This window comes from Zootoca vivipara, chromosome 3 (assembly GCF_963506605.1).
Source record: "Zootoca vivipara chromosome 3, rZooViv1.1, whole genome shotgun sequence".
Lineage (NCBI taxonomy): Eukaryota > Metazoa > Chordata > Lepidosauria > Squamata > Lacertidae > Zootoca > Zootoca vivipara.
In genome coordinates, this window is record NC_083278.1 from 27,537,933 (window position 1) to 27,598,777 (window position 60,845).

General features: G+C 43.1%; 2 protein-coding genes across 4 annotated transcripts; one reads left to right on the forward strand and one right to left on the reverse strand.

The window, feature by feature from the left end:
- Nucleotides 1-1,491: 1,491 nt before the first annotated feature.
- ATP6V1C2 (ATPase H+ transporting V1 subunit C2) lies at nt 1,492-26,817 on the forward strand. 3 transcript variants are annotated; one of them, XM_035109854.2, is made up of 13 exons: nt 1,492-2,089; nt 3,544-4,081; nt 5,718-5,785; nt 9,360-9,445; nt 14,617-14,711; nt 15,352-15,443; nt 16,228-16,326; nt 17,617-17,685; nt 19,602-19,694; nt 21,075-21,168; nt 22,875-22,972; nt 25,754-25,883; nt 26,081-26,817. In XM_035109854.2, the coding sequence occupies exons 2-13, from the start codon at nt 3,953-3,955 to the stop codon at nt 26,174-26,176; spliced, it is 1,149 nt and encodes a 382-aa protein (XP_034965745.1). In that variant the 5' UTR covers nt 1,492-2,089; nt 3,544-3,952; the 3' UTR covers nt 26,177-26,817. The 3 variants fall into 3 exon arrangements, with proteins under 3 accessions (XP_034965745.1, XP_034965746.1, XP_060128463.1); XM_035109855.2 differs by having other exon boundaries at nt 3,910-4,081; XM_060272480.1 differs by lacking the exon at nt 1,492-2,089 and having other exon boundaries at nt 2,167-3,769; nt 3,910-4,081.
- Nucleotides 26,818-27,708: 891 nt separating this feature from the next.
- PDIA6 (protein disulfide isomerase family A member 6) lies at nt 27,709-45,887 on the reverse strand. The gene is made up of 13 exons (XM_035109853.2): nt 45,765-45,887; nt 42,964-43,105; nt 39,441-39,498; nt 38,007-38,133; nt 37,204-37,310; nt 32,594-32,730; nt 31,698-31,812; nt 31,036-31,176; nt 30,734-30,818; nt 30,545-30,617; nt 29,747-29,905; nt 29,242-29,338; nt 27,709-28,201 (listed from the first exon to the last, which is right to left on the reverse strand). Exons 1-13 carry the CDS (start codon nt 45,796-45,798, stop codon nt 28,127-28,129), a joined length of 1,350 nt encoding a protein of 449 aa, XP_034965744.1. The 5' UTR covers nt 45,799-45,887; the 3' UTR covers nt 27,709-28,126.
- Nucleotides 45,888-60,845: the final 14,958 nt, after the last annotated feature.

Sequence of the window (60,845 nt, forward strand, 5' to 3'; positions counted from 1 at the left end):
CATAAGGGAATTTCCCTTAAAAAAGGGGAGAACTTGGCAGCTATGATCGACTGTAGACCACAAAAGCTTATGCAGTAATAAACTGGTTAATCTTTGAGGTGCCACAAGTCCTTTGGTTTTCCCCCACTGCAATACACTAACCCCCACTGGCAATTGCCATTTTGTTAACTGTTATTCTCTATACTGTTTCCAGCCACTGGATAGAGTGACAAGCTAGGACCTGGGAGTACAGCCTTCTAGTCCCCATTTGACCATGAAGCTCACTGGGTGACTTTGGGCCACTCACAGTCTGTCAGCCTAACCTACTGGTACTTCACAGGATTTTGCAATGATAACGTGGAGGCTTGGAAGAAAAGGTCAGATATAAATGTAACAAATGGTTGACATCTGTCTGTCTTGGGAGACAATGAAAGAGTGTGCCTGTAGGGATGTAGTCAAACCGTTGGAGAGTTACAGCTCTGGCGGTGGTTGTAGAGACCGCTATAGGAGAGACAGCCTTTATTGCAGCTGGGGCAGATGAAGGTGTCTGGTTGTGCGGCTGCAGATGCACCATTGCATTTTTCCCTCTCTGCACTCCTCCCAGTGGTCATTCCTCCTCTGGTCACTGTTGTGGATACACAGCCTGACTGTCTGTCTCTAAGCGCTGCAGTCGTCTGTAAGGGATTTTCACATGGCGAGGTTGATGTTGCCAGCCTTCATGTCTTGTTTGCAGACATCTTTGCAATGCAGAGTTGGTCTGCCAATGGGCCTAGTGCCTGAAGCCAGCTCCATGTAGAGCACGTCCTTGGGGATCCTGCCGTCTTCCATTCTGTGGACACGACCAAGCCAGTAGAGACGTCGGTGAGACAGGAGTGCAAACATGTTGGGAAAGTGGACTTGGGACAGCACATCTTTGTTTGAGACTGTCCTGCCATGTGATGCCAAAAATATTCCTGACACGGCACGCATGGAAGACATTGAGGTCTCAATAAATAAACATCGTGTTACGTCAAATGCGCTAGGCATTGCCCATACTGTGTTTGGGGTCCTTCCTGTGTGGAGGCCAAAGCCTTGCTCTGACAGCATCCCTGTAAATAGCCATGTATAGCTAACCACACTTGCATATGTGGTATTAAGTTCAGGGAAGGTTTTTAGTGTGTGATGTTCTTTTGTGCTTTTACTATTTTTTTTGTTGAGAGTGGCTAGGGGCAACCCAGTGAGATGGGCAGCATATAAATAAGTTGTTGTTGTTGTTGTCCTTAAGAGTCACCCGCATTTTTGCTTCCTTGAATAAGTGTGGACATCACCCACATTTGTGTGTGCCCACCACACATCTGAAACCTGACTATGGGACATTTTTTTTTTTTGTGGTGGTGGGGAGTTAATTCGTGGCAAGTGCCCCTTAAATTGATACGCCAGATAGGGGGGTGGGGAGGCGGGAAAGCTGCGGAAGGAGGCGGTGCCTTCAGGTAGCACCTCCTGGATGCAAACTAATCCTCGAGGCTGCTCAAGACTTGCAGAGCTCGGAGCAGAAAGAAGCCCCGCCGGCGACTGTTGCGTGCTGAGCCCGCGGCGAGGAGGTGGAGGAGAAGGCGCCTCCGAGCTCCTCCCGCTGCTGGGGGCTCAGCGGGCCGGCCGTTGGCAGGGAAGGAGAGCCGCCAGCCCGTGCAAATACCCGAAGGTCTTCTTCGGTGGCTAAGGCAGCAGAAAACTTTATCCACGGCTCTTCGCCACCGCCGCCCTTTAAGGTGGTTTGGACGCACGCCTTTGCGCAAAAGCGTCTGCGTTTCGCTCGGCTGAAGAATCCTATTGGGAAAAGGCTCAGCTTTGGATAAGCTCCGTAGGAGAGGCAAAGAGAGGGGGGCGAGCCGTCGTCCTGCCCTGCACCTCCGTCTATTAAGTTAAAACAAAATACTCGTGTTTAAGATAGCTGCTTAATGGGAATAGAATGCTCTAATTATCGGACGTTGGGCGCTTATGTGTGGCTTTTGGCCGTTCTCTGGCTCTTTTCCTGAAAACAGCCGAGGTGATGATGATGGTGATGATGGGAGACAAACTGAGCTCTAGCCTTTCCGAGTTTGAAGAGCCACAATGAAAAGCGAAATGTAATGTAAGTTGCAGCAGTGAAACGGTAGCCAAGCATCAATATAAAAAGTTATTAGGTAGGGTCTTAAGGTTTGGTGGGGGGGAGGGTGGGGTTCACAGAGCTCCTAAAAGGTTAAGTTGAGAGGCAATGTGCAGTTTATAATGGCAAACTGGAGATGAAAAGGGTCAAGGTTTAATAATAATAAATTAATTTTTTGTTTTATTATTATTTATACCCTGCCCATCTGGCTACGTTTCCCCAGCCACTCATGGGGTGCTTCCAGTAGACATAAAAAACATACAGTAGATAACATTTGTTTAGGTACCAAAATGCAAAATCCAAAGGCTAGACAAGGGTGTCCTTTGTGGTGGGGGTTCAGAACAGGAATCCTTACTAGGATAAATTGAATATTGAATTGTTGAAAGCAACACTGTTTAAAGAGTATTTGTAGTACCGGTAGTATGTTCATGTCCATTAAAATGACTTCCCCCTTCTTTTTAGTGCCTTTGATATGTATCCCTAGGGCAGAAGCTAATTTATCGGTTAATGTAATACTTGGTGTGTCAAATGAGTAAGTTGGCTACAGTTGTGTTCCTGATGAGCTAAAACCAGATGGGAGGAGGAAACTCTGCACTCTTCTCTTCCTAATGGTACTTTAGTGGTGTTGTGTGCATGTACCGGTAGTCAGCCTGATTTTGCTACAGTTAACAGGAACAGGTTTAGAAATGAGTGCTGGGCATGCCTACTTGGTGGCAAGCTTCATGTATTATTTGCCTGCCATTTATCCCGAACTTCTACAGATGGAATTAATTTTTATTCTTGGCTGACTTGGGCACATCTAGTGAAAAGATGGGATAGAAATGTTGCTAATAAAAAAATAACTTGTTCGATCACACACCAGCCCTGTGAGATGGATTATGGTCATACCCGTTTTGCAGTTTGGGCAAGTAGGCTTCTGATCCAGAGTTAGGGATACAGGTATGGAAGCCTTACTTGTACATAAGGAGAATGAGGCAAGAGTATACTATTTTTCATTTTTACTGTATTGTTGTGTTTCATTTTTCATTCCTATCGTATTATTGAGAAGTTAGCCATTGAGTTCTAAATCTCCGACAGAAGAATGGGCTTATTTAGTTTTTAATTACTAAATAGATCCCCCCCTTTAAGATATCCGTTGGTTACATTTTGTACATTATTTTGCTCACTTTTTTGCCATTCTCAGTTTCCAGTGCCTAGCCTTCACTAACCTCTTGCCTGAGATGAACAGTAATAGAATGTCAGTGACCTAGCAGCAGGTATCTTTTTTCGCAAGAGTAAAGATTGGTTTACACTTACATTTTCTCACAGTGAAGTTTTAAATGTCCGAAAATATGATTTGTATTTTAACTTGAAGAAAAGCCTAAAAGGTTTTCCAATCTTCAATGCCATTTTTGAGAAGGTCTTCTTCCCCTTTTCTTACTCTAATCAAAATCCTTTAGCTTGAAGTCCATGATAGGACTCCAATCAATGCAACAGGACTTAGAATTTGGTTTTATTACTTTTGCAAATGTTGTGGATTGCTTCAGGCATCGGTGACCTTGTGACTGCAGACTCCTCCCTATGGACCAGATGAAACAACCCAGAGCAGGAAAAAAAGGAACTACAGTACTGCCTTATGATAACATTCAGGGAAAGGTCACATTTAGTCAAGATCTGGATTGAAAGGTGACTAGGCAGAAATACTAATCGTCTTGCTGCTTTTGAAAAATTCTAGATCGAAGATAATTTCAGCTGACCTGGTCTATTGTGGGGGCTTTTTGCACCAGGGTGGTTTTCTTTTTTCTTTTTTCTTTTGGTTGCCTTAGTTTTTGGCTACAGTGATTTAGAGTGAAGGGAGCTGCTTGCACCATGTCAGAATTCTGGTTAATTTCGGCACCTGGAGATAAGGCAAACCTAATAGCCTGGGACAGGATGAACACAGTGACTGCCAAAGCCAACCTGTCCTGCAACAGCAAGTTCATCATCCCTGACCTCAAGGTAAAGCTGGGAGAATTTGGGGGGGGGGGAGAAAGAGAGAGACTAAGAACAACAACATGAAGGAAGGGGCAGGGATGGGGCAGATTTTTCTTCCTTCGTGAGGTGGACCTGTGCTGCAATATTAGAATGACTATAAAGGGTCAAATAAAGATGATATACTTCATTTTTGAGGTGTCTTGAGATCAGGAATGAAAATGGGAAGCCATTTTTTGTACAGCTAATCAATGGATTAGAGGGGGGATTTAAACTTTCCATCGGAGCTGTCATCTCTAGGAAGGCTTGAAAGCCTTTTTGTAAATAATAAAGTTTATGGGCAACTTTTGACTGGTCAAAGCCCTGAGATGAGCAATGTGCAGCCCTATCTTATATATGTTTGCAAAACTGACTTCCAACAGGGTTTACTCCCAAGTAAGTATTGCAGCACAAACACTTGCATAAGAGCAAATGCCGCTAAACGCAGTTGAACTTACTTCCAATAAAATAAAAAAATTCCTTCCAGTAGCACCTTAGAGACCAGCTAAGTTTGTCATTGGTATGAGCTTTTGTGTGCATGCACACTTCTTCAGATACCAATGACTTGCTTCCAATAAGATTGGTTTGCAAAAGGTCTGTTACAGTTCAGTCCTCTATACACGTTGAAAATTAAGTCCCATTTAATTCAATGGGTCTTCTAAGTTAAGCTTGTTTTGCTTTTGTTACATTATTATAGCTGAAGGCAATTTGAATCTGCTAAATGTCTGAGATCAACTATTTGCTCTAAAAAGAGGATTGCCCAATTTGTAGAAACATTCAAATACAGTATCTGTTGGTGGTTAAAATTGGCTATGTTCCTGACAGAGAAGTCTGATCTCACCATTCAATATGAGTTGTGACCTTGCTGTCTAGATGGTTTCAAATTCATGTGTGGATTTTTCTGTCAGTTGGCAAGCTTCTTTTGTTTGACGAGCATTCATCGATTTTCACTTTCCTTGCAGACGTAGACATATTCGAGGGCTATAATGTAATGTAAGCATGCAACTGTGACAGAAATGCTTGTTCATATCTTAAAACCAGCTGTTCTGTTTGTAACAGGTATCTTTAATATCAAAAAGAATAGAAACCATCAATTTAATTGAAAGCATTGCTCCCCCCACAAGTAAGGACCATTCATCTTGTAAGGATGAGAATTCAGACTACAATGCTATACATACTCTTTCACCTCGAAGCAAGTCCCATTGAATTCAGTGGGACTTTCTTCTGAGTAGATATGTATAAGACTTGGCAGCAAAGTCAGTGGCAAAATTTGTACTGACTTCAGTGGCCCAGGGAGACTGTACTTAGTGTTTTACATTATGAGCAAGAAGGTTTTAAGGAACTTAAAAGCTGGGAAGAATTCCACCGTGGAAATGATCATGAGACTACAGCATAGAATCTTTCCCTGACTTAAAACAGGCTTTTAAAAAACTTCTTTAAAAGTAGGTTTTGAACTATTGCAACCGTTTTCCACTGGAGGAAAACGTTCCCTTGAAATTCCTATGAATATACAGTACTTATTTGATAACAAGAAGTTCTCATTTGCTAAAGAAAGGTCACTTTGAAAAATTAAATGCCTGGCTGACTTAGTTTAAGCTTAATGTGTTTGCACTCCCTTTTGCAGGTGGGGACCCTGGATGCTCTTGTTGGCCTCTCAGACGAGTTGGGGAAACTTGATAGCTTTGCTGAAAGGTAAAATAGAACTTATTTACTACACACAAAGAGCAGATGGGTGTTGTTTTTACAAGACACAGTGCTCCTGTGTCAACCTAATGCAGGCATCTTTAACCTTAGCCTTAGGATTCAGCCAGGGTGAGTAGGTGTGACTATTTTTTCTTTAGAAAAGGATTACCCCTAAATAAGGCTTGGTCCTGCATTTTCTCTTTGCCAACAGTTATACTGTACAGGAAGCGTCAGGGATTAGTGTAGGTGGTGGACTTCACATCATTGGGAGTAGGTAGACAAATCCATGTGAGACTTGGTACTTTTCCTCCTATATTTTGTGTTCTGTGCAGTGGCATGGAACTGGGACACTTCTGCACAGGCTGGCTCTGGGCAAGGAAACAGCATTTTCCAGCCAGATGGGTGAGGTATAAATAACAGTTGTTGTTGTTGTTGTTGTGGTTGATTGTTGTTGCATTTTGCAATATAAACAGCCCAGTGGCTACAGCAACAATCCTCTTCTTCTATTCCCCTCCTATTTTGTTTAAAGAAGGTATCCACTGACAGGTCTTACCTCCCAGAAAATGTCCTCACATTCAGACTCTACATGTCTGTAGGGCTGCCACTTCCTTGTCTGGCCCTGAGGGGCGGAAATATTTTGTCAACCCAGAACCGCAGTAGCATGAACTGGTGTCTTCTACTTTGGTAACAGCCAGTTGCCTAATTCAGTTAGCCAGAACTAAAGCACAGCACCGAGTTGGAGATGGGTAATGTGGCTTGAGTAGGCCTGAGACGGATTTGTCTATTCCAGATACCAAGGTTGGCTTTGCTGGTGGGCAGTGTGTGTGCGCGCGTATGTGTGTGCTGCCTGACCCCTTTCCTGTTTCCAGTTGAAAAGTGTGAAAGGAGGAGTCAAGTAAGCAAGATGAATGAATGGAAAACCTTGACTCTACTTGCTTCCTCCTTTGTGCATCACCTTTTCCCTTCCCCCTTCTCTCCTTGTTAGCCTATTTAGTGGAAAGTATACCCTGCCATTTTTTTCCAGGCTTTTAGGCTATAACCTGAAGACGTAATGGAGCATTTGGAGCCTGTTGCTAGGCAACGAGCCCCGATTCTCCTCCCCAGAGAGGAAGGAGAGCCTTCACACTAGAGAGTGAAGAAAAGAGGCTTGGGTGTGGTCATGGAGCCTCCAAGAGCCACAAGGAAAGAAAATGGAGACACCCACCCACAACTGCCACCTTCTTATTTTGGCTCTGTAGCAAAACTATTTTCTGACCGGGATCCTAATACTGTTAGGTGCCGAATTTGGATTACAAATTAACAACATCTAGATGCCTTTTTGAAGGCAAATATTCCAGCATGGTCTTTGGCCTGAATGCCTTATGATTTTATCATCTCCCATGATGGCAGTTGATCTGAAGCTATGCAAATGAGCCAGGCCAGGCATTTTACATTTTTTGCTCCACTGAAACACCCTGCTGGCAGAGCTGTTATTGGATCAACACACCGAGAGAAGTGCAGGTAAACCTAGCTAGGCAGCAGAAACCTGTCAGCACAGCTTCTGGCCAGGACAGCAGAGAAGGGGCAAGAGTTTTCAGGGTCTATTGTTTCCATGTGCTTTTATTACTTATTTACACAGGGAGACTGGGTAATTTTCCATGTCACTATAAAGCAGCATTTGACATTCAGGTGCCTTTCTGCCTGGTCATTCTTGATTTGTTTCCTTATCAAGTGGCACGTTCCTTTTGCAAACCCATTTCAAAAATTGCCGGGGGAAGATGTGGGCAAAAGCCAAGGGTTGTGGGATACATGGCAATCCACGTAAATCTTCAGAAGGAAGGCTAAAATGAACCCTTGAGCTTGGGGTTCCGTTTATTTTTTTTGGAGACCCATTTATTTATTACATTCTGCCTTTCATTCAGAGATCTCGGTATATTTTATTCTAGCTTCAAAATGACCTTGCTGAGGGATACTGATTGGCCCAAAGTCTCGTTTTGCCCATTGTAAAAACAAAAACTTGGTAACTAAGGCTGGCAAGAAGACTTGGTCTTGTGAACTTCTGGGATCCCGCCCCCCTTTCAAACAAGATGTTCATGCACAGGTACAGAAATACCTGTGGTCTTGACCAGAACAGAAAAAAGTATTAGAGGATAGGGGAGGGACCATGGGCAGAGCCAGGATTTATGTTAGAGGGGGGTAAGACTTTGGGGGGCGGGCGCTAGAACTGAGCTATCTGCGACTCGATTGGTCAGTTAAGTATTTTTATTTATTTACTTGAGGGGGGGGTAGTTGCCCCCTGCAGCTCTGGCTAGGTCCATGGCCGAGGGACAGTCAAATACAGCTTAGGTGATGTCAGGGGCTGGACTGAGGAGGAATGATGGGGGCCTTCCCCCCCTTCTCCTGAACCTTCCCAAGAACAGGAGGACAGTATAGATTTCGAACAGTGGTTTGCAGAAGGGCATAGTTCAGAGGCTGCAGTGGGGAGAAGCTGGGAAATATTGGGAGAGGAACAGAAGGAAGAAGCATCAGGAAAGAGACAGCAAACAGACTCAGTGTCTTTGGAAAGCATTCCTGAACCCCCCACCCCAATCCCAGGACCAGGCGAGCATTGAGGGTAGTAGAACAGAAAGCTCAGAGGCAGAAAGCTCAGATTAGCCGACACAGGGGTGACATGGAATAGGAGAGAGACATAGGGGGGTTGGACTTTACTTGGAGCAACACCTTCTACATGGCCCATGTAGAAGGGTCATGTTTGTTATAGTCCACTTTTCTTGGAAACCGCTTGACCGATTCCACTCAAATTTGGACACAGTGTTCCTTGCCAACATGAGAGTGTTTGCAGAACCTTAGATTGTTAAGATCCCACCCCTAACACCCCTAAATATGCAATTTTCTCTTTTAAAAAAGTCAAAATATACCGCCCTCAAGTGGACATCAAAGGAACAGACGACAAAATACATAAAGACAGACCAGACTTTCAAACATCAACTATCTTATTCCTTTCTTCCTAATTTCACACACAATGCCACAGCAACGCACATGGCAGGGCCAGCTAGTATGGAATAAATTACTTGATAAGAACTTTTATTGTTTATCTGCTTCTTGGCCGCCACTGTGGGAGGGATCAGATTCTCTGAAGCCTGAGAGGTACATTCTGTCACACTGCACCCACTGGTGTGGACGGCAAGTAGTGAATATTCATAACTGGGGTGGGGATGGGAACAGGAATGTGTGGGAGCCAACATGCCAAACTGCACAGAAAAATCAAAATCTTTACAACCTTTTTGCAGTATAAGGTGCCACCTAGGACCTCTGATAGAGCACAGGTTACAAATAACTCAAACTCAAGCCCCAGCTGTGCTTTCCTTATCATGATCCTGCACTGATGGGACAAGTCAGGCCTTCTATAGTTCTGTGTGCAACTCTTACCTACTATGAAAAACAACTGAAGAATTGCCTACGTGAGCCATCTCAGGATATGGACCCGGTGACTGCAAAAACATTCATTTTGAGCATCCTGCTGTAAGTTTCCCCCCCTAATAATGTATGGGTTTTTTTAATAACTTATTTGAATTATCTTAAAGGCTTCTCTCCTTGCCTTTAGTGTAATAAAGAAAATTGCCCAGTATATTGGAGAGGTTATGGAAGACTCAAAAGACAAAGTGCAGGAAAACCTGCTGGCAAATGGAGGTAGGTCCTACAAAGTATATAGATAGTCTTGTGGGTTTTTTTGTTTGTTTGTTTGTTTAATTCCTGCTGGTTTTCATCCAGATTCCAATGGAAAAAGCTGGACTTAATACATCCATATGCTTACAAGTTGGGTTGCTACTCCAGTTTTAGAAAAGAACCCTTTCAGATAGTCAGCAGCCTCTGTTTCTAACAGAATCAGGGAGCATCATTTTTGCTATTTGGTGAGATGTAGACAGCGTGGTTTGGTTTTCTTCCTCCTCCGGTTGCATGACAAAGGGATCTTGTGACTATTCCATCATGAGTTCAGATTTTCAGAGGTGGCTATTACTCACTTCCTCCCATTATCTACTTCTCGCTAGTTGCATGGAGAAATATGCCATAATCACTCTGCATCAGAAGTGGGGGGAACCTCTAACCCACAGGCCAGCCAAGGCCTACCACTGGTCCCAGTTTGGTCCATGAAGCCATTTTCTCTCTCAAAATCAGCTGACACCACACTGATGGGTGGGCGACACAAACTGTTGGCCCGTGGGCTCATTTCTGTGTTGGCTTTACATGCCAGTGCCCTGCAGAGAAAGGGGCACATGCAGCCAGTGCAGCAGGATTTAACCCACAGCTCATGGAGTTCGGTGTTAAATCCTACTCAGTTTGACAGAATCCATTGCTAACCCCTTAGAAAGGGTTTTGTGTTGAAACCCCTGCTAAATGTTTTCCTCCCCACTTCAGAACTTCGAAGTGACAGATATCCCGACATAATTGCGCTGTCAGGTGATTGCCCACCTTCAGATTTGGCCCATGAGGCCGATCCTGGGAAGGATCTGGTCTATGCAGCCCAGTAGAGTAGGGGTGGGGAACCGATGTGCTTTTATTGTGCTGTATTATATTAGATTATATCTGGCAACTGGCTGCGTTCGAGGCTTGATGAGGAAAACCGGCCTGGGTGTGCAATAAACCCCGAAGATGCAGTATTGAGAGACATGCAATCAGGCAGAAGATCTGCAAGACTTATAACGAGAAGTTAATTGCATCTTATGCAATTTTGGTTGATGCTTGTGAGCGGAAGCCTTTGATGACTAATCTGTTCAGTTTCCATTTTATTTCGCTTAAAACATTAAAAGGTTCTAAGTTGGGGGGGAAGGAAACAGGGTTGAATTTTCTAGGCTTAATAATGCTTAAAGCAGACCTAGTGAAATAGTGGTGACTAACTTTAGTTGGATACGGTGCCATTTTTATAGAAAAAAGAGGCACCAGAACTCACCGTGGGCACCTCCCCCTTGTTCTCTTAGAATGGCAATGGTGCCCACCTGAGAGGTGCCGGAACTGAGTTTCGGCTGAAAAAGAAGCCCTGGTTGCATTGGTTTTAATGGATCTACTCTCAGCATGATGGGGATCTAGATCCAAGCCAAGATCTTTAGTCTGTTAATAGACAAAAATGATGGACGGAGCAACCAGGTGTGTCTTCTGTAGCTTCCCCACCCCACCCCGCTAACCAGTTATTTGGTGGGAATAGGAGAAGTACTAATTCCAAAACACTTTCCTCCATCCCAAACAAAAGCTGTTTCTAGGGATCAGGACAGGTGTTGGCACCTGGCATTCTTGGTCACACTGCTGTCTTGTCCCCCCTTAATTGCCTCCCATGGCCTGGCACCCTAAAACGGACTAGATGGTTGGATCAAAAGCACCTTGTAATTCCCCTTGACGACCCTGAGCTAACACCCACTTGCCTTCCCACATTACAGTATGGGAAATTAAGAGAGTGGCTAGACCTGGCTGCCTGGTTTTGCTTATAGCATGACTACCATAACTGGGTGAGCCTGCCAGGGATGAGTTTGTTCAGGGCCAGCTGAAACCTAGATTCCCCCCCGAGTGGGACTTCAGCTTTTAAACATTAGAACATAATCCCACTCTTTTGACACCCATCTTGTTGTATGCAATAGGCTTAATTTAAAATCTAACCTGTCTTTTTCATGTTTAATAATCACAATTACTATATTTCAGGAGCGAAGGCTAAACTGCAATGTCTAAAGAGTATGTTGAGCATGGGCGGTTGTTGTGTTCTTGCAAGCATGCGCTGGTGTGTTTAATGAAAGAGTTGACTCCACATCTGGTTGTAGGGGTACAGTGATCAGGTTACGATGGATTTCTCTAGTAACAACCTCGTAGCTCGATCACCATCTCCCTATGACTCAGATAACAGCAGGTTTGGCAACCTCCCCTTTCTTTTCACACTTTTCCTGGATATATTTTTCTTTCTTTCCTTCTAACCACTCAATGCATGCAAAACAAGAGGATGTAGGGACTATTGGATTGTGTGAAAACTTCCTACCGGTATGCATGTCTGTTTCCAGGGGCGTTGTTAGGGTGGGGACCGAGCCCCAGGACCTGGATCTTCTAGCCCATTATTCTTCAACTTTTGCAAATCTGGGACCCACCTTTTACTCAAACAATACATTTCAGGGAACCCCCTCCCAACTTTTTAACCATCTATTTGTATGGTGGCAGTGCCGCTGTTGGGACCCACCTTAGATCATGCCACAACCTGGTAGTGGATCCCAACTCACCAGTTGAAGACCCATGTCCTAGCCTTTCCTGTTCCTGTCCCACCCACCCCTTTGCTCCGCTTACAAAGTGGGTGTGATGCAAAGCACAGGGCAAATGAGACTCTTGCTGCCACCATCTTAATTGCCCCAGAGGCAAATTAAGCCTTTGTCAGAAAGAGTCAGAGTTGGGTGTCCTGCCCCACCTGGAAGTGGGATAAATTTGCATTGCTGCATGAAAATTAGCACATGCAAATTTATGCCATAAGCCTGTGCTCCAAGTCTTTTAGATTCCTAGCAACGCCTCTGTTTGTACTCGTTGGTCCTGTGCTTAAGACTTCAAATGTTTATCCTCCCAAGACTATTTTGTCTTAGCCCAATTCCCGCCCCCCTCAATAGACTAGTTAATTAGGCAGGCACCACTAACAGGGGGCCAAACTAGGCATGGCAGTGGCTGCAAGAAATGGCTGTGGTGTGTGTGTGTGTGTGTGTGTGTGTGTTTGTGCACCTTATCCCCGCCCTGGGTAGCATACAAAGTAGATGTCACAAAATTTTGTGTCTTTTCCTTTTATTGGCTACCATTGGCACAGGGCAGGCAATGTGGGCCATTGTGATGTGACCTGGGGTAAGTTCAACTTGGTATTACAAGGGGAAGAGGAATTAAATGCGCAGCTGTTGTTTTTGATGGCAGCTACACATTTAACATCATGCCTAGTTTGGCCCTGCATTTGTGGCAATAAAATCCAGATAGGAGCTTACCTAGTAGGAGTTTTGCTGTTGACTTTAAAGGGCTATACCACAACTTTGCTCTCAGGGTGTGAGTCCAGGTTCTCTCCACCATTGTATCGCCTCTTGTATTCCTTTTGCATTTTTTTTTAAATCTCCCCTACACATCAAATCCATTCCTTGCCTGCAAAAATGGCCAAAGTTGTGTGCTGTATTATAGGTGCCGGCCAATCAGCACCATGCAGAGCCAGCTTGACTGGTGAGCATCATGAGTGCACTTACATAGCCTAACAAACCCAACGTATTTTGTATGGGCTGCTGCTTGTTCTCTTATGCTTGTATTGGCTGTCTCATATATACTTTATGGAACGGTGATAAAGATGGCACCTGCTGCTGACTCCAGGACGTTCTGCATGCTCTTTCTGTGTGCATGCTATAGTTTCCATACCCATGAAACCTAAGACTGTAAGGTGACTCTTTCAAAGATGAGAGAAACCCTAGGGAAGGAAATTCAGATACTCCGAGGGGAACAAGTTTCACGTCATGAAAGAGGAAGCTGCTGAAAAGTGCCGGCTCTGACTGTTAGAAAGAAATGGCATTCTCGCGGAAGAAGCACAGCCAGAAAACTAGACTTCCGTTAAAGATGTGCTTTTAAAAAACACCCTCTCCTAAGATCAGCAGGCTTTATATCGGTTTTGCATTACTTCACTAAGGTGCAAATTTTAGTAAACCTGCAAGCCAAGCTCAGCATCAGTGCAGTATATCCAGTTTAAAGTCTGACCCACATTCATGTTGAGTTGGGTATATGGGACGGGGACGGGGGACAAGGAAGATGAGAGTATTACCAGTAGGCATTCAAGCAAGTCAGATAAAATAAAAAAGCTGAACAGCAATAGACTATTCCCCATCCCTAAGCACTAAAGCATGTCACAACAAATAGGTGACCATTGGACGTTTTTCACACCAGAGCCCCATCACATGCCCATTTTTCCCCAGATGCAATCTAGATTGTTTTTGGGCGAAGGCTGAACATTTTGACAGCAATCAGAGGAGTGTAAGAAAAGCAGTAAAAATAAAGCATCGGAGAGGTTTCCCATCACCCATTATTAGTGCAGCTAGATGATCAAGGCCTGCTTTCCAGTGTAATCTCCCCTGTCAACCCCCCCCCCAAAAAAACAATTGCACAAAAAATAGAAAATTGCTTGACAAATTATGTTCCGAGGACCTAATCTCAAAGCAAAGTTTCAAAGGATTAATGAACAGAGGAGTCATTATATTTTGCTGGGGGGAGGGAAAACACCCCTCAAGATCCACATATTTTATTTTTTTCAAATGGAGTAAGGCATGAAACAAACTTAAAAGTCTATTCACACACGTCAATTGCCTGAATGGTGGCCACATTTAGTTTGGCCCGTAGGCAGGTCTCTTTCGGGAGGGAGTTCCAAAACTCTAGGTGCCACAACTGAAAAGTCCCTTTGCCGATGGTACCCATTTAGGATACAATCCATGCCCATCACAAGGTCAGCAGCAAAACTCCTATATAGTTAAGGTTTAAAGACTTAAGTTCCCTTGGATTGGAAACTATCTGTGATGAGAACACTGCCTTTAGCAGCTGAGGCAGGTGTTACAGGATAGTTCTTCTGAGCATTGCTTTTTTTAAATGCATGCAGAACTTTTATTTGAATAGCTAATATACACACAGTGTCTGAAAGTGATCAAGTGAGTTGAAGATGGATTTTAAAACAATCCACTTTTATATGGTGCCTAATTACATTGAAAACATGGCAAAAGCCAGGCGTCAGATGGAAACTGTTAATATTAGATCAGCCTCTGAATGGAGAACAATGCATTCTGGTGGCTCTTCTTCTTCTTCTTCTCAACTCATTGGAGTTACTCCTATCTTTTCAGTTGACATGATCAGTTATCTGATGAGGTTTGAATGGGACATGGCTAAGTATCCCATAAAACAGCCACTGAAGAACATTTCAGAAGCATTAGCAAAGGTAATATGATCTCTTTTGGAAAATCACGCTCACAAAAGCTAGTTTTTAGGAGTTACAATAGATATGATCATTTTCTTATTGGAAGCAGTTAAGGGTTTTGTGGATTATTTCTGCAGAAACAAATCTGGGCAACACACACACACACACACACACACACACACACACACACACGGGCTATGAGTTTGATATTAAAGCAAGCTATCATTCTATATATAGCACAAAAGCCAAAGCAATGGCTTTTTCACACTGGAAAATTGCAGGAATCAAAGAGTCTTTCCCCTGCATATGTTTTCTTCCTGAGAGGAAGAAATTTGGACCTAGGAAATCTCATAAAATCATGAGTATATTTTGGGTCTAAGTGGTAGCTTTAAACAAATAGCTTTTTTCCCCCTGTCATTTGTAAAATTAATAATAATTATCTGCTCCATAAAGTTTTGAGAATGACTGAAATACTGTTTGAAAAACACTTGCCAAGGTGCTGTGTGTGCTGAAAGCTTGATGGCGGAATCTAGCCATATTGGTGAATTTAGCAATAAAATCAACATTTTGTTGTAGTATTTTGCATTTGTGGTATGTAAAAATGTCAACATATGCAGAGTCATTTTTTGCTCAGTTGGATTTCTCCCCATCCTCTATTTAGCAAATTACACAAATAGAAACAGACATGAAAAACCGAGCAGCTGTGTACAACAACATCAAAGGAAATCTTCAGAATCTGGAAAGGAAAACTGTGTACGTATAGCATTTACATGTGTGCACTGCGTCTGAATATGTATTGGGCAATATTTACTTGCCATGATGATACCCCTAAGCGTTTTGTGAATCTTTGTACTCTTGTCCATTTACTGTATTTATTTTCCCCGATTTGAACTATAAAATGGTGATTTTCATGAGTCAAAATGAGAGTACCCCTAAACATTTTTCGTCTTAATTTGTGGGGAGGCATGGTGTCCCAGTGTGTTCTGAAGACAGGAAAACATTTCCTTCCCCAAAACTCAAACCAGTGGCTCCTTTTCTATAATATATTATTTATCTATTTATTTATTTATTTATTTATTTATTTATTTATTTATTATTTAGACCCCGCCCATCTGGCTGGGTTTCCCCAGCCACTCTGGGCGGCTTCCAACAGAAAAATGAAATAAAATAATCTATTAAACATTAAAAGCCTCCCTAAACAGGGCTGCCTTCAGATGTCTTCTAAAAATCTGGTAGCTGTTTTTCTCTTTGACATCTGATGGGAGGGCGTTCTACAGAGCGGGTGCCACCACCGTGAAGGCCCTCTCCCTGGTTCCCTGCAACCTGGCTTCTCGCAACGAGGGAACCGCCAGAAGGCCCTCAGTACTGGACCTCAGTGTCCGGGCAGAACGATGGGGGTGGAAGCGCTCCTTCAGTGCTGATACAACTAGTATCTAGCGCTGATACAACGAACACCACTGTCACTAGTAAACATTTGTACAGAATGAGCAGTAAATGCACGAATCTCACCATTTTCGGCTTTTGTGTCTCCTCTTAGGGGAAATCTTTTGACACGTACTCTGACGGATATCGTGAACAAAGAAGACTTTGTGTTGAATTCAGAGTATCTCATCACTCTCCTTGTTGTAGTTCCCAAGTAAGATAAACCGAGTCCATCTGCAGCAGGCTCAGTGTCATAACACTTAGCATGTATGTAGGGAAATTAAAGTACATACGATACTGCATTATACCAGCAACCCCCACAGGGAAGGCCACTATGACTGCCACCCTCATTTTGCAGATACGAAGTTGAGAGAAAGTAGAAACTAGCCACCTGGAGCTCATGACCAAGGCAATGTTTGAACCAGGGCTGTGTGGTTCACTGCTCAGTCTCATAACCACTGCCCTGAACTAGTTCACATAAGCATTTTGGATGTAAAATGTGAATGCAGTGAGAGACGCTGAGCAGATGGAAACCAGGATTTGTTTGTTTAGATGTTTTAATTCTTGAAGATAAAAGGTGGTTATAGAATTTAAACTAAAAGCAGCAAACATACAATGCTCCCACATGCATGTAAAATGGTGATGGTGTTGCTAAAAAAGGAGAAATAGAACTGGGTGTTGTCAGTATATCAGCCCGTATTTCCAGACACGGTTTCATGTAGGTGTTGAAAAAGCAGTGGGTGATGGGTGGGTAGATATCAATTGGGACGGGCCCATGGATGTCACGAGGGCTATTAAATCTGGTATCGCTCAGGCTAAAGGGGCATCTGTGCGAATGGCGATGCTGCATTCCCTAGGACAATAAATATAGGGGTTTCTAACAGCTGCTGAGACCAACTCCTGTCAGCTTACCAGGCTTCCTCAAACTCAGCCCTCCGGATATTTTTGGCCTACAAATCCCATGATCCCTAGCTAGCGGGACCAGTGGTCAGGGATGAATTGTAGTCTCAAAACATCTGGAGGGCTGAGGTTGAGGAAGCCTGGCTTAGGCAGGGATACTGTTTAGGCAGTGGGGTGCCTTAGGCAGGGATACTGTTTAGGCAGTGGGGTGGACGAGTTCCTGGAAAAGGACTGAATTGAGGTGGACTGTGGCAACCCTTCCTTCCTGCTTTTGGCAAAAACTGGACCTCACTATTCTGATCCTCCCCGTTTTGGAGATGTAAGCCAGGCCAGCGTGTTCACTCAGGGTCTAACCCCAGATGGTAGCTGGTTTCCCATTGATAAATCTTGCATGAAAGTATTAATACTCAATGAATTCCAAGCATGCTAACCATAAGGACCCTGTCTTGAATTTGGACCTAATATATAATGCTAGTTAAGATACGCAAGACTTGAAGTTCTAATGTTGCTACTATGAGCAAGGCAATCATACAATTTTGTACTAAAAGTCACTTTTCCGTTCATACAGATGCTACCGTATAAAATTTAATCTTTCTTGTTTCAGATCAAGCTATGTACAATGGCAAAAAACCTACGAATCTCTCTCTGATATGGTGGTTCCTCGCTCAACGAAGTGAGTGAGATTTCAGGTTCATTCCTCTGGTCAGCTTTATCTTAAGCCTTCTCCTCATATTTGTTTATGAACTGTTGACTACCCATCGACTCTCACCTACTTCCCTGTCACCCCATGGCAGAAAATAAATGATTCAGTAGCATTACATTGACTTGGCAGAAAAGCAGATTTAGGAATTGTAGGACTTGAGTTAGGCTTCAGATTAATGTTTTGGAGTGTTAGCTTTAACTCAAGAGCAGATGCATTAGAATTAAGTTAGCCATGACCATTAATTTCATTGGGTCAACTCTTGAGTAATCAAAGTTTGGTGAATACAACCTCAAGTCTTCATACTGCTTCCTCTTTTTCAGGTAATAGGTCCTTTGAAAATAATGAACACCTTGGGAAATTTAGCTCAAATAGTGTGCTGGGCGGGGGGACTCCTTCCCATGTGATCCTGGTCCCCAGAGAATAACCTGATGTCATTCTGGTGGAGCCTAGTCTTACTGGTAAACGAGCCAAGCATGTGCAATGTTTGGGTATAGGAGTACCCTTGTAAGGGATGAATCGGAGCTCTTTCAGAAAACAAAGGTTTTTGCTGAAAGTGTACAAAATTGCTGTGATTCATTACAAGGCGAGGTAGGGTGAGTTGGATCACAGCTGTACTCTATAGCTACAGCTTGGGAGGGAATAGTTGCAATAGGAAAAAGGGGGTAAAAGAGGAGGGGGGATTATTCTGTATCCTTCTGTATCTTCCTTTAGCCTGTTTGAAAGCAAGAGAAAGGACTGATGATCACTGGGCACCAGCCACAATCTCATAAGCATTGGAAAAGAAAGAGGAAAACTGGATGAAATAATGGCAAGGGTTCAATTCAGAAAGAGAGAGAGAGAGCACGCTGGTCTTGGGAGGGTACTTTCTTGGCACAAACAAAAGAAAAATAGTGAGGGGTTTGTAGATGAGTGACTGTCTCTGGATTTTTCTGGTGGATGTGTTATTTCTTGTATGTATCCCTTCTCCTATAGACTCTAGGAAGCCAGTCAGTAGGAGTCCCTCCCCTACTTAGTTTATCCTGATTTGCTTGTGCTGTGTTTTCACACCTTCTCATTAATCAAGTTAATTCACTCCTTCCACTTGGTTCAATGCATTTCTGCATCACTTTCCAAACCAGAAAAGTCTGCTGGTGCTTGGTTGTTTGTTTGTTTGTGAAGTGGGTTTCTTGCGGTAGGGTGGCAGAGTTCTTTAATCCACTTTAAATGGCCAAACCTAAAGTTCTGGTATACTCTTGAATCCCTCCGCAAAATACAGAGACTGGAGGCACCCCAGTTCACTTGTAAAGACTGGAATTAGGTGGCGATAGGGCATTGTGCTACCACCTCCTCCAAGGCCTTTGACACCTGCTTGTTTCCCTCTTATTAGTGTCCCTTGCTCTAGTGATGCTTTGCTTAATGTGATACAACATGTCTGTTTAGTATGCTCCTGATCTCAGAAAGAATGAAAGTTGAAATCAACATACAAATAACATAACATGCCTGTAAAAGGTCCCTGACCATTAGGTCCAGTCGTGGACGACTCTGGGGTTGCAGCGTTCATCACGCGTTATTGGCCAAAGGAGCCAGCGTACAGCTTCCGGGTCATGTGGCCAGCATGACTAAGCTGCTTATGGCGAACCAGAGCAGCACACGGAAATGCCGTTTACCTTCCCACCGGAGCGGTACCTATTTATCTACTTGCACTTTGACGTGCTTTCGAACTGATCGGCAAGCCCTAGGCTCTGTGGTTTAACCCACAGCGCCACCCACGACTGTAGTGTGCCCTAATTAAGAGCCAGCTCTGCTCATAATTAGATATTTTTGGTGTTATTGGCTTTCCTGGGTGCAGAGTGTAAAATGGCAGAATATTTTTTTAACAAAGAAATGAATGTTTTCTTTTTCTACAGGATGATTACTGAAGATGCAGAGGGAGGACTCTTCACAGTAACACTATTCCGAAAAGTGATTGATGACTTTAAAGCCAAAGCAAGAGAGAACAAGTACTGACCACTTTTCATTCATAATGCCACAAGTCAGAATGCTTAGCCTTATTGGACAGAAGCTAGGAACATGCATGCTTAATAATTACATGAGTCCTTCTGAATTCTTTGCTTAACTAGTTTCAAATATATTTAATTGCATTTTCATACATGATATTATTTATGTATGTACAAATAATGATTGGGGGTATAAAGAATAAAAACCTAACTCATTCTAACCAATTATATTTGTATTGCATAAATAGGAAGTTGGTAACAAATGTGTTTAGGCTCACACATGAAAATGTCTTAAAATGCTATAACTCGCAATCAAGGAACATTAGGAGCTGTAGCTCTGCAAGGGGGTAAAGATGCTGATTCAAAAAAATATTCAGCATTTACACAGATTTACAGAATTTTTGAAAGGCAAGAAGCCATGCAGTAAAACTGTTTCTATGTCACTTCCAAGTACAGTGGAATCAACGTGTCCTATGGCAATTTACCAACCGAATTTTGTATGAGACTGTACAATCAGTGACTCCATTCCAAGTTACATTGGAACCAATGGGGAAAAAAATCAGTTGCACCTAACCGGGGTCTTGTTTTGTTAAAAATACTTTTCGCCCCAAAAATGACTTCCAGAGCGTGCTACAATTAGAACACATTCCCCATCTAAAAAACAGGCCACTAAAGGAAGATCACTTGGAAAGGCAGGAGACTTTGGTTAGAACCAGGTCTCCTGATAAGGTCTCCACCCTTATCATGCTGTCCTTCCTAAAAGCAGGGGTCAGTTGCCTTTGGTCCCCCTGATGGCAGAGGCCACTGTGTACTCTATTTATTCATTTCAGTTCCATTTACAATGCAATCTTATGTGTCCCTGCTCAGAATTAAGTCCCACTGTGTTCAGAAGAGTGTACTCTGTAGTGAGGTGTGTTATAGAATTGTACCTAAAGGATGTAATTAGAACCCGACGTACCTAGGTAGCTGTAAGCCCCACTGAATTCAAGGCAGGTTATTTCTGAGTACACGTGGTTGGGAATTTAGTAGAGTGCGACCACTATCTCTCAACAAACCTCCCAGAGCTGTTGTGAAGTTAAAGCCATGCTGAGTTTTCTGAAGGAGTCAGTTTGCCCTCTTCTGATGCATCCTTGTGGGCGTACAGACCCATTAGAGCCTAGACATAAATTCATGCTAATTGCAAGAGCTGCTGGAAAGCTTTTATGATAGGTCTGACGTGACGTGACTTGCCTGCTTAGCCAACATGCCTTGGCATAGGTTTTTAATCTGTAATTTTTAGCACATTGCACAGCTTAAAAACACAGGCAAGGCAGGCAAACAGAATGCAGAGGTTTCAATAAGACAAAGCCTTCTGAATGCCAATCTATTTTCATTTTCTTCAAGGTTCATGGTGCGGGAATTTTATTACGATGAGAAAGAGCTGAAATGCGAAAAGGAAGAAATGAGGAAGTTGGCTTCTGATAAGAAGCAACAGTATGTGAGTACATGAATTAAGTTCATACCCCTGTCTTTTCTCTTAAGTATTGGTTTCTAGGTCGTAAATGGATGGGCGGTAGGTTAGAGCAGGTCTAAGTAAAAGACACAATGATTCAAGAGACCTTCCTATATTACCCAAGGATGACAACTCTCATGTCAATTGAATACCCTTAAGGGTATGGTGGTATTTTCAGTGAAACAATTGTGCAGTTAACTGGATGTCTTTCCACAATATAATGTTTTTGATAGCACATTTCCCACAACACTCTGAGCTGTGTTCTGGTTCCCTCCTTTTCCTTCACTAGTTCATCAGTTACTGTCTTAAACACTGTGTATGATGTTGGTTCCACAAGCATCACATCTACTAGTTGGTAGTTCCTGTGAATTCACTGGCGATGGATGACACAGTTCCTCCCACCTATCATGACTATGCTGGAGCTGGGCTAAAATTTCTCAGTTTGTTGTTGTTGTTTTGTTGTTGAGAAAATGTGAAATTTAGGGTAAAAAGAGAACCTATGCTACTGCTAATCCTGGGCAGAAATTTGAGAAATTTCCTCAGGAGAAATTTAGTGAAACGATTCTTCCCTCTGCCCACAAATAGGCTGAATAGTATTGAGAGGCCATTTGTACCCAAGGTCTGACATAGGAAGCCTTTCAGCAACAACTAAAGGGAACGAAATAACCTAACATTCAAGCATAGGAGCACTTATTTAATTTAAAGCAGGAGCAAATCAGCGCCTCCATCATTATATTCAATTGATTCAAGGCAGGCGTACTTCTCCTTCCTAGAAGTGGAACAAATATCTCCAAGTGAAGCCATGCTCTTGTAACAATACACGGAGAATGTTGCTAGCATTCAGAAGCCGTCCCATATATGCTTAGGCCTGAGGCCAGGGCAGAGAAACTTGTGGCCCTGCAGCTGTTAAGATGTGAACTCTCATGCCAGTGAAAAGGGATGGATGATGAGAGCTTCTAGTTCAACAACTAAAGGCCACACCCTCCCCACACCTGTTTTAGGAAACAAATCCATACCCCACCCCATTGTGATAAACTAAATTCATGACAAATTGCTACTATTTAATTGTATTTCACATTCTTCCATTTTACCGGACCAAGTTATAGAACAAGAGCATTTGCAGGGACGAGAGGACTGTCCCTTATTAGGTACCGGTATATCAATATAAAGGGATGCGGGTGGCGCTGTGGGTTAAACCACAGAGCCTAGGGCTTGCCAGTCAGAAGGTCGGCGGTTCGAATCCCCGCGACAGGGTGAGCTCCCGTTGCTCGGTCCCAGCTCCTGCCAACCTAGCAGTTCGAAAGCATGTCAAAGTGCAAGTAGATAAATAGGTACCGCAACAGTGGGAAGGTAAACGGCGTTTCCGTGTGCTGCTCTATTTCGCCAGAAGCGGCTTTGTCATGCTGGCCACATGACCTGGAAGCTGTACGCCGGCCTCCTCGGCCAATAATGTGAGATGAGCGCCGCAACCCCAGAGTTGGTCACGACTGGACCTAATGGCCAGGGATCCCTTTACCTTTTTATATCAATATACTGCATAAAGAACTACAATTTGTATGGACAGTAGTGTGGTAACTTAAGCCATACAGATCCCCGTAGCACAGTTTGGTGGGTGTCTTAAAAAATATTACACAGTGTCTCTAAACAAATCTAAGTACGGTGTCCTGCTTTTGTTTTTTCCTCTCACTAAGGGTCCACTATTACGGTGGTTAAAGGTGAACTTCAGTGAATCATTTGTGGCCTGGATTCACATAAAGGCCCTTAGAGTTTTCTCAGAATCTGTCCTCAGGTAGGTTGCAATTGAAAACTTTCTGCATTGAAACCAGTAGCACTCTCAGCTCCCCCATGCCCCAAGGACTCCACCCATAACACAAAAAGGACCACACATACAAAACTAAAAACAGCTAACTCAGGGGTGTCAAACTCAAATTCATCGGGGGCCGCATCAGCAGTTTGGTCACCCTCAAAGGGCCGGTTGCATCTGTAGGACTATGTGTCCACTCTTTATTATCATAAATTATTGTCACTGCATTCAATTATTACTGTTTTTTGTAATAATGTAAGTAATAACTAGCTCTGAAAGCAGAAACATAGTCAGAATAATGGCAAGTAGATATTCAAATGTACAATTATTGTACAATTTATTGAAAAATGATTTTTGGTAACAGACAGTATTTTTTTTTAACATACAAATATTGCCAAACGCTTGGAGCTGCTGTTCAGGAAGATGGATTTACAAGGGTCCCCCATCATCCCCCTGCGCCTCACAGGGTTCTCTGGGGAGAGGGGCTTGGGTGTGGGGCTGAGTGAGGAAGCCTTCAGTCCTTCCTCATTCCTGCTGGTTGGGGGGGGGGGCAGAAGGGGGCTGGGTGGGGCTCCTGCTCTGGCGCTTCATGGAGCAGAGGGCAAATGTTCTCTGCACTGCAAGCCTATGTATCTTTAATACCCAATGGAGCTTAGGTTTGTATAAATGGGTGTGGAAGTGCAGCCTTGGGTTGAGCCTCATAAGTCATACGATATGCAATGTGAACACAAGGGACCATGGATCCAGTAATCAGCAAAGCACGCAGGTATCTAGGACAAGTAAAAATGTTTTATATTCAACAAATTCTCAAACCGCTCTACTTTAGGTTACAGGTAGGTAGCCGTGTTGGTCTGGATCGAAGTAAAATAAAAAAAATTCCTTCAGTAGCACCTTAAAGACCAACTAAGTTTTTATTTTGGTATGAGCTTTCGTGTGCATGGTATCTGAAGAAGTGTGCATGCACACGAAAGCTCATACCAAAATAAAAACTTAGTTGGTCTTTAAGGTGCTACTGAAGGAATTTTTTTTATTTTACGCTCTACTTTAGAATATTCTGTTGCAGCTAGCTGCAGCCTGCAAGTTAGTCTATTGGTCGATCCCTGCGAGGCTCTGCCCTTCTGGCCCCGCCCCCTCTCCCTGTGCGGAAGTGAAGCCGGAGTTTAACCCTTTCCGTAACGTTAGTGGCTGCTTCTGTTCGTTCCTCAGAAAACGGACCATATATCTCCCTAAAAAAAGCTCAACTCAAGCAGTCTCTCTGGAGTTGGCCACCCCTGATCTATATAAACTATCCAGGGAGGAATGGAGGGCTGCCTCCCTCCTGCCACCCCTCCCCTGCCAGATAATATGCCATTCTTCTCCGCTCCTTTGCTAGCCGCCCACCCCTTCCCCCTCCCCTTTTTCGCCAATCAATCCTTCTCCATTTGGGAAATTTACAGGAAACCCAAATTCGCTGTCCTTGTTGGGTGAAGCAGATTTTGAAAAGCATAACACACACACACACACACACACACACACACACACACACGAGAGTGACACCCTGTGTGTGATTAAATGTCTTGAAATCTGCTTCTGATTTCCTCGGGAATCAGGAGGAGTTGATTTTTTCCTCCCCCCCCCACTTGGATTGAAACCTTTTTTAAAAAAAACTCCTATTTAAAGGCAGCCCGACCTCAGTTTCTCCACTGTTGCTTTTCTCCCACCCCTCTCCCTTCCCACACCCCTCGCTGCTCTTTTGATCCCTCCCAGTGAAGCAACCCTTCATTGGGTAGTTCAGAGCCAGCCAGCGAGAGGGAGAAGCAGCAGCAGCAGCCAGCCCTGCCTCTGCCGCTCATTCCGGCGCCTCTGGAAGCCGCGGCTGCGGCTCCAGCGCGCTTGTCTCCTCTAGCCAGAAAGGGAGAGGGGCTTTGGAGGACTTACGGAGCTTCCGGACGAACGGCGACAAGGACAGCTTCGTCGGAGGAGACGACGCGGCAGCGGAGCGCGTTGCCACCGCCGCCACTGCCCCGCCCCACATTCAACCACCGCGCCAAAAGCGAGCGCGAAGTTGCGAGAGGTGGGGTTGGGGAAGGGAGCGGCGGCGGGCCATCTCGCGAGAGTAAGAGGCGAGAACGGTTTCCCGAAAGGAGCCCCTGGGAGCTGTAGTCTCCAAGCGGAGTGCTCCCCGCGCGCCTCCAGATAGCGGCCTGTTTGTCAGCGCTGGGTCCTGCTGGCTGGGGCGCTCGGCGGGCCACATGAGGAGGTCTGGCGGGCCGCATTTGGCCCGCGGGCCTTGGGTTTGACACCTGTGAGCTAACTTGTTCCATAAGCAATAATAAATAATAATTTTTTAAAAAAATTATACCCTGCCCATCTGGCTGGGCTGCTCCAGGCAGTAAGAGAAAAGTCAACAGAAATAGCTAGAAGTAGACTAGATTTGTGAGATCTCTTTTTTTTTTATTAAAGCCTTCAGATCCCAAGTAAAAACCAGTGGCTCTGGGGAGCCAAGACAGACTTAAGGAACAGAGAGAGTGTTTGAGCATAGGGAACTGAACATTCAGTCCTTTTATGGAAATATTAACTCCTTGTTTTCCCCCAGGCTTTTAATTTGGAAAGGGTTCCCCCCATTTATTACTGTTACACAACAACTGATAACCATAAACCCTTACTGATCTACTGGTGGGTCACTGCATGATTTGCTGTTAACTACCACCACCCCCCCCCCTTTGTAAAATAGTTGTATCAATTTATCTGCTTGACAGCTTACCTCATTTCTTTCCATTTATAAAGGTATGGCCTACCAGTGAATTTCCAAGCAATGCTAATTCAGCCCAACAAGAAGTCAACAAAGAGACTGAGAGACGTCCTTAATGCAGTCTTCAAACATCTGGATGAAGTAGCAGCAGCCAGTATAATGGATGTAAGTGTCTACTGAATGAAAAGTGCCACTTCTGCTCTGTGAGCAAATCACAAAAACCGGGGGGGGGGGGTGTCTTTGGACTAGATGACCCTCAGGCTCCCTTCCAAATTGCAGTATAATCTTACTCTCACCTAACCCCTAATGTACCTACCTGCACAGTTTTAAGACTAGTTACATTGTTGAATCTTTTTTTCCAGACTTCTATGGACATTCCTGGCTTGCAACTAGGCAATCAAGATTACTATCCTTACGTCTATTTCAAGATTGACCTCAGTATTCTTGAGTGCAGCTAATAATTGCCTGACTTTGGGAGCATCATTTGTCCTCTAGCATTTTAGGATTCGGTTGTTCACGAACAATGAAACTGATGTGCAAGGACCTCCACTCCAAGCTGCTTTTTTAAGAACCCAAGTTCTGAGGGGACCGTGTGATAGGTGCCTTTTTTCATGCAGGAGGATTAAATAACTATAAGCAAGTGTTCATTTGTAGTTCCCAGGTTTTGCCTGCTTTTACAGATACGGTAATTCTGCCCTTTTCCATTTTGAAAGTATTAAGATCATGAAGCGTCTTCTGATCATGTTAGGAAACATGCTTCACAAGGCAATTGTGTTACAGTTGTATTTATTCCTTTTTTTTGTAAATTAAAAGTTCTCAACCAGGATTTTAAATAAAAATCAAGCAGTATCTGATGGTCAAGATGATAAAAATACTCCTAAATCTGTAACAGTCGGAATCAGTCAACAAAGGTACAAACTCTTTGCATGAAAGTTAATCAGATTCTTAATGTAGAATTTAATTTTGGGGATGGGTGAGCTATTCCAATGTAGGACTTGCAATAAATAAGATACTTAATCCCTCCACTAATCTAATGTGTGGTGAAAAGGAGAAACTTGGCTGGCAATAGATTAATAAAATGCAGTGGTGGAAAATCTAATCAATTCTGACAATTTGGTGGAAGTAGTTTCTCTGACAAGGGCAGAGCATGTGTGTCCCCTCTTGCAACCAAATTCAAGATTAATCCCTAAGCCGAAGTAAATTTGTAACACATACCATAGCAACCTCAAGGTAACAATTAAGTCTGTACAGAATTTAAAAGTGACAATATTGACATTAGTAAACTTTTCAAAGGGTAATTGGAAGAAATGATACTCAAAAGTGAGAGCTCTCTATAGAAAGACTCTCAAGTATTTCTTACCGGGAAGTGGCAGGAAACATTTAATACTGGATACCTAGATTCCTTTGCACACCCCCTCTGAGAGAGAGAGAAAAAAGCCAAACACTTCTACATCAAAACAACCTGGAGTTACATCTCTGGGTTACCTGGTTCTGTATCAGACAATAGGAACGCTGTATTAGGAAAACTTTTCTTGTGAAATAACCGTTAAGCAGTCACTGCAGATTAGCCCCTTTTCCATATCACCAGTATTACTCCTAGAAGATCCCAACTCCCAATAACATCCATTTAAGAGTTACGCCTGCAACAGACGTTTCCCCCAGGACACTTCCAAGGAATATGGTGCTTCTTCTGTAAACCTGTAAGGCTCCAAAAAGGTGAGATGAAACTACAGTATCGTCTTTGATGTAGACCAGGCATCCCCAAACTTCGGCCCTCCAGATGTTTTGGACTACAATTCCCATCTCCCCCGACCACTGGTCCTGTTAGCTAGGGATCATGGGAGTTGTAGGCCAAAACATCTGGAGGGCCGCAGTTTGGGGATGCCTGATGTAGACTAAGTAAAATAGCTCCTCTGGTGCTGTTAAGTGCTTACCGTGTAATGACACTGGAAACACTGTGCTGCTTACAACGTACAACACTGACACTGTGTGTCAAAAATATCTGTTTTATTCTTTCAATGAAACCAAGACTGGCATAACTAGGTTTTTGAGGGGGGGGGGAAAGAGAATTAGAACTAGTTAAACAAAGTCTTGAGTCACGGTCAACCACATACCAGCTGGAGAAAAGCTAAAACAGGAGTATTTCAATGAAAGATCAGCATCCCCCTCCCAAATATCTGTTGCACAGGATACAATCAATTTTACTCCATAAAAAAAAAATTCACAGAATTTTAAAGATGGGCTTTCTTGAGAGGCACACAGTTCACTTGCAGCAGTGCTTACGGTAGTTGGCCGAGGGGGCTTCTCTCTCTCGGCAAAAAGGCCACTGGAGTATCCGTGAGATGCAAAGAGATGTTCCGTCAAACTACTGCTCAAAGTCTCTCAAGAAACAAAGTGTCTTCCTGCTCTCACAATTCATCCTTCTGGGTATCCCAGTCGTCGAGATCTACATCACTGAGATCGATATCTTCTTCGACTGGCAGCTATAAGGCAACCAAAGCAGAGTGTGAATCATGTTTACATGTATCCAGATGCATCAACGGGTGTCTCCATGTGCTTCTTTAAAAGAATTCAGAAACAGTGTGCTCAAACCATGACAGGAAGCTCAAACGCACATGGCCAACACACAAATAAGACTCTATTTTGTGCCGGCCATTGTTGCAGACTTCTTTGCTTTAAAACAAAGGTTTAGCTACCTTTCATTTTGTGCACCCCGACCAGCACCCTTATTAAAAGTGTCCTCAAATTAGAGGATATACTTATGCAATTTAACTAGCGCAAGAAGATCCAAAGTGGTGCCTTTATGGCATTGTGGGCTACAACGCCAACCATCCACTTAAGAAATATATGAGAGACTGACCTCAAGTGGGGGAAAAAAAAGAGGTTTTCTGATGAGCTAAACAGCAGAAGAGAGAGATGTGGCACAACACTATAGATCGGGCATGTCCAACAGGTTAATCGCGGTATTAAGTAAAGTGATCACTTGTGTGGTCCTCACTGATCCTCAAAAAAAGCTCAACAACTCTGGGGCATCCCTCCCCTAAAAAAGCTCAACAATTCCAGGCTATGACAATGGGTAGATCACAGCCAGCTTTTTATATATATATACTGGGGGAAGATAGCAGTCTCTTGGAAGTTGGATGTGCCTGCTATAGATGAATAATGAGAATTGGGATTTTAGCAAAGTCTATGACAGACAATGCAGTACTCCTTCAGATGTTGTGTACAACAACTCCCATCAGCTGCAGACAGCATGGTCAATGGTGACAGATGGCTCGAGTTGTAGTCTGGCAACATATGGGGGGGCACCAGGTTGGCTATCCATAGTCAACGTGAAAACAACAGATGTTTACAATACTATTAAATCTGGTCTGGTAATGGGCAGCCTGGGCGAAGACACCCCCACAACGCCCCATCCGAAATCACAAGCTATGGAGTGGATTCCAAAAGAGTAGAGTTTAGCCCCGAACAAGCATTAAAACAAAACGCTCTGGTGCGCAGAGTTCAAGAAGGCGCCTCTTACCTCTCCATCTTTGCCGTCCCATGGCTCTACTGTGTTAACTTTTGGAAAAGCCCCTCCACCTACAGGTGCCGTGGAGCCTCGACCAAAGGAGAGTTCCCTAAAAGGAGGAGGTTTGTTCATGTTTAGAATTTGCTTATTTTTTTTTTTGAGTGGGTGAAAGAATACCAAACCCTTAGCAAGACTGAGATGGCATAATTGTTTTCCACCGCCCAGTGGACAATATATGGTCTCCTTGTTTCATTTGCTGCACCTAAAAAAGTTACCTAAGACGCCCAGAAGGTTTACGCAAAACAAAGCACACGTAACCTTTAAAGGGTTCATGTAAAAATTAGCTCCGATATAATGGGAAAATAAAAAGCAACCAATGCTAAGAATGATTTTCAAGTCCAGTAGCATTCTTCTACCAATGCAAAACAACAATGTGTGTCCAAAACTCAAGGGGAAAAGGCATGGGTACCCTTTGGATACCATAAAATGGAGCAAACGTACAGAGAGATTTTCGTACCTTAGGAACTCGTTAATTCCTTGCTCGCTGAACGATCCTTTCAGCAGCGCAAATTTCATCTTCCGAGCGTTAACGGCTGCCATGGCTGGGTAGCCAAACCCTCCAATTCCAACGGAGTTTTCAAGATCAGACTGAGCTCCAGCTTCCGTCCACAGCCACCTGGGGGGCAAAAAACCCCCACATCACCGCTATTGTACATGAAGGTCAGTTCTCATTTGTATGCCTTTTAAAAAAACTAGTTTTTCCTTCCTTCCTTCGCTTCGACACCTCCGTTAATGCTTGTGAAATGGAACACCAAAGCAGGACAAGGGTGAGGGAGGAAAAGAGAGAAAGCCGACTGGAGTGTGCAGTCATACACATAGCTGTCAAGTTTTCTCTTTTCTCACGAAGGAAGCCTATTCAGCACAAGGGAATTTCCCTTAAAAAAAGGGAGAACTTGACAGCTATGGTCATACAATCCACTCCTAATCCCTGACCCCCTGAACATAGGAAGTTGCCTTATCCTGAGTCAGAGCATTGCAGCGTATTGACTGGCAGCCAGTTCTGCAGAGTTACAGGGAGGGATCTCTCCCGACTCTGACTGGAGATACCAGGGATTGAAATAGGACCTTCCACATGCAAGGGAAATGCACTATCACTGAGTTATTGCCCTTCCCGTGTGTTACATTAATAATAAGAGTTGCCTTTGCATGTCTGAACGGGGCACGTTCTTTTGCAGAATACAAATGACCCGTCCGCTTAAAAAAGTAACCGTTCTGGCAGCGTTTCTTCTCTTCTGTGCGTTTCGATGTGACTTACCCCCACATCTTCTTTTTGTATTTATCTGCCAATTTCAGCATGACTTCCAGGTAGGAATTTCTACCTGCGGCTCCTGTATGACAAGACAGGCAAGGGCAAAAGTGTTTGAGGCACTTATTACAAACATGATATTTTGGGGGTGGGGGGGGTGGGGAGGGGGACAACAAGCTTTTTCTTGCTTTTATTTACCTGTGTCAAGAATATGGGGCAAGACGGAAATGATGCACAACTGGTGAGCATCGCAAGTTTGTTTCAGAACATCTTCATTGATAATCTGAGAGAGAAACACACACATGCCTTATCACCCATGAAATTATTAATGGGGAAACCTGTGTCACAGGCCTAATCTGGGCAAAGCACACTTCTTTATCTAGCTCCATCACTCTCCCCAAGACATGCTCCCTTGTCCCATCCCATTCTACAATGAGCTGGCCGTGCAGATGAGATCGGCCCATTTGCTTCATTTCATTAGACTATCAGGACAAGAATACCTCTAGGAGTTCAGGTGGTGGAGCATTATCTGAGAACAGGTCTAGAGCACGAGCAACAATATCCGATTTTGTCCTTCCACCTTCGTAATCGACGGGCTCTTCTCCCTTCTGGAAGACCTTTATGGTCGGGAACCCACGGATCTGGAAGAAGTTTCCAAATGGTAACAAATCAGAGCCACACACCTGACAAAACAGTGATACCCACTGGGAGGCTACGCACTTTCTACATAAAGCTGCTTTCCTGCATAGCAGGAGTGACGTCCAAGCACATATACCTGCAGTTTTAAAAAAATACTAATTCCTGGCACGGGATGTAAAAAACTGGCTGTGTTCTGCAGTACATTAACTCACTGAAGCAAAATGCTTATCAATAAACCTCGTTTGGCGGACGGGACTGTTCTGGAGGCCCGTCTGCAAGCCGGAAATGACACACGTCAAAGTGCTGCATCTGCGCACGCACGCGGTGCGATTTAGCGCTTCTGTGCATGCGGCGAACCCGGAAGTAAGCCGTTCCGGTACTTCCGGGTTTTGCCGCGGATGCTTGCCGAAGCAGACGCAAGGGGAGGCAGAATGAGGTTTGACTGTATCTTTTAAACTCCCCTGCAAAACCCTAATCAAGACAACTTTCACGTACTTTAATAACACTGCTCTGCTCAACTCACCCCATATCGGCTTGCTAACATCTGGTTCACTGTAGCATCTACAGCAGCCAATTTCACTTTTCCCTTTGTCTGCTCCTTCACTTCTGTTGCAGCTGCTGCCCATTCTGGCTCTAAACTGTAGGAAGAAAGGTGGGGGTTTTGCGTGTTTGTTCCTTTTTTTATTATTATTTTAAAGAAGAAGATCACGACTGATTAACAGCGGCATCCAAAATCTTAATATTTTTAAGCACCTTTTCTCACAACTGAAATAAGAGTGAGACTAAACCAGGGGTTAAAGCAAGGCGGGTCCCCTTAGGAGGTTGTCAGACTCCACCTCTACCATGAGTCCCAGCCTGCATGGCCAACGGTCAGGAATGAGAAAGTGTTAGTGGTACCTCTACTTACGAATGACTCTACTTACGAACGGAGCTCCATCCGCCATCTTGGATGCGGTTTAGATAGGGTTGCTTCGACTTACAATTTTTTTCTCCCAATGCATTCCTATGGGATTCAACTTACGAATGTGCGTTTGGAACGCATTAAATTCATAAGTAGAGGTACCACTGTAGTTCATAAATGTCTAAGGGCCACAGCTTCCCCACCCCTGCTCTGTAAGCTATGAGCTTTCCAGATTTGTTTGTGGACAAACTGGCACCAAGGGGGCTGCACTGAAATCAAGAGAGAAAACCCCAGCATAAGGGAAGCGGAGGGTGTTCATCATTTTCAGCTGTCACAAGTTGGAGAGCAATTTAGGCTGCAATCCTTTACACTGCAGTGGGGTTCATTTCTGAGCAGATTATGATATCTAGGATTGTCCTTACACCGGAGCACTGATTAAACATTTCAGACACTTGCCAATAAATTTTGACTCATGCTTTGTACCTGTAGCAAGTAAATGGTGCCTTCAATCCACTTACTTTTTGCAATGCCCACACCAAGGAGCATAAAACTCTACCAGCCAGACGTCTTCACTGTTCAAGACATTCTTATCAAAGGTGTCGTCCGTCAGGTCAATCACATCCTTTTTGCCCGAGCCACCGCTTTCCTGGCTGCTCTGTAGTTCAAAACACAAAAAGGCCTCAAATTTAGTCTGAATACCCTTGCCACAATCTAGCAGTAGTCACTCCACATAGGCACACAGAGTTGCAATTGTAAGCTAGAAGTCTGTGGAGCGCTCTCTGCATGTGTCTATGCCGGGGCAGCCAGTGTGGGGCCTTCAAAGTGTTGCTGAACTACAGCTCCCATCATCCTCGGCCACTGGTCATGCTGGCCGGGGCTGATGGGAGCTGTAATCTTAACAACATCTGGCAGGCTATCCTTGGTCTATACTCTATGGCAGACATGTCCAATGCGTCGACTGCAGGATGGATTTTGGTCGATTGCACTATGGTGGTATTTTTTGGTGGTATTGTTTCCTCCTCAGAGAGAGAACTTTTGCCTCCCTTTCCTCCCCCCACTTAAACTCTTTCATTGGCTCTTAGTCGGACCTCTGGCCCCGAGGAAAACAAATCCGCTTTGTTTCTGGTGTATTGGTCTTCGATGTCTGTCGATCAAGCGCCACTGATGCTTATCATTGGAGAATATACGTATGGTTAAGGCTGACCTGCTTTAATAACTTGTGTTTTATTTCTCCGGGCTGACTGCCAGGGTGACCAAGCGCTGCCAATGATTGGCTGAAAATGAGCCTCTTCAAGCCGCCCTAGCAGGTTAGGTTGTAAGGCCTCCAGCCCCGCTCCTTTTCTACGCTTATTTATTTATTTAACTTGAATGACCTCGGAGGGGTGAGAGAAGGGAACACTTGCTGACGTCTAATGCCCAATAGCAGATCGGCCAGGGGAGGAGTCGAGAGAGGCATCGACCAATGGCACTGGAGTACAGTTAGCAATCTGCCAGCCAATCAAATTTTGCAGTGTTAATCACTGTCTGGATTTGGCAAGGAACTGGATTGTACCATTCACAGATAAAGAAGGGGGTTCTAGTGAGCGGGAGCAGTGGGCTGTTCCATTCTCAAATTATGGGGAGTGAATTTAAGCACAAGTGAAAAAATGAGATCCGGCAAAAGCGAGTGAAGGATGGAAAAGCTGAGTTGGTTTTCCCTCTTGTCTGGGTGTCTGGTAGCTCAAAGGCTGTCACACTTTCCAAAGCAGGTACTATTCTGTCTTGCTGAGTTAAGACAATAAACCTATATACACCATTATTATATTATTATCATCACCGTTATTACTATTAATGATTTGCTACAGTAGTTGCTGACTGCAAAGAGGTCTCTTAAGTAATTTACAAGAGATGAAAAACCATAACCAAGCAATTGCTTGGCTTGGGAACCAATACATGCCGTTCTCATTTCCGAAACCCGGAAAGGGAAGATGTGATTCCTTATGCTTTAAACTGAAGCGTAGTTTCCTGTTACCATCTTTGTATAGCCATAGTTTTTAAATCAATTATTTTAGAAGGCCTAGGCCCTATTGCAGAAAAAAAAAGAGTGACCAAAACAAGTCCAAAACTTATCATTTTCACGACGAATGGGAAATTGAGTATTCCTTTGTGATGGTGAAAGACAAGTAGTGTTGTTTAATTTGTAATGCCTCCGTGTCCTTACCGAAAAAGGGTAACTTGGAACGCCATTTTAATGCTCTCCACTGCAGTAAATTTGATGTTGATTTTCCACTCAAAAGTGAAATACGTAAACTTAAGCTCAAAGCACTTAAATCAAAATTAGCTGCTCAGCAACAATTAATAGCAAACTCCAGCTCACATTCTAACAATGCAACCATTTCATTCTTCAAGGTGAGCAACCTGATTGCCAAAAATGGCAAACCTTTCACCGAAGGGAGTGTTTGTGAAATAGTGTTTTCTTCCAATAGCTGATAATCATTTTGAAGGTTTTAAAAATAAAAAAGGAGATCACAGCTGCTATCCAAGATCATCAACTATCAAGAAACACGGTTGTGCGCTGAATGGAAAAAAATGTGTAAAAATATAAATGAACAGCTGTTGAAAGATGTGTCCAATCGTGTTGCTTTCTTTACTCCAAGTGGACGAATCTACAGACATCAGCGACACAGCTCAGGTGCTAGGTTTTATTCATGTGATTTTTGAAGATTTCGGCACCAAAGAACTACTACATGGGATGGTTTCTTTAAAAGAAAGAACTACAGGTCAGGAAATATTTCTTTCTTTCTATTCTATTCATCCTTGCTTCCATCACTACTGATGGGGTAAAAGCCATGACAGGTCAGGTTAATGGATTTATTGCCCTTTGTCGACTTTCTTGCATATCACTGTATAATTCACCAGCACGTTTTGGCAAGCAAGAGACTGAACACAAACAATGTCATGGACATAGCTTTTAAATTTTAAATTCAATTCGTGGAAAAATCACTTCAAAGGCCTGCTAAGATTTCGCAGTTTGTTGAAAGAAATAATATCCTTTCTGAAGGGGAGGGGAGATGAGTACGCTCAGTTAGAAGATGAAGAGTGGTTGTTTGATCTGGCTTTCCTTGCAGATTTCACAGGTAAACTTAGTGATTATCAACCTCGAATGAACTACAAGGTAAAGATAAATGCATTGGAGAGTTGATGAGCATAGTTTCATCCTACAAAACAAAATTTAAGCTAATGATGGCTGACCTTACAGTCAATACCCCTGATCACTTATCCTAACATGGAAGACCATCTGGGAAAAAAAATCCTGGCTTTGTTTTTCAAACGGAGAAGTATGTGGCCGAAATTGGTTCTGTTATTCAGGAGTTCGAAAAGAGATTTGGCGACTTCCAAAAAATTGAATCAATTGTAGAGTACATGTCATTTCCATTCAAATCCGATTTGGACATTAAAGAAATCGCAAGTCACTATCAGTCAAAATTACTCATTGAGCAAACTAGCTCTTGAAAATGAGATACTAACTCTGAAAAATGACATTTTTCTGAAGGCAGAAGGTGCAGGAGAACAATCAAAAAATTCCTAATTTGAGAAGATGCAGTGAAATTCTACACTCATGTTTTGGTTCAACTTATTTGCATGAATCTGCATTTTCATATCTAAAAATGACAAAGAGTAAGCAACGTTCCAACATGACAGATAAAACACCTTAAGGATTCTCTGAAGCTGGCTCTCACCTAAGACTTGTCTGATATCTAACAGACGGTTAATGAAAAGCAGACCCAGGCCAGGTGTCACACTAACGACGAAGGCAAGCATGTGTTTCAAAAAATATATTGATTTATAACAAGCTTTTCAGGTTTTATGGAAGCGACTATCATTTCTTTTTCTTTTTTTATCATAAGCTCAGCCAAATATTATATGTTTAAGTTGACGAATGACAATGGGAGTGTGTGGTAGATCACTGCCAGTTTTTTATACTGGGTCACAGCCTGCTTGGACATGGCTGCTCTATGGCATCTTTACTATTTAATTGATTTACAGACCTGCTTCCGTTCTTATGTATTTTAGCTAGGTTCATATGGCCACCCAACAGAACGTGTTCTCTAGGTGGCTCACTTAAGACAAAAACAGCAGTATAAGAATTGTAGAAAGCAACACAAAATGGTTCTTTTTTGTAGAGAAAAAAATGTGGATGCAAAATAAAACAAAAGTAACATAAATGATAAGCCTAGATTGCAAAACATGTGAGTTATTTGAAAGGCATAGGCTATGCCATGTTGTTGGGACACCCAACACAAACCAGCCCCAGCCCCAGGGGTGATGGAGAGCTGTGGCCCACCAACATCTGGTGGGCATGATGTTGGCCACCTGGCCCAGGTGAATAACTGGTTTTGGAAAGTCCATAAAAGTGACACCTGATGGGACTTTTTACCTTGCAAGACTTGAATGGGCGATGCCACTAAGACCCAGAAGCATTTCAATTCTATTCCCCCCCGCCGCCTGCTATTTCATTCTTTGCCAGCCATCGATCCCACAACACACTTAAACCTTCTGCTGTTGCTACTCCCCACCAAATTGTATTTTGATTCTTATAAAACATACCACAAATATTTCATAGGCAAAGACCAATCCTGCTAGTTACTCCTCAACGTGCGTGAAGTTTGCCATGTGTGATTACTGTGTTTCTCCAAAAATAAGAAACCGTCTTATATTTATTTTTCCTCAAAAAAACACATGGTGGCTTATTTTCAGGGGATGTCTTATTTTTTTATTAAGTATGGTGCAGTTTAACCTACCAGGTTAAACTGCCTATCACTATGGCTTATTTTTGGGGTATGGCTTATTTTCGGGGTATGGCATATTTCCGGGGTATGGCTTATTTTCGGAGAAACACGGTATGTTCTAGTTTTAAATGGGCAAACACACTGCACTGCTTTGGACTTTACAACAGCTTACATTCCCAGACTTCTTTTTTTAAAAAAATCTCTTTAAACCTATAATTAAAATCCTTATACACTATGCATTTTTTAAAATGCAGACCAATCCCCACTAACACTGCTCTCCAATTATAGCTTGAAGAATGTGCCTAGAAAACACATTCGCAAAAGGAAATAATCTGTTGCTTCTTTCTGCCTGGACGTACCGGTTTTCCGTAGCTATGTCCACCTCCTCTGCCACTAAGACGATCTTTCACCATTGACCGGAGGGCACTTAAAGCAGCATCTACGATAGCGTCGCTTGTCCTGCCCCCTAAGAACACAAGAGAAAGACGGCAGGAATGTTTACACTGGCTCCATGTCAGATTCTGTCAGCACTGTATTGTGATGTGTTGGAGCCTTCCAACAGTCACGAAGAAGGGAGTAAAACTGGCAAGCAGGCTCCTCTGATCACTGCAGTGCTGCACTGGGAGAAAGTACAGATGCCAGAAGGAATGAGTCACAGATGAGATGCAGCGGAACATCCTGCCTCCTTGCAATCAGGCTTGAAAACAGCCTTCTCTCAAGCCCAGTTACAATGAAGGAGGGTCATCTGGGGGGTGGGGAAGAGCACAGTCGGGGAGGGAACAGTTACCCCTTCCTCTCTCAGCTGTGACTCCCTCACCTCCACAACCACTTCTGGCGATTTTAGTACAAGAAAATGAGAAGGTGTGATGGTTACCTTTAAAATGCACGGCCTGATTAGTTAGAAAACAAGAGGGGGCTGTAAGAAGTTTCATTTAATATGCTCATCAGTTAATCAGTGTTTCCCAAACTTGGGTCTCCAGCTGGTTGTTGCTGGGTTTTTTTTACTGAATTTCCCATCATCATTCCTCACCACTGGTCCTGCTAGCTAGGGGTGATGGGAGTTGTAGTCCAAAAACAGCTGGAGACCCAATTTTGGGAAACTCCGAGTTAATTTTATAAGACTCAACAACCCTAGTAAAAACCACCACTTTTACAGAAGTACCTTGGTAATCTTCTGGTTTGTTCTTGTTGGCACCAAATATCTTGATAGTGGGGAATCCTCTGACACCATACTGACCACCTAGGGAATTATGTTTATCTGCATCCACCGCCCCAACTTTCACAACACCCTGCAAGAAAGAGACTTTCAGATTAGGTAGGATTGATCCATCTGAGAAAGAAAACTAAGCACTACCTTTAAAAAGGGGCGGAGAGGGGGAAAGAGTGTTCTATATAGGATGTCGCACGTTAAATTTTGCCCAGATGAATGTGGTAAGTCAAGGAATCCACTCACGAACACAGTGTGTGCTTGGCTTGAACACTGATAAAGCTGATTTCAATTAAGGGCTATTTCTAGTTCAAAAGAGAGTAACTTTTACCCAGTTCCAAAAATGAGAAATAGAGCTGTATGAGACAGTCTTGAAAGGATTTGTGTCCTGAAACACAGGGTCAAAATTTAGCAAGTGTTAACCATCCTGATCATCAAATAACATGATGGAGAAGAGAATAATATAGGTATTGCTACAACGATGCAGTTAAGGTAGGAAGAATTTAAGATGAAATAAAAGTACAGTACTGCTTAGTAGCATATAGTCTTGGGGGCGGCCCACTTCAGACAATGTTACAACTCTAAGGAATTATGGTTTATTGTAGCAAGAACAAGCAACACGCTGAAGCACTCCCTTAGCTTCTCCTTGCACACCCAGCAGCAAAGGGGAATTCCTAGTTTTGTTGAGCTGCATCTGACTCGGGAAACTGTGGTTTGAATGCTCCCTTACAAACCAGGGAGCTCTCTTGTATGAAATGGGACATTGCAATAGCAAAACTGCCAAGTTAAGGCTCCAGTGTTTAAAATGAAGATTGCAAAACAATACAGTGGTACCTCATGTTGTGAACGGGATCCGTTCCGGTGGCCCGTTCTCAACATGAAAAGGCCACAAGATGAAGCGCCACATCTACGCATGCGCGTGACTCAATGCAGTGCTTCTGCGCATGCGCAAAGCACGATTTAGCGCTTCTGCGCATGCACACACGTTACAGACACGCCGAACCCGGAAATAACCAGTTCCGGGACTTCCAGGTTCGGCGCGTCCATAACCTGAAAAGACGCAACATGAGGTATGACTGTACGCTTGTTCAAAGCAAATAAATGTGTGTTACAAAAGGCAGCCGACAAAAGCCACCTTCCAAACACCGAAAGAGAAAAAGGCCACATGCTTTGCCAGGCTCACACCCTGGCAGGGCTGCAAAAACTCCTGTCCAAAACCCTGGAGAGCAGCTGCCAGTCAGCACAGACCAGCCTCTCCCAATCTCCAAATGCCATGGACTACAACTCCCATCATCCCACGCCACCACAGCCAATGGAATCAGAGACAATGCTACCAGGGCGCCAGGTTGCAGAAGGCTGAGCTAGAAATGTCATGTTGTGGTTACTCACTTTCAGTGCTGTTGCAGCTTTCTTCCATTCAGGTGTCAGTCTTTGGCAGTGGCCACACCTTAAAGGGGAAGAAGAAGAAGAAAGCACACAGAGAGAGATTTAAGAACTCTTTTGAATCCAAGGTGTACAGGAATCCAGACACTTATAATACTTTGCAGGAACAGGGAACGCAAAGGACATGCATTGGATTTTAAGCAACACCACAGATTTCATTTGCTTTATATTTTGGTGCATCCGTGGCAAGTGGGTGCAGCAGGAGCTGATGTGGCAGGCTGGTTTGTGTGTCTGTCTTTAGTGTTGATAAGGGGGAGGGGAAGCAAACAAAACAGCAGAGAGCAGCTGGGATGGCCCCACTTACAACCACCTTATAAATCAGGTGCATTGCAAAGGTTGAGAGGAGAGATGGCAGCGAGGCCAGCTCTATGAAAAGCAGGCAGTTGGTCAGATGGTAAGGAGGGGTAAGAATGATGAGGCTTGATGGCTACAGAAACAGAGAAAGTTAGAAAGAGAGAGAATGAAACCCAAGCTCCTTCTGGCCTCACTATTATAATCAGCATGACCTTGACAGAAAGAGATAATAACCAGTTTAAACCAGCTGTACTCAGCTTCTCAGAAGGAATAACCCAAACATCAGTAACCTTCTGCTTGCTTCTTTCACACAGAGAACATTTTGGAATGCGTAGCGCTGCGTGCGATAGTCAACGTTTTTATTCAACCCCCTCCCCAATAAAATGCTCAACAACTCTCCCCCCCCAATAAAATGCTCAACATCTCAGGTCAGGCCCCCCCCAATAAAAAAAAGCTCAACAAGTCTTGCTCTCTCAAAAAGCACGCTCCTCATTCCAATGACAATGGGTAGATCACTGCCAGTTATTTTATACTGGGAGTAGATCACAGTCTCTTGGGAGTTGGACGTGCCTGGTCTAGGATGACCAGAACCCTCCCTGCCATGATGGAGGATGGAGATCAAACCCTCCTGGCTCATCAGGTGAGTGAGGAAGAGGCAATGCAGGGATCAGCTGAGGAAAGGGGTGCTTTATGTGTGGGTGATGTCATGCATTCATGGGGGTGCCCCACATATTGCGAATATGCAGCCTCCAGAGGACTGGCTAAGGGCGACATTGTAGCATCCTAAAAATTCAATATAGGAAATCATAAACTATATGATCAGTGTATCGGTTGAACTGGACGCTTTCGAATTCATAATTCACAATAGTGGACTGTTTCTGGCTGGATCATAATAGGGAAATTATTTTTGATATGAATTTTACAGATGCTGTACAATTGGCTGTGTTTATTTCTCCATTTAGAAATCACGTTTCTCTCTCTCAGGACTGATACTGCATTAGCCAGATGCTGCCTAAGATCACAACTGGCTTTACCAAATGGCTGTTAAGTACTTTCCTTTGATGCCCAGATCGCTCTCAGGTCCTAACAAACATACTCATAGCTACCATAAGGTTTCCATCTTTCCGGACAAAGGCAAGGTGGTAACAGGAAGTTGTCTTTCTCTATCTTCCTAATCTCCTCTTTCATATGCATAACCTTTGAAGTCTAGGAATGCACTTCCGCTTGGATCGCAGTAGAAGATGGCTGAAAATTCCATCTCTCTGACCCCACGGGCTGATTTACGAGGCTGACGAGGGGAGTATGCAGCCTCCCGAAGGGTATGGGGGGTGCAGTCTCACCCGCAGTGGCCCATTACCAGCTTCGACCTCGGAAGAAGGGAGAAGTGGGGGGGGGGCTGGGTGGAAAGCCCCTGTGGGAGTTCGGACCCCCCTCTACGAGCGAAAACAGGCTCCATGATTTAAGAGAGAAATTAAATATGAGTAGTGGACATGCTTCAGACAAAGGAGGAGATTTATACTGCAAACTACAGCCACTGAGAAAATAAAGGATTGAGGAATGTCTTTCATCAGATTAGAAGGTATGCGACGGAACAGAAGGGAGAGTCTGGAACTTTATAATTGTGTTTTATATCTACTTAATACCCTCCTTCCGGATGAGCCGTCTAAAATATTTAGAAAGCAAGCTAAATCGGAATTACACTGTGTGAATTGAAAATACAAATAATAATCAAAGTTTATAATCGAGGATCTGTTTGGAATGTGGTCGAAGGTTCCCTAAATTTATGAATATCAGAGAGAAGCAAGCTCGTTAGCGGTTGGAAACCAGTCAAGAAACTGGTGAGATATGACGCAGCTTTCAAAACACTTTTAGCCATCTTAAGAGACAACCGGTCGTAACAGCAGTCAAGGGGGAGGGAGCCATAAATAAAGACATTAGATTTGTGTATATGGTTGTGACTTGGCAAACCTTCCCTAAAAAGGCTGCTGTGTGCAGAAACATCTGATTTATTGGAACTGTTTGAGGATCGGGGTCTCTAGCTGTAAATAAGATTTATGGATTTACAGATGGACTTGGCAGGATGCCAGCGTGCAAGGAGACTATGCTAAAATCATAAAAGGGGACTATAATATAAATTCATATGGAGTTAAATATGATTTTATTAAAATTTGCTTGCTGGAAGGGACTCAGTGACTTGGAAAAGAAAAAAAGGAGGAGGAGGAAAACAACAAGATTATGGAACAAAATCTGGACAACGGGAAAGAATTGCAGCGAAAAAGAGGGCCAGAGGCCTTCTGAGTCTGGAGCATGGGAAGTCGATAAATTTGTATAATTTGGCAGAAGATTTGGGAAAATGTTTAATTGATATTTTTATAATTTGTATAATTGGAAGATGGATTAGGTATTTAAATGGGAAAATCTAATAAAAATGTTTATTAAAAAAAGAAGAAGTCTAGGAATGCAAGAGGTTTGTGCCTGGGAAGTTTGTTTGTTTATTGCTACTTCAAAGCTGCTTTGAAACTTCACTCTCTGTCCACGTGGGAACATGGGGATTTACATGGGCTACGTTGGAGGAATGTGATTGGGTTTTTTGAATTCTGTCATGCTTCCTTTGTGGGTAATAAATGACCTGGCAGGAGGAAAGGGGAGAGTCCACTCTCCACAGGCACTCGGGACATGCTCAGAGTCTTGCTGGCAAAACTCTGGCTGTCTTTGTTTTACTTTCCCTTACCCCATTCTTCCCTACACTGATGCACTCCTACAAGACATTCTGGGAGGGGAAAAAACCAACTGTTGACCTATACATATGCTCAACACTTGTAGAGGAAAAATGGTAACACCACTGGCCACACCCTGAAAATATGATACACTGGGTGTATGCAACTAAGAACTCTAAACAGACAAGGTCCCCATACACCACTCTCACTCTTTATTGGTGTGCAACTGGCCACTGAGGGAATGTGGGCAGCAAGAAAATGGGAGACTGAAAGTTGCAGCCCTGCTCCTCACTCACACATAAGAGCTTGGTGCCCTTCAGACATTTTGGACTACAACTCCCATCGGCCATATGTGGTCCAAAACATTTCGAGTGCACCAAGCTGGTGAATGTTGGTGCAGACAGAACACACCCCAACAGTAATTATTCACCAGAAGATGTGGTTCGACTGTTACTCACCATGGTGCATAGAACTCTACGAGCCACAAACTGTCGCTGTGGATGACCTCCTTGTGGAAGTTTGTAGGTGTGAGCTCTATAACATCGTCGCTGGGAGAATATAAGCCATCGACATCAAGGAAGAGCGTGCAGCTCACCATTCCTAAAATGCAAAAATTGAACAAAAGTGAAGTCCTTTCAAAGAGGCAAGCATCACCGTTGCTGCTTTTATGGCAAAGGGAACTCCTGCATGTTAAAGCAAGGGGGGGGGGGGAAGTGACGCCAGAGAGACCTGATTGAGCACCACCAATCCAAACAGGAAAAGAATTGTTATTAGGCTAAGTGACAAACCCATGCCCCAGATTTGCCATTCATTTGGTGCTGCCTCTCTTTTCACACAACCACAGTCACCAGAGCTCAAAGCACAAGGGGGGGGGGCTTCCAACTAGTTAGTGTCATGTACATTGTGTGCCCTTCTACAGGTTAGCAGGTCTTGTACGCTGCCTGACAATACATCATTCCATAGTTGGTGCTGTACAGAGATAATTCTCCTGATGGCGTATTCTTTCATGGAGTCTAAGTCAGGGTTCTGTAAAGACTGGATTCACTCCAGCTCAGGCTGCAATCCTATTAAGACACAACAGACATGCACAGATGTGTGTTGTATCTCAAGCGTCTTGGAACTCAAGGCACTAACCACTTCTGCTTCCAGTGTTGATACCAATTGGCACAATTTATCACACCACATAGCATTTCACCAGTATGCATTTGAAGTGGCTTTATTCCAATAAATACAGCTATTAATTCAAAAACTGTAGTTCATTACTAGAGTAATATGCCTAACATTCCTTCCTTCCTTCCTTCCTTTTTAAAAAAAGGACAGCAATAAAACTACCTCTGACTTAAGCAATAAAACTGCTAGCCCTTTTGCAAAGCTAAGCAGGGTCTGGTATGGTTTCAAATTGGATGGAGGACCATGTGTTGAGATTCCTGCATTGCAAGGAATCATACCTTGGGGGTCCCTTCCAACTCTACAATTCTATGTTCAGCACCACAGCCCTTTTGAAAAAATCCAGTCTTTAGTAACGGTATGTATGTATTAGTAGAGCCCAAGCTAATTGTTTGCAGCCCAATAATCCTGCTTATCAGAAGTTGGAATCAGCACGATTCCAGGATAACACAGTTAATGGGTTTCACATGAGAGAGCTACATGGATGAATCATTCCAACATATACCAACCAACAGGTCATTTTATGAAGACCTAAAAGAACTTTTCCTGCTAGCATTAATCTCTTCCAAAATCTGAGTCCAGAGGAAAAGAGTGGGGTATGGGTGTGTTTAAACATGTAGCTGTTATCCACAGCAAAGCAGACTGACCATCCTTGTTCTCTCTATTCTCAACTAGCAAAGGATCTGTTTTAACATGTGAAGAGAGATGCCTTTGCAAAAGCAGGTAGCATAAAGCCATTTCCATCTCACCCACCTTTTTAACAAGATCTCATCACAGAAAATTGGAATGTCTGCTCTATGTGTTGCATTTTAGGAGTATTTGCCTAGCTTGGCATACCTATGAGGGATCACCTTCCACCTCATTAACTTTTATGTTTGCTTAGGAGTAGGAAGACTACTTGCACTGTGCTAACTATGAATGTATACTCAAGGGTATACAGTGCAAGCAGGACCAAAGCAACAATTATGTGGTGTGAGTCTTGTCTACTGGCTAGAGCAGGGATCCCCAAACTTCGGCCCTCCAGACTACAATTCCCATCTTCCCCAACCACTGGTCTTGTTAGCAAGGGATCATGGGAGTTGTAGGCCAAAACATCTGGAGGGCCGCAGTTTGGGGATGCCTGGGCTAGAGCAACCTTTCTCAACCATCTAGGTCCCCAGATGTTGTTGAACTGTTCCCATCATCCCTGACCCCCCCACTAGCTAGCAATGATGGGAGTTGTAGTCCAACATCTGGAGATCCAAGGTTGAGAAAGGCTGGGCTAAGTACTGGCCGTGGCCTAGGGAGGCCCATGTTCAAAACCTGGTTCAGCAATGAAACTCAGTCTAGACCACCCATCAGCCAAAACTACCTCACAGGGTTGTTGCAAGAATGAATGGGGAGAAGTCATGTATGCAACCCTGAGAGCTCCTGGGAGGAAGGGTGGGACAAAAAATGCATATAATACAGTACACTCATTATCTTTCGCAGCCAAGCCCTAGATCAGGCATCCCCAAACTCGGCCCTCCAGATGTTTTGGGACTACAAGTCCCATCATCCCTGACCACTGGTCTCCTTAGCTAGTGATGATAGGAGCTGCAGTCCCAAAACATTTGGAGGGCCGAGTTTGGGGATGCCTCGGCTAGATGGACCATTGGTTTAACTCGGTATTAGGCTGCTTCCTAGGTTCCTGCTCTAAGGAAACCCCAACCAGCAGCAAAAATTGAGAGAGAGAAAGATGCAACATCTCTCTTCTAAAAGGATACTTGCGCTTTATTTCAAAACGTAGTTCTAAAGAAAGCAATTTGGCGCACCCACTCCCATGATCTAAAATATTGATCACTCCCATGATCTAAAATATTGATCACTCCCATGATCTAAAATATTGATTCTGGGCACGGTATACAAACCACGACCCGTTTTCAGCTTGGACAATAGGGCTGGCTTCTTTCTTCCACCCACCCACAGCCGCCCAACAGGCCTGGGCTTCCCCCATATCCTATTATTAAGCTTGCAACGACCCCCACCCTCCCCGACCTTGCTATTAATTAAAGTCCCAGCACCTCTTTCTTCTTCTCCTCCTCCTCCACCACCACCCACGCGCGCCCCTTACCAAGCAGAAACCACCTCGCGCCGAACGCGCCCATGTTGCACCCCTAACAAGCTCCTGCGCTCTCGCTCTCTATCCACGCTCCTGCGACTTCCCCTCCGGTTAAGGGCACCCAAGGCTTCGCCGATTCCAGCCGTGGCCGCCGCTCATTGGCGCTCCCGACGTTCCCTCTTTTGCATAGCCAATGGGAATCGGACGGATCAACGCCGCCGAAAGAAGGTTCGGAAGGGAGGAGTTAACTCCGTTCCGGAGAAAGAAAGAAAGAGCCGCGAGGGGGAGGAGCCGGCGCGAAGATCCGCTTCCTGGACGCTTCCTCTTCTAAGCCATAGAGATAAGGAAAAAAAGGAAGGCGCCCGTCGCCACCTGCAAGCGCAGGGTTCTTTTCAATGGTGGTGGTGGGGTCCCTCCTACGCTGTGGGTTTCTGGATCCTGAGCCATCCCTTACCTACATCATTGGGGGCATCAGTATGTTAAGGATGCCTCCTTGCTCTGTTTTTGTTTGAGGTCGACTTCAAGTGCAGCTGCAAGAACTCTTAATCATGACACTAAATCCCATTATAGTGGAAATATCCTTTTTCTAAATGAGGTCACACTCCCCTTAGGAAGGAGGGTTACTCCGTCGCCCCCCTGCCTTACGTTTTGAGCATCGGGTGGCAGTGGTGCATTTTCACAGCACTTGTCACATTCGCACCAGATACTGGCTTCCTCGCCCCAAAGAAGCATGGGAACTTTCAAAGTGTGAGGTGGCCCTGAGTCTTATATATCTGAGGTGCCTTATTACATACATACAGTACTGTACAGGGTGTTTGAAAAGTACCGTAAGTACTGTATTACACCTTTGGACAATGTAATACATATGGTAGGTACTGTATATAGTTCCTTTTCGAACACCCTGTTTGAAACACCCTGGCGTAACCAGGATTTTTGTTAGGGGGGCAGCACTTTGTTGGGGCGGGGGACTTTTGTTAGGGGGGCAGAATCGACCTGATTGGTCAGTTAGTTATTTCTATCGTTTTACTTGATCAGGGGACAGCTGCCCCCTCTGGCTATGCCCATGTTCCATCGTAATCCTATATACTGTCTATATACTTCCTATATACTGTCCATATACTGTTGTTAACAGTCATCAACAGGTTTACCACTCCTATCAGCCAATCACCCATTCCCACCACTCTTCTGAGTAATACCCCTCCCCACCCTCTGACTATACATAAGGGTATCTGAAGAAGTGTGCATGCACACGAAAGTTCATACCAATGACAAACTTAGTTGGTCTCTAAGGTGCTACTGGAAGAATTTTTTTTATTATTTTTTGTTTCGACTACTTCTTAAAGAGGCATTCGTTACCTGATGGCATCTTACTTGTTGGATTCCTAGTTTTTTCTTCAGATCTATTAACTTTTTAACATGTTTTATGTTTACATTTTACGGTTTTTATGCAGTTTTGTTTTAATTCTGTTTTCTCTGTATGTTGCTTTGAGCACAGCTTCTATGGGAAAGCAATAGATCAACTTAATCAATGGATGGTTTCCAAGCCCAGCTTTGAAATGGCACTGAACTGGGCTTTAATTTTGCAAATGTACAATGAGCCTTACTTTATTTTTAGTTGCAAAGTGTTACAGCACTATACAAAAAAACATGGGGTGGATAAACCTTTTTTTTTTAATGTATGCAATTGCAAAAGCTAAATGTATCCCAGCATTCAGTATGTTCTCTGCAGCAGAAAGATGTATTTTGCCTGAGTTGACACGTCATCCCTAACAGATTCGCTTCTGTATCAGAGGGAAAAGGTAATTGCTCTTTGGTTGACTGCAAGTGGTGGGTGGGCAGTTCAAAAGCTGCAGCCCTGGAGCATCAAACAAATAACACCAAAAGAGCAGGAACTGGTCCTTCGCATTTCTCCTGTAAGACTGCCAGAATTGAAGGTGATTAGATCAAGTCTTAACAATTCATGAGCAACAGGTTGCAGTCCCGATTCCCATAAATATTATTCTAAAGCATTTGAACCACATGAAACTATCAAGTCAAACATTTGTTCCATTTAGGCTTGTCTGCTCTAACTGATCATGGCTTGGATGGCACATAATGCTAAACCAGGGTTAAGATTAACCATAGTTAAACCCAAGTTATCAGATGATCACTTGGTTTATTACATCACAGAATAGTTAAAAGTACCGGTGACAGCAGCTGAATCTTGAGAGCAGTTTGTAAATTATTATTTTTTGCTGTTGTCCACTTGTGGATTTGTAGCTATTGAGTGATGATGGCTCCTTAACCATAGTTAAGGAGGAGCTTCAGGTTTTAACATAACACTAAGCTAATGGCTAATGTTAACTAAGGTTTGCAAACCAACTGCGATTCTTGGTCAACAAGTGACCATTAACCATATTTAATAAACCATAGTTAAGCTGCTGGACTGGGTTCACACATAATGCTGTTTTAGTTTAACAAACCTAAATTTAATAAACTGGTGTGTGAACTTTCTCAGACCTCCCATCTCCCTAGCTGGAGGGGCTGGGGGCTGAACTTGCAGCCTTATGCATGCAAGGTAAGTGCTCTGCCACTGAGCTATGAGCCTTCTATTGCCATCAAAGCAATTAACACATTGTGGCCACCAGAAACAGCTGCATGAGCTTTGCAACCCACAAATCCCACTTCAAAAGAAAATACTTGTCTTGAAATGGAGAAAAAAATGACGAAGTGCTACTCAAGAACAATCAATTACTGGTGGCAGTGGGCATGTGGAATGGTTTAAAATAGTCTCTTTTCCACATGGCATATATATATATATATATATATATATATATATATATATATATATATATCTGAGAGATTGGTTCCTTACAACACACTCAATGTTTATTGCTTATAGCCATAGGTCATTGTTTACAAAACAGATAAAAGAAAAATGTCTGAAAACACATGCAATTAAGTTTCCAATTAACAGCACACAAAGCATGACAAAGGTAACTCCTGGTTGACAACGTCTTACTTGTTAAGGGTGGTGGATACAAATGCTGTTCACTGCCAAATTATTCAAGAAACCTGTACTGTATGAGTTTTCTTTGGGGAAGTTGAAACAGTGCGATTTGGCAAGATCTGTGTTCAGATTCTTCCGGGAGTAGATAAACCATTATATCTTGTGTAGACCAGTGCATTGGGACACATGGTGAAATGACAGTTTAATTGTAGCATAAGCACAAAGTGGAGAAAACAGTAAATAATTTACTTAAATGCAGCCGATTCCACAGATGCATTATCTCTCTGCCATGGCAGTATACTGATGCGAACATTCTAAATACGTAGTGGTAATCTGCTGAAATCTTAAGTTCAGCTGTGAGAAAGTAATGTTCCATAGGTACCTTCTGACTTGATGATCTTTTTATTGGTAGCACACCACTGAGAAGAATATTATGCTGTTAATTTGCTTTCCTACCTGCAATTGTATGAAAGTTGTTAATCTGCTCACATAGTCTCTAGTCTGAAGACCGCAAACAGCTACATACACTCCCAGATTTGAATACTGCTGCATTTTATCTTGACAGATCTGTGCCAATTGCCCTGGTCTTATTTTTTCATAGCAGAGTTTCTTCAGAACCCCTTGAGTCAGCAGTTTCATTTAATTTGCACCAATACAGAATTGTATTCTTGTTCACTCTTGATTTGGTTGAGCAGGTGTGGGGACTCTGTGGCCATCCGTATGTTGCTAGACTACAATTCCTTCCATACCGTAACCTGACCACTGGTCATGCCAACTGGGGCTGATGGACGCTGTTGTCCAACAATCCAGCTGAAGAAAAGTGTGTGGATGGAGCAGTAGCTGTAGCCATAGGACCTGTCAGCAAACCAATATATGGGGAACAATTCTGTAGGAACGTAAGAATGTAAAACCTCAAGCAGGAGAGCCCTCTCCCCTCCTTCACTACTCCACCCACTCCTCAAAAAAGGCATTTGGATGGGAGGGAACTAGTTGCTGACTAAGTGCTGTAGGCTCGTCTCATTTTTCACCTACAGCAGAATGCAAGTTATTAACAGTCATTAGACTTCTGTGCTCTCCAGATTAAAAAAACACATGGTTTTTCTCATCACTGTCATTGTTACAATCATTTTTTTGAAAGATTTTAAAAATTTATCATGTTGGCATTTCTTTAAACGCAGTTAGCTGGTATTCTTTTGAGGAGGTGGAATAAATCTCTTTCAATCCTTATTAGACACTTTTGTAAAGCGCCGAACCAATTGCCGAAAGCCAGCTCTTCATGTTTTAATTGCTAACTCACAAAAGCCAAATGACACTACATTGCACATATCCTAAGATGCATTAAGTTTGTCCTGGTGCGAGCCAGCAATATTTCATCACAGGTAACATTGTGGAACATCCAAATAGGTTTGAGGTCACAACTACTGGCTCAGCATTAACCTGTAAGAAGTTGTGTGTGTTTTTTAACCCCCATTTGGGCGATATTTGGACCATGAACCATCATGGTTTATCTTCACCCAGCAGCTGGAACTGCACCATTAGTTACTGATATGAAAGCATACAAGCATGAAAATACATTTTTTTGGTTGTGATGATAATGCTGTTCTTTCAGAAGATTGGATTTTTAAGACCCCAAGGTACTATTTCTTTCTATTTCCAATTCCATGCACCAAGTAGGTCCCAATGACTTATTTTCTGGCTCCACACCTCTGTAGTAAACACACAACACAGGCCTGGCTTTGATGCAAGAGGAGCCTTCAGTTTTATTCATTCACAAACCTGTACATCCGATTCAAGCAAAAACTGCATTTGTTCGCGATCTTCCATTTCTCTGCCTCCAGGGACAGCTCCAGAGACAGGTTTGGACTTGCAGCATCAATTTTCCCCTGCAGGGGTGGGGAATCAGTTAGGTTGGTCCACTCCCAGAAACTGATGGAATCTGACAGATTTCTGACTGCTCTAGAGTTTTACCACCAGTGGATAGTGCTGGCTGAGGTTGTGGTTTCACTATGGAATTGTGAGGCTTGTAGGGTCATTGACATGATTTGCTGGTACCATAGATTCCACTTTACTGCTTGGTATACTGAGGAGCTGAGGTCGATGAAAATGACCAATTGAGGGCTGCAGCAGAAGTGGTATCGATCTTGCTCCAGAGCCAACTGAGCACATGTTCAGGCTTGTAAACAGGCCTACCACAAGGCTGTGGGTTTAGTGTCCATTGTGTTTTCAAGAAGCCACCAAGCTCCATGTCGTCCAAAGAATGGTCATTCCTTGGACCATTCTTTGTGGTCCAAGGAGTGTGGACTTCTGGAGCACACAGCGTCTGCCTGTAATTGGATGGCGAAACACTTCAAGGATGAATTTACTCAGTTCTGCAATTAATTTCACTGCTAATATTGTGGCAGCGGCATCCATGGAATTCTACTCAATATTGATCCAGAGTAGATTTCAATGTATAGTTAGCAGAGTAAAAACTTAAACATATTGCAAGATTCCAAAAAAATAGACCAGAGGCAATTATATTTCATCCAGCAGAGCTTTACTGCTACTGACGGCAAAATGGTCACAAATCGAATACATTCAAGATGCACACAGTCCATAAGAAATCCAGTTGCAGCAGACTTAAACTTACAATAACTTATAAGTCTAAACCTTAACACTAAGCATACTATGTACAGAACACCACACCAGAAGGAAAAGAGATAGAAAGACAGAGAATGAAACCCAGGCTCCTTCTGGCGTCACTATGATAGTCAGCATGACCTTGACAGAAAGAGATAACAGAACCAGCTGTACTCTCAGCTTCTCAGAAGGAATAACCCAAACATCAGTAACCTTCTGCTTGCTTCTTTCACACAGAGCAGCTTTCAGAACTCTCTTGAATTAATTAGAATAGGAAAGACCTCTACACATCAGATCAATACTTCTCTGCACTAAGAAATGCAAACTGACACCACGGTGTCCGTCGCAATTTTGAATCCAGCATTGTGCAATCGGTTCCTGTTAAAATGGCCTGATGATGTGGCTGTGTTGAGCTGCTGCTCATTAGATCATTGTCCATCCTGGGTTATTAAAGCTAGCTGGAGTGAGGTGATGGAATGGGTTAAGGATGTGGTAAACACATCTTTGTGTGACAGAGTGTTGCCCACTGCCCTTCAAGAGGACCTACATTGGCTCCCAGTACATTTCCGAGCACAATTCAAAGTGTTGGTGCTGACCTGTAAAGCCCTAAATGGCCTTGGCCCAGTATACCTGAAGAAGCGTCTCCACCCCCATCGTTCAACCCGGACACTGAGGTCCAACGAGAGGGCCTTCTGGCGATTCCCTCACTGCAAGAAGTGAGGTTACAGGAAACCAGGTAGAGGGCCTTCTCGGTAGTGGTGCCTGCCCTGTGGAACACCCTCCCATCAGATGTCAAAGAAATAAACAACTATCTGACATTCAGAAGATATTTGAAGGCAGCCCTGTTTAGGGAAGTTTTTAATGACTGATGTTTTAATGTATTTTTAAACTTTTGTTGGAAGCCTCCCAGAGTGGCTGGGGAAACCCAGCCAAATGGACGGGGTATAAATACATTATTATTATTATTATTATTATTATTATTATTATTATTATTATTACTCAACCCAACTCTCAGCCTAACCTACCTCACAGGGTTGTTGTGACCATGTACAACACCTTGAGCTTCTTGGAGGAAATGTGGGAGTATAAATGCAATAAAAAATAAATGAAAAGCGGTGCACAGTTGCATCCTGCCATATGATGGAGAGAATGCAAAGTATTTTACACATATACACATACTTTTTTGCTAACACACCCAGCAACTACAGTACTGTATTGTGAAAACAAAGCCATTTCCAGAGGCTTAGTGCAAGGGGTCAGAACAGCCAGCAGATGGTGCTGTTTGCTTTGATTCGGCTACGCATAGGGCACACAGATGTTGACAATGAATATTACAGGAAAGAATAATTCATATGTTACTGATGAAGAGTGTTTGCTGGAAAACTGCCCCCCTGCCAGCCACATTTCCTAAAATGCCCATTGGAAGACATTGGAAGACATTGAGGCATTCCAGGAAGTGCAGGAAGCTGTGGAATTCCACAGAGACCTGTGGAATTTTTAAAGTTAAAAGCAAGAGCACTGCGTGACCATTTCATAACGTTATTAGCACTAAAGCAAAAAAGTCAGCCTCTTTGCAACCACGCCCACATTAGAAAATTTCACTGAGTTTCTCTCTCATCCCGTTACCATTTTTGAGGAGGTAATTTATTTCTTCCCCCTTGAATGGTCAAGGGGGGAAAACAATCAACAATATCAGTTCAGTCCTACTATTTAATGTTTTAAATAATGTAGTGTAATAACCCCATGCCATTATTTATTTATTTATAACCCACCAAGTGAAAATAATAATAATAATAATAATAATAATAATAATAATAATAATAATAATAATAATAATAGAAATAATGGTAGTGTCCAATAAAATCATTCAAAATTGTAATGCCGCAAAAATGCAGAACCGGCGACCAACAACAAATCAAATTAATTCTCAAAATGGCAAAACAGGAACGTAAGCAGGCAACAGCATATAAAAATTACAGGTGCCTATCTGATTTCAAAAGCATTCCACTACGCTAAAAGCCTTAGCCTACGCAGAAAATAACAGATATGTATTGTAATATCAGCACTGTGTCTGTCAAAAACCTGACACACAAACTTGCCAATGTACTGACATCCAACAGTGTGCAACAATCTGCTCTAAAAGGGGACAATACCCAGCTAGATTTCATACGGTAGGTCTGAACTACATCCAAGTGTCTTTAGGCTCTGTAGAACCATCATTTTTCACACACTTGATACATGTGTAGAATTCAGCTATATTCTTTTTTTTTAATGCAACTCTTTATGAAAGGAAGCAAATCACACTTTAGCTGCCTTCAAATCATTAGTGTAAATGATTAGCAGACCCATGCAAAACTTTTGATTGTTCTTACAGTACTCATCATATAATAATGAATGACACTTTAACAGTAGGCACAGGTGACTATTCAGCTATATTCGGGTTAAAATGAGAAGTTCTATGAGATCCATACCGATTTCTGAGCTCGCGGGGGGGGGGGGGGGGGGCTCAGACAATATGGCAGAAGGAAGCAGCAACCTTTCCCAGCCCACACAAGTCCAGGAAAGTAAGCCTCAGAACAAAGCACTATCAAACCAGGCTGGAGGAAATACAAAATACAAAAAGGGACAAGTCTTGTTTCGTTAGTTATCCAAGGGAATGAAAAGGAAGCTATACAGTACAATCCTAGACATGTATACTCAGAAGTAAATCCCAATAAATTTCACAGGGCTTACTCCTAGGTAAGTGATTATAAGGATTGCACTTCTTAAAACTTAATGTGGCAAGTTGCTGTTGAGAGTATTTTAGGGAATTGTTTTGGAAAGCAGTAGAATTTAGATTAGGACAGGGTGGTTGATCAACCACCTGGCTTTTAATGGCTTCATCACTTAAATGATTAGATTAGATTATTATTATTATTATTATTATTATTATTATTTTAAAAAGTACATATTACCAAAAGCTCAGTAAATGCACCTTTGTGAATAATTCTGGATAAGTATTATATAACTTACTTTGAATGAGCTGTTCTGCATAGTTGTAATGACTGTATCTAACACTTCCTTATTACAACAATATCCCAGATCCAGACTTGTTCATTTCTCTTTAAAAACTGCAGTGGGTTGTGAATGAAAGCTGCTTTCGTGAACCTTTAAGGTCTCTTGATGCTTAGTTTAGAGGGACGGTCTGTCCTTTTCTCCTTGGCTAAAATGCCATCCTCTGATGTGGCTTTAAACGAATTCTAACCTTTCTCTAGTCACCTGAGAAACGATTGCTTCCACATAGACTGTGAAGTTCTCACAATTCCCTTAGGAGGAAAGGTGCCAAGAACAGAGTCTTGCAAATGGCACTAAATTTTACCTTTGGGACTTGTAAGAGGGCAGAAATCCCCTCAGACAACCTCTAAACAAATGCTTTGAGTTTGAATTTCCCAGAGCATTCATTTTGCGGGAACCAGCCTCGCTTCAGTCTTGTTGAGGGCATTTATGGGGTGATCTGCTCTGAGTGAGCTGGGATTTATGGGAATTGGAGTAAGGTTACCAGACACCCCCAATTCCCGGGGACAGTCCCTGGATTTACAAATCAGTCCTCTGACAAAGTCCTATCATTCCTACTGAAGTTGAAAAGTGTCCCCGGATTCACTGGGGGGAAAATCTGGTAACCTTAAATTGGAGCCCAACAATAAATGGAAGGCACCATATTGGTTGTCCCTAGTGAAGATAATAAAACTCAGCTACCAACATGAGAGGTGGAGAGAATGACGACATCACTGTTACCATTCCATTTGTGGAGAGGTGGAGAGAATGACGACATCACTGTTACCATTCCATTTCCACTCCCCTTGTTTTTTTGAGGGCCAGCTTTCTGCCAACTCTACCATGCAACTAGCTGCTGATGGTGGAGTATTCTATTCCTAGTACACATTTGCTACATGGCTGATGGGAAGAGGGTACCAGGCTCACTTCTCCACCATGTGAGGACTATACCAGTCCTGACAAATGTATGGAGAAAGACAGGCAACATATTACAGTGGAACCTCGGTTTATGAACACCTCGGTTTACGAATTTTCGGTTTACGAACGCCGCGGACCCATCTGGAACGGATTAATTCAATTTCCATTACTTTCAATGGGAAAGTTCGCTTCAGTTTATGAACGCTTCAGTTTATGAACAGACTTCCGGAACCAATTACACCCATGCTTCGGGTTAAGTACGCTTCAGGTTGAGTACTCCGCGGACCTGTCTGGAACGGATTAATCCACTTTCCATTACTTTCAATGGGAATCCTGGGAACTGTTGTTTGTTAAGGCTGCCAAGAGTTGTTAGGAGACCCCTCACAGAGCTACAGTTTCCAGCAACCTTAACAAACTACAGTTCCCAGGATTATTATTTTTTGGGTGTGGGGGGAGTGTCATGATTGTTAAAGTGGTGTAACATAATAGTGCTTTAAATGTATGGTGCGGATTTGACCAAAGTGTTGACGTCAATTTAACTGGTCTACTGTGAGGGAGGATCTGCCATTACTCAGGTGAAGGAAGCTATAGTTCTGGACCCAGAAAGCTGGAAAAGCAGAGTGTGAAAAGTAAAAAGAAAAGAAGATAAGATAAAATGCTAACGGAAAGGGCAAAGCAATTTTTAACTTTCAGCCAGAGTAAAAATAGGGGGCTAATTAGCAGTCTGTCTCCAAGGGGAACATCTTCAGCATTTGAAGAAGAAAAAATCCATTATTAGACGTTATTCAAATCATCTGAAGGCTAACTGGGAAAATTACTGATCGTATTATAGATTCGAAGGAGAGGCACTGGTACTACAGGAGCAAACTAGTTAGCACACCCTTTTTCTTATGGGCCTTATTGCTTTGTCCTCATGTTTATGAATTAATATATGGGTTTTGTAATCGCAAAGTTGCCTCAACTGGATCGCACTTTGTTATTACACCTCACCCTGCCCATAGCACTCACACCTCACCTTGCCCATAGCACTCACCCTCTTCCCCCGGTTCCAGCCGTTACAAGGGAAGTAGGAGAAATCCGATTCAGTTCGCATTTAAAGGCACTTCTGCACCTTCCGAAACTTACGTGATTTTGCATGTCCATATACTTTGCAGCTGAGGTAGTTGAATATATTTTTGCATTCTTGAGTTTTGTCATGGCTTAAGGCCAACACAAATGCACAGAAACTGAACTGATTTTCATTTTTATTTTAGCACATTCAGTATTGAAAGAAATGCTCTCCAACTGAGGCCTAGCTCTCACTGAGTCAGCATAATTGGGTTTGGATTGCAGGTAGAAGATCAACTGACTGCATACACCCTCCATACCAAAAATTAAAAAGGCCTTTTGGATAACTTTGGCAAGAATTGACAATGGTGCAATAGCCGGGTGTGTTTTCTCCTGATATCAAGCCGCCTTCCTGATGAGGGGAGCTGATTCTGTTCATCACTGTTACAGCTCTGAGGGCCATCTGCCGTTCAGCAGGGTTAGAAGCAGCTAATGGCTTGCTTGACCCTCCCTCAGTGAATCAAAGGAGACACTCTGTTCCTCTTGTAAACCAGAGGGAGGATAATTTCAGAAGAGTGCGATGCACTTTTAACAGGAAGGCTGGCTTCCTTTGACCTCTGGAAATTACACCAAGAAAATGAGAGACATTTATTTTCCCACTTTCTAAAAATAAAAGCCAGCTGGCTACAGGTAAAGAAAAACAAGTCTGTTTCAAAACTCTTTGACATTACAACTGCCTGTCATTTTTACCCCATTTTGAGATTATCTGTGTTGTGCGTTTCCTCCTCCCCTCATGGATTGAACACATATAAGCAGCTTTCACCAACCTGGTGCCCCCCCCCGAGTTTTTGGACTACAACTCCTATCAGCCCAAAGGTTGCTGAAGGCTCCATCTTGAATGTAATATGTTCCACTGGCATTACAGTGGCATAATCTCCCACTTGTAATGTGAGTCGATTGCTCTGTCCAGTGTCCAAGTACAATCCTTCGTTATAAAAACATGTCTAACGAAAGCCTATCTCTATATTTTTATTCGGCAGATGCTTTCATAATAGCTTGCCTCCTGACTTTGACTGCATAATTAAATTCAGCATGTAAGGTATGGCATTTAAATAAAAAGGGACTTAACTCTAAATGTCAGCTGGATTCAGAACATCCTAGATCCTAAGGGAGCATGTAAGTGTGTGGTCCTCAACTGTTGACTGACACGCAATTATCTTAATGGAATGCAACTGTGGAATTCCAAGTTTGTACCATCACCTTCCTTGGGACCAACCCAGACATAATGCATCAATATATCAAATGTGCTTTTTAGTCCATTGCCCCACGGGAGCCCCTGACCAGGAGTTTCTGTCAATGGGCAAATTCCTTTGGGATTGCGGTAATCTTCACCGGGACCACAGCAAGGGAGATAGGGCTAAATTCACCCCGCTTGCACAGTATAGTTCTGATCCCACCCACTCAGCACCTGTTAGTTATGCTAACCGCCGGAGTGGTACCTATTTATCTACTTGCACTTTGACGTGCTTTCAAACTGCTAGGTTGGCACCTGTTATTTATGCACATTTAACAAGCTGCTTTACATTGAGTATTGTCTCTAAACGGAATAGACAGGACTCTCCAGGGTTTCACACAGGGGGTCTCTCCAAACCTTACCTGAATCTTTTACATGCACAATGTGCTGTACAACTAAGCTACAGGCCTCTATATGCCCAGCACCCTATCCCCTATCCCCAACACCTGTCCTTTTAAGGTATACTGCTTCTGGAAATTGAAGTTGTATTTCTCTCTGGTGTCTAATAGCTGCTGATAGAACTATCCTCCCTACATTTCTTTGATTTCCCCCCCTTTAAAAGCCAACTAACAGTGGCCACCAACACATTTTGTGGCAGTGAGTTCCTTAAGTTGGGTAATATTTTCCTGCCCAAGAGATGTAAATAGAATAGTTATTGAGGACCTCACTAGTAACCGTATCTGAGAAATATTCCATATTTCTGATGTTTACATGTACATATACATCATAGACTGGCCACATGCTGGGTCCCCACCCCCACCCCCAGATCAAGAGTCAAAGAAAGTTGTTAGACTGAGGCAGGAGATGAGGGAAGACAACCATAGCTGAAACACTTTTCCTCTGAAAAATATAATCTTGCTATTTAGGACAATGTTTTTTTCCCCCCTGGCTGATTCATACGGCTCTCCTGTGAACTGATCGCAAGGTTATCAGTAATTACTGTTAAATTAATGTATCCGGCTGGCTCTTTTAACCTCCATTAGCTATATAAATATGATGGCAAAGCAGGAGCCTAGCAGCCTATAAAGAGATGAGAATGCTGGGGATGGCAAAATAAGGGTTTTATAAGGTCCTTTTGGGGGGGAAAACAATCAAAATCTAATACACATTAGATTGCAGGCATCACACTGGCTCCCTGCAGACTTGCGCATCTGGGATCACTTACTGGAATAACTTCTTATTCCGGTTCCACCTTTTCTCCAGAGCAATTTCCCATTGTTTCTCTTCTCACCATTAGCCATGATTTCACAGTACAGCAGCAAAACTATGGTTCATAGAAATGAGATTCCCTTTGACCCACGGTTTGCAAACTCAGATTAAACCATGGTTTCGAATTGGATTTTTGAGAAAATCATTGTTTGCGCTAACCATGGGTTACAGCAGTACATTTGTAACATGAAACCATAATGCACAGCAAGGAAGGAGAGAGAGAGAACAAACGCTTCCAAGGTTGGCTTACAATCTGCAACCAAGGTTTGCAGGGAACCAACAACCAAACCTAGATTTGTCCCAGGTTTATGTATGAAAAGCTTACTATCAGCTAATTTATAAAATTGTCCACATGTTCCGTTTCACGATGGTTGCTCCCCATCCCATCTATCATTAGATTCCCAATACCAATCCACAGAGGATATTTAAAACCACGAATCTTTTAAAATAAACTGAGGAGCTTTTGCCTAATGAAAAGTAAGGATTGTTTGTGCCTTAGGCTGTAATATTCAAAGTAATTACTGTTGTTTAGCATTAGTGGAACTAATCTAGAAGATAATAGATACACGGATGATTGTCTACTTCCACTGCAGCCCAAAAAAGGGCTGTGTAGAATTCCCCCTTAAATTGTTCCAGTTTGTGGGAAGCAAAAACTTCAGCAGCGTAGGTGCTACTCCTTATTTTCCGCTGCACATATTTGGCTTGGGCATGGCAGCTGGAATGTCCACTAAAATGAAATGATATTGGCCTCCACAGATATGGAAACAGCACTTGAACACTATTTGAAACCCTACGAACTTGAAATATTTGCATCCTCCTTGCCAACAATTCTGTTCTTCCCCGAAAGCTTTGGTTTACACCTGGAACAGATCCAAGAAACTTGCAGCTGCTGAAAATTGGCATTTCCTCTTCAGTATTAAATTACACCACTATTAATCATTTTCAATATATGTTGGATCCATCTTAAAAGTGACTTCACCAATACAGTATGTCCTGACTTGCTCATATTTTTAACTTGCCATACCACCAGGGAGCTTAATGACACAGGGATTATCAGATAATCTATTTTTCTAGGTTTAGAGGGAGCGGCAGGGGCAAAGTCACCCAGGCCACATTCACAACATATTGTTGTACGCCACCCCAATCTCTGAGCGGTGCGAGATTCCAGGGGTTCTAGAGGTTTATCCAGAGTTTGTGTTTCCTTTTGGAATGAGGCACATATATCTTCATGATATATAATTCGTTTACACACATAATCTGAGCCTACAATGGAGGGGTTCACAGCATTAGCAGACGTGAGTGAGGAACGTGTTCAATCCACCTGAGCAGCCATTGGGGTGGGGAATGTATGAGCAACCTTTTAAAAGAAAAGGATTTATTAAGTGCTAAGCACATATTTGTTTAAACATGATTGCACACCTATTTCACCCATGTCATAATGCCTTTGACATAAGCAAAATGTTTAACATCTGTATTGGATTGGGACGTAGATTGGAAGTGTTTAATTAGGGGGAGTGACATCGAGTCCTAGAATGGCAGTGATTGGAAAGGTGTTTTCTCATACATATCTTTTTTAAAAAAAATTAGCATTATAGTGTGACAGCACTGTAGCACTTTGGTTTAAGCAGCGTTTTGCTAATACTGAAAATTGGATTAGAAGTGTTTAATTAGGTGAAAACCCCTATGTTGCTGAAGCAGCAATGACCAGATGGGATTTTATAACACTAAAACATTGTTTCATTTATGAGGCGGTGTTTCCCTAAGATATTAAAAGAAGAGAGAGGAGGAGAAGCTAGAAAAGCATTCCACTGCTAAGCACTTAGTTTGGAAGCATGCTAATGCACAACTGCTGTTGATCGTTTTCTCTTACCTATGCCATGTCCTAATGAAACTACGGAGTATTTGAAACAACCCCCTTCAAAATGAAAGGGAGAGCAACATGTTTTAAGGTCGCTGATTATAGTGTTTTATTTCTCAACAGACT

Excerpts from the sequence above, each read along its gene's own strand:
- PDIA6 (XM_035109853.2), bottom strand. The coding sequence starts at position 45,798 with ATGGGCGCGTTCGGCGCGAGGTGGTTTCTGCTTG. Across the intron at positions 38,134-39,440 it reads AAGCTGCAACAGCACTGAAA|GGTGTTGTGAAAGTTGGGGC; the intron begins GTGAGTAACCAC and ends TCTTTCTTGCAG. Across the intron at positions 37,311-38,006 it reads CAAACCAGAAGATTACCAAG|GGGGCAGGACAAGCGACGCT; the intron begins GTACTTCTGTAA and ends TTGTGTTCTTAG.
- ATP6V1C2 (XM_035109854.2), top strand. The coding sequence starts at position 3,953 with ATGTCAGAATTCTGGTTAATTTCGGCACCTGGAGATAAGGCAAACCTA. Across the intron at positions 9,446-14,616 it reads AAACCTGCTGGCAAATGGAG|TTGACATGATCAGTTATCTG; the intron begins GTAGGTCCTACA and ends CTATCTTTTCAG. Across the intron at positions 17,686-19,601 it reads GTGGTTCCTCGCTCAACGAA|GATGATTACTGAAGATGCAG; the intron begins GTGAGTGAGATT and ends CTTTTTCTACAG.